The 72,089-nt window shown below is 40.7% G+C and overlaps 5 protein-coding genes across 7 annotated transcripts in view; all 5 read right to left on the bottom strand.

Annotated features, from left to right (window-relative positions):
- Positions 1 to 3,534, bottom strand: part of LOC125380963 — a 5,666-nt gene extending 2,132 nt beyond the window's left edge. Inside the window, exons 1-2 of the mRNA XM_048396751.1 lie at positions 3,468 to 3,534; positions 1 to 166 (exon numbers count right to left, since the gene is read on the bottom strand). The exon at positions 1 to 166 is cut by the window's left edge and continues 718 nt beyond it. Coding sequence (XP_048252708.1) covers positions 1 to 166; positions 3,468 to 3,534 — 233 coding nt within the window. The remainder of the gene's footprint in view (positions 167 to 3,467) is intronic.
- A 10,541-nt stretch (positions 3,535 to 14,075) lies between these two features.
- Positions 14,076 to 34,824, bottom strand: LOC124120823 (protein rolling stone-like). 2 transcript variants are annotated; one of them, XM_046483690.2, is made up of 3 exons: positions 34,583 to 34,824; positions 17,510 to 17,627; positions 14,080 to 15,538 (listed from the first exon to the last, which is right to left on the bottom strand). In XM_046483690.2, the coding sequence occupies exons 2-3, from the start codon at positions 17,594 to 17,596 to the stop codon at positions 14,747 to 14,749; spliced, it is 879 nt and encodes a 292-aa protein (XP_046339646.2). In that variant the 5' UTR covers positions 17,597 to 17,627; positions 34,583 to 34,824; the 3' UTR covers positions 14,080 to 14,746. The 2 variants fall into 2 exon arrangements, with proteins under 2 accessions (XP_046339655.2, XP_046339646.2); XM_046483699.2 differs by lacking the exon at positions 17,510 to 17,627 and having other exon boundaries at positions 14,076 to 15,538.
- LOC124120817 (protein rolling stone-like) lies at positions 20,699 to 25,089 on the bottom strand. Its single transcript, XM_046483676.2, has 2 exons — positions 24,337 to 25,089; positions 20,699 to 21,963 (listed from the first exon to the last, which is right to left on the bottom strand). The coding sequence occupies exons 1-2, from the start codon at positions 24,418 to 24,420 to the stop codon at positions 21,112 to 21,114; spliced, it is 936 nt and encodes a 311-aa protein (XP_046339632.2). The 5' UTR covers positions 24,421 to 25,089; the 3' UTR covers positions 20,699 to 21,111.
- Positions 26,296 to 30,567, bottom strand: LOC124122552 (mucin-2-like). Its single transcript, XM_048396750.1, has 4 exons — positions 30,556 to 30,567; positions 28,648 to 30,059; positions 27,421 to 28,051; positions 26,296 to 27,129 (listed from the first exon to the last, which is right to left on the bottom strand). Exons 1-4 carry the CDS (start codon positions 30,565 to 30,567, stop codon positions 26,296 to 26,298), a joined length of 2,889 nt encoding a protein of 962 aa, XP_048252707.1.
- A 4,624-nt stretch (positions 34,825 to 39,448) lies between the features above and the next one.
- LOC124120799 lies at positions 39,449 to 63,453 on the bottom strand. 2 transcript variants are annotated; one of them, XM_046483669.2, is made up of 12 exons: positions 63,071 to 63,453; positions 49,060 to 49,105; positions 48,167 to 48,289; positions 46,558 to 46,634; positions 45,354 to 45,467; positions 44,735 to 44,983; positions 44,445 to 44,507; positions 44,141 to 44,216; positions 43,687 to 43,824; positions 43,466 to 43,513; positions 42,529 to 42,984; positions 39,449 to 42,144 (listed from the first exon to the last, which is right to left on the bottom strand). In XM_046483669.2, the coding sequence occupies exons 1-12, from the start codon at positions 63,158 to 63,160 to the stop codon at positions 41,465 to 41,467; spliced, it is 2,160 nt and encodes a 719-aa protein (XP_046339625.2). In that variant the 5' UTR covers positions 63,161 to 63,453; the 3' UTR covers positions 39,449 to 41,464. The 2 variants fall into 2 exon arrangements, with proteins under 2 accessions (XP_046339625.2, XP_046339620.2); XM_046483664.2 differs by having other exon boundaries at positions 43,466 to 43,516; positions 63,071 to 63,452.
- Positions 63,454 to 72,089: the final 8,636 nt, after the last annotated feature.

Genomic DNA, 72,089 nt, shown 5'->3' with positions numbered 1-72,089 from the left:
GGTGAGTACAGACGATGATTGCGGACAGCAGGAAGTGGAGGAATACTGTACAGTAGGACCACGTGGTGAGTACAGACGATGATTGCGGACAGCAGGAAGTGGAGGAATACTGTACAGTAGGACCACGTGGTGAGGAACAAACTAAGTCTGTGGTCACAAGACAATACTAATTACAGTTAACCCTCTTAGTCCATCATGTGTTCAAACTAAAAGTGGTAGACATTCAAAACCACCAAATAGACTTGATCTTTGAAATGCATATTTCATTGTATTTGAATAGCATTTAACAGGGATGTTGTATCAGCAATTTTGAAGTTTATTATTACTCAGAGTTATAGCAATGTTCATTTTAATGTTTATATTTTAGAAAACACTTAAAAAGAGTATTGTTTAGGAGTATTGATCTAGTAACATAGAACAAGTGTTTAGGCTTTATTTTCGATATAATATTATGCATAATACATATGCTTTAAAGTGTCAAATGTTAATTTTCACTTAGGAAAGTATGATAATTTATTTGCAGTCTTTATTGCATATTTGTGTGTAAATGCATTTAAATGTGTGAGACATATATCTAACTAGAACATATAGAATGCGTTAATGTTTACTATATTTCATTTTCTTAAAGTTTTGCAATTATCTTTCCTAGAAAGAAGGCTATCAATATTATATATGAATATGGTTAGGTGCTCTACCGCCTAAAGAATACTACCTCGGCTATGCATGACTGTAGAGATGCGAGAGTTATCTCCCTTATATCATTGAACATGAGGAGGCTGTATATTCAACACTCAGTACAATAAACCTACTATCTTGTGGTATATTGAGAAGACATAACAAAACGTATAATAAGGGTTTCGACATCGTACAGGATGAGTGACGGTCCACTGTACTGTCATTAGCTTTATTTCAAAAATTAAAATGGTGGACGTAACGGGTGCCTAGTTAATATTTCTCTAATTTATTCAAGATACTGGATGTTGCTGATCAATTTAAGCACGTTGTCATCCATCCACCCAGCGTCTGTCTCTCTGTCGTCATCTCAAGGGAAAACCGACAAATAATATCGTACATTTACTTCATTGCTTGTCTTTTTTATGAGTACGTTATACGATTTTTATTTGGCAGATTCCAGCCAATAAAAATTGGACAGAACTTGATATTTGTTTTTAGGCATATTTATCATATATCAACAATAGACTAAATGCACACAAAAAGACACTCTTTTGGGAAATAATTTACATTGCGTTACCCATGCATGATCATACTACCACACATATATACATATATGCATACAATATATTCATATCATTCGTAACTCTACTGATCATGATGTGATGGCATGTTTTAATAAAATGGAGAACACTATAAAAGTTATGAAATTATCATAAAGGTTGGTCATGTGAAATATAATGCATACACAAATACAATAAGATACATAAAAACAAAATTATGAAATGTATTTTGAACAAAATAAACTTAATAAATGCACAAATATATCTAATACACATACACGATTTTGTATTTGATGTTCACTTCATTTCTACTTTTCAACAGTCAACTTTCGCTTTATGTCGGGCAATGTACTAGCTGCTTCTGCCTAGCGTTTGGTGTCTACATGTCTACAACTTTTGAGGTAAAATCGAACTGCACTTTCTTCGAAGATTTCAAATGGCGTCATGCGACTCTTGCTAAAATGTTGTTTGATCAAAGTTACGATATTCAGTTAATACACAATGCCATTTAGAAAGTGGTCAAATGTAACAAATGTTATGTTTGGGATATATCTAAGGACGGGACTTAACCCAAAAAAGTACGAGAATCTGTACTTTACTAAGAAAGTGTTATCCCAGGTATAATATTTGTTACATTTGACCAACCCGTGAAGATTCCGGGGTAGAATAGGTTTTCAGCAACCCATGCTTGCCGTAAAAGGTGACTATGCTTGTACTTTACTAAGAAAGTGTTATTCCAAATAAAACAGGTGTTATGCAATATTCAAGTTTCAAAAAGCTTTACGGTACACATGTGTAGGACATTTCCAAATATTACGCATCGATGACAAAAAATGATTCCCTATGTTGTTTATAACATGTTCACTGATTTTTCACGTGATTAATTGACGTGCCTTTGGGTGTGTTTGTGATGTGTGTACCGGCGGGTCAAAGTGCGGGTCACCTTTTCGCGAACACCTGGTGTCATTGATATTTTGAAAGTGATTTAATTTTTTGCCTTCCATTTAATATACTGCGACCCAACTAAGAACTATGCATATGGCAATATTCCTTATAAAGCTTTAGCCATATGTTATTTGTGTCACTGTAAAATATATAAAAGGCCATACGTCACAATTGCTTTGCTCAACTGTAAGATGTCCAATCTCGGAAGGAAAAGTGCCACTTCTCTGTGTTTAGCGTTCACAAAGTTGGAAAGGGTCAGATTCACACCTCCTAGATTGATATATGTGGGATATCACACATGTGTCGTTACCAGCTCAATTGATGTTTGAATGGTTTGTATGGTGTGAAATGGGAGGTTATGGTATGTGAGTATCAGCATCCTGAGCTCTTTCATTCATGCCCTCACTAACCATCCTTTAAGATTCTTTTTTAGTACAAGAGTGAATGAAAACATATATCAGTGCAAAATTACTACAACCACCAACATGCCTACAACGATCCCATTGGTTGTCCCGCAGTTATTCCAATCAAGGACGTCTGGATATATAACACTGTTGTAGATGTGCCAAAAAGCCAGCGTGAACATTGTAGAGCCGATGCCAAAAAGGAGGGACGAAACGACAAAATAACAGGGAATTATACGTATGGTAACGATGACGTCAACAACAACAAATACTGTATTTAAAGCATGTGCGTTGATGTTGTGGTAAGCAATGCAATAAACGTCGCTGGAACAAATCGAGACATAATATACTGTGGTCACGATGGGACCATATGCAAAGACGATAGTTGTGAATCCTTGGGAAAACCAGATAAGTCCAATGCGAAACAGCATAAGACTATTTGTGCTGTGGTTTCCTGTTTCAGGTGTCAGTCTTGTCCGTTCATCGTTGTTTTTTTCCACTTGGTCTGATGTGACATTTTCACCATCCGGAATGTAAGGTTGATTCGAGTGTGATGAAACAGATATCCTTGTTTGACGTTATCGTTGTTGTGTTTCTGAATATTTCCCAATGCACTAGCAGGATCACTACGAATTATCTCCCTTTGCGAGCTCTTCTTGATGTACGGCGGCCCGTAGATGCCATATTCTCCTCGTTGGTTTTTATCTTTTTCGATGCGGGAATTAACCATTTTCCCCAAGGTTGATTTTGGTAGACTTTTTAATACAAACTCAAATACATTCAATTAAAAGGAAACAGTCGTAAAATATTCTGTTGCAATTTTCTTGAGGTTAAATTACAGAATGACCAGACTATGTTTGACGTCTCGACTGTGAGTTGTTACTCCTTCGACTCTCGACCAGGTTCACGGAGCTGATGATGGATGAGATGAAGAAATGGATCAGAACCATAATGTAGGACCATGTTGTTAGGTACGCTCCTGTATTGTACGGGAGCTCAGGCCCAGTATACCACAATACGAGACCCAGCACAGTGTAGCCAAATGACGCAAAATGGAACAGGAACTGCGCATGCCATACAAGTATACTCCATCCACGACAACGCCTGCAACATTCCTGCAACAGAGTATTTGAATAATGAATTCATTATATACATAATGCACACATACCTCTAAATCTAGCGGTAAGAGTGTGTGAAGTACCCTGATTTTAGCAATATTCCACCAATATCGCGCAAGGGGACACCAGGAATGGGCTTCACTAATTGTTCCCATGTGGAGAATCGAGAGTGGTGCTTTCGTGTAACGAGTTAACGTTTTAACTAACAAGGCTACCCAAACAAATTGCCGAAAGCCTTTTCCAACACACAAAAAGGGAATTAAAACAAACTCATAACCATAAGACACTGTATCCACAACAGCTGCAGAACCAGATAACTTAAAATCAAGACTATGAGCCCGAACACCTTGCAACAGTGTAATTTTTGAGCCAGACAATAACCCTGTACCCCCTGATTCCCACTATCAAAAAGTCGGTCCCTTACAAGTTCTATAGCCATATATGCCGCTAGGTCATTTTACATTAAGGTTCTTTTGCCACGACCCTCCCATCACAATATGACTCGTTTGAAGTCTTATTTATGGACTAATCGTGTAAATGGTATCATATCATATTCTCAGGCTATGTGTGAGATACTACAGCAGCTGTCATGTAACGTCAACACATTTTTCTCAAGCAAAATGTTTCTGTACTCAATTAGTATTGTTACCTGTTGCTTTTTCTTTAATACATTTTGCATAGTGTGCTTCTGTTTCATGGTATGGTATATTTGCTCCACACCACTTCATCTGCTGACCCGTGAAGATCCTGGGAAGAATAGGTCTTCAGCAATTGCATGCTGCCGTAAACGGCGACCATGCTTTTCGTAAGAGGTAACTAACGGGATCGGATAGTCAGGCTCACTGACTTCGTTGATACATGTCATCGTGTCCCAATGCGTGGATCGATGCTTATGATCTCAATCACTGGATTGTCTGGTCCAGACTCGATTATTTACAGACCGACGTCATATAGCTGGAATATTGCTGAGTGCGGCGTTAAAAAACAAACAAACAAACACCATATAAAAGTAAGTCTTTGTTGTCTAACGTCGCATCCAGCAATATTCCTGAAAACACGAGACCGCCTCCGTGGCCTAGAGCTTTTGCCCGGAGAGCCTAAGGTCGGGAGTTCGCTCCTCGGCCGCCTCATGCCAATAGACGCTAAAATATGGTATATCTTGCGCTCGGTATTAATAACACACACACACACACACACACACACACACACACACACACACACACACACACACACACACACTAATCTTAAACACGGCGATCATTGACCTCCCTATCCATTAAAGTAAATGCCAGTGATGGCTTGTAAAGGTCATATAATAAGATAGCATTGCTCATCATATTGACAAGAAACGTGTCATATTTTATAAAATCCTCTGAAAAACCTGAAGAGACATTTGATGGTGAAAGCTTGATTGAAATGCGTAATGTAAACTGTTTTTTTATGTGAAATTTGAATAAACTATGTACATGTTCTTAGGTACCTAGGCAACTGGGAAATAAGCTGGAACTGATATTATTCTCAACATCAAGGGTAAATTCACAATAGGGAAATGAAATCATCCCTTTTGTCATACAGTGAGCCATACAGAGGTTGCCATCATTAATTAATTTTCGAAGAATTGAGCCAGATAGGACACTGATTATGGTTTCTCGGTGGTTTCACCGATTTGCAAATCTGTGAGGATACTCATTTATCTTGGCATTGTTGAAAGAAATGAGGTCATCTATAAATCTGAAACTGAGGGTGGCACTCTGTCTTCGATACGCATTGAAAGAGAAACACATCAGCTAGGGAAGGGGCATAATTAATACCCATGGGGATACCTACGACTTGTGTAAATACCCAATCCGCCGATTTGACAACTCACATATTTGGGTATCTGAATATATCTCCGTTGAGTTTATATTTTTAAAAACTGACCACATCCATTAAACGTTGTGATAAAAGTATATTTCCGAACTTCTTTCTTGGAAACAAAAGCCGTGTTGATAAGCACATGAAATTCCCCTTTTTCATTAATTTTGACAGTTGAGGAAAAACTAGGGTGGAAAAATCAAAGGTTTTTAAACTTGTCGAGTCCTGGTCTAAGATTCTAAAATTTCAAGTAAATCTTTTGATTTTTTTAAGATCCACATGATCCACATGATGTATTCTCTGACAGTATTTAGTTAGTCCCTGCTTGGTTGTCAGAATTTTTGTTTATCGTATGGTGTATGGTGAACCCTGCAATATATCTCTCTGTATAAGGATTTTCTTATGACGCTTAGGAGTCCAGAATAAAGCTAGAAAGGATTAATGCCCAGATGCTACAGAAATACGGGTACGTAGAAAACGTTTATGATTGTCCAGACGAAGGACTTACTGTTGTAAGTTATGATATACACTGATGTAAGTTTTGATATATTCACTATGTATTGTTATACACGGATGTAAGTTATGATATTCACTTTGTATTGGTATACACTGATGTAAGTTATGATATTCACGATGTATTGTTATGTGCTGATCTAATATGGATGCAAGTTATGATATTTACTATGTATTGTTATATACTGATGTAAGTTACGATATTAACTATGTATTGTTATACACTGATGTACGTTATGATATTAACGATGTATTGTTATGTGCTTATATATATGGATGTAAGCTATTTTTCATTTTGTATTCTTATACATGTATACTGATGTTCGTTATGATATTCGCTATGTATTGTTATATACTGATGTAAGTTATGATATACACTTTGTATTGTTATATACTAATGCAAGTCACGATATTTACTATGTATTGTTATACACTGATGTTAGTTATGATATTCACTATGTATTGTTATGTGATGATCTAAGTTATGTTATATACTATGTATTTTTATGCTCTGATGTAAGTTATGATAAACACTCATTTCCCCAAAAAATAAAGTGAGGGGATATCATTGCCTTTGTGTGTTTTTTGACAGGTGCCACAGGTGGGAAAAGTTACGGTAACCTTTTTGCAAACACCTGATACCATCACTATTTAACAGTGATTAAAAAAACATGCTCATGATATACCGGTACTCAGAATATAGTTCCAACGGTTTAAGTAAGTGATGTGTACATGTTTATATCTTTATCTTTACATACTTTGTATTAACTTCTTTGAGAGGCATTTAGAAGTTGGAGTACTAAATAAGGACATGATATATGTATGAACATATTGTGAAAAAGAGGTTGTTAATCCATATATATTTTCCTCACAAACTTTGTCCTGCCTTTCCCAGTTTCATTAAATATATTTGGTTAAAACCATGACCTAAGCATGTAAAACATATGTTTCCGAAACGAATGTTTGTGTTTAGCTATTATTTTATCTCCAAGTTCACATGACTGGTGTTAATATGTATCCTTGCAATGTTTGACAATAGGGGGTGAGTATGGTATCCCACGTCTAGGGGTACCAGAAATGGGTTTCACACAATGGGTTTCACCCACATGAAGAATCGAACACGGGCCTTCGGCATATTTTGCGACACAATTGCGCTGGGCAAGATAATTTGTGAATAGGCATCGTTTCGAACGAGACCATACGGCGGAAATAAACGTTATAATGTTGGACATTTGAGATGAAATGAAGTTCCATGTCACTATTGAAAATATCGGAATATGACATTGATCTTATTTAATACACGTCTAAGGTGCAATCGATAGCTGATGACAATTTGATGAAGTAACACTTCTTGTAACTGGCGTTACAACACAGTAGTGAGAAGTGATTACATCCTAAAGAGAAATAAGAATTAACTGTGCAGTTCATTTGCCATGTTTTTTCCACTTTCTGTCAAACCGTCTTATTGTATTTTTCTGGTTCCATTAATTTATCTATTCAAAATATATCAGTCAGAGAATCTTCGTCGGTCAAATGTTAAAATAATTTGATTTTCTTGATACATGAATATATAAGGAGGAGAGTTTATGGATGTCAGCTTCTTTATTATAAGGAACACAACGTTTCGGAGTATATGCTTATATGATGTGATGTAAAACAGCACCAGAGTAGCTGCCAAGTAGAGCGTTTGATAAATGTCAATTTAGGTAATTTTTGTATTCAGAAGACGTTATACGTTGGTCCCAAACTCTTTCCCAATATACAAACAACAAGGTTTCACACAGTTCATCTCATAGATAATGCGATGGATATGTTTTTATTAGACATCAAGTAATTTAACATCATTTGTACATTTTCTATAACTGATAAAAGATCTTTCCATGAAACATCTATTTCGATAATGTTATCCTATTTCCTTATACCTTTGGGAGATTTAATGTAATATGTTTTATCATAAAAATTTATGGAGCCCTTTTTCCCTCTGTTGATTACCCACAAATGAATAAGTTAGGATTAAGCTATATTTCCCAAATTCCTAATTGTGTCATTCAAATTGTGCCTATCCATATACTTTGGGTTCATCAATATCAGTTATCAGTTGTTTATGAAAAAATATAGAAAAAAGATAGCGCCATCATTAGCTTTGTCCATCATGCGTATTATGTATGAAATAGTATTAATATGGATAGGATTGGGGGTGTAAATAAATCTGTTCTCAAAGAGATGACAGGCGGAATTTTACACGTGTGAGCATGGAGAATGTAGAACGTAACAAGTCTTCACAATGATGGGTAAGATTAATGCTATTTGATTCCGGCTGCAGGCTATGACTCAAGATTCATTGATCCAGTGTGCTTTTTCGATCCTTATGGTTGGTTTTGCTTACCCCCTACGCTATCCCTAGTCCTGTCACTGGGGTAAGGTACCCCCTTCCGATGAAACATCCGTTCACGATCCTTAGGGTTCGGTTCTCATGTCAGTCAAACACCCCTAAGGCTCTGGTAACCCTTCACCCCCTTAGATTTAGTTGTGATTTCGGATGTGGGCTGGGTATCACATCTTTACACGAATGGGCGATCATTTTTTTCCGATAGGAAATAACTCTTCTTTTGAAATGATATAAGCCAATGATATGAGTCCAACCTGTCGCTTCCGGTCTCGTTCCCGGATCAATGTGCGCTACGACAGCTGGTGGACTCTTAGATCAGATTTCATGGATTTTTTAATTATGACAATATTTTTTAGAAAATTCCATGCATCCAACAAACCAATCAGTGAGTCAGTTGTAATATACACTCCTGTAATCATAGTTTGAAATAAAAGATCATTTATATTGAGTGCTGTGAGTCATCACAGGTGTTAATTCATTGATCCATCATTTGTTACATAATTTTGATACTCATGCTCTTATAATAGTAGTAAATTACAGATATTTGTCCCAACAAACAACCGACCATACTGACTGGCCCACAAGAAGTGAATGATACATGAAAAGATGTACACGATAGTTCTATCTTGTTTTGGCAACATATTTGACAAGTTATGTGCCTTACAACCCATGCACTATCCTGCTATAGCTATACATCCTGATTTACATTCAACAGTACTTTAAGACACCTGTAGTATTTAGTCTGTTTATTAGATAATGTTATTTTTGTCATGATATAAATGCAAATTTAACCCCACAATCATTCAATGTAGATATCAGCCTGGTTCCCTGGGTATGCTGCACTGAAGCTTCAGTGTAGCGCCAGCGCGTCATACCCAGGGAACCAGGCTGTTTAGATATCTCTAAATGCATATATTGATGTTATTTGTTTTTACATAAAGCAGATTGTATTTATATATTATGACTGTTAAAACGGCATGCGTGTGTAATCAAATATTAGTACACAGAAACGTTTTCAAAGATATCAAATACAATTATGACAATGTGCAATGCAGATATCTATCGATGTAAATAGAAAAAAAGTATAAACTGATTTATTTGTTTCTCTGGGAATTTGAAACATATTCAGTTTTGAAAAATAAAACATTAAAAGCAAGGTCTACTGATATTAAGAATGAGCTTCATCTATTACAATCATGTCATCATGTCAAAGCAAACTGGATGTAGACAGGGCAATATTGATACAATCGTCATTATTGAAATTGAAAATAAGTATCAATATATTGTTTTTTATCTATAAGATGAAGTATAAGTACCGATGAATATTTTAATATGTTTAAACTAATGTATAGGCTCTTCTGTGTCTGAACAAAATTTAATTTTCTAATATTTAAAATCTTATAAATGCTATAATAATATCTATTTTGTATTTGTCATAATTGAAATGAAGTCAAGGTAGAAATTGTCAACACACAGCCAGCATTCGACCATAAATTCTTTTTATGTACCATGCACCAATCTTACAAATATCAAAATGAATTTCAGTGTTTTCCATTTCTTTTATTTTGAACATTGTATTATTATATGCAGCTGATGACATAATTTTCAGTGCCTGTTTCTTTCACAATTTCTTTAAAAAAATGTTCCCCTGTCTCAGTTGAATACCTGATATATACTTGTGTTCACAACATTAACTGACGAAATTTAATGTGCCCTTTGCATGCGAACTTTTTATTTCGCGTACCACATTGCCTGGCCGCTGTACTGAGCCGCATGCATAAAGCCTGTTTGGCGATTACACAACACAGATCTGGGTACCTATACAATGAAACTATTTTAAAAGTATGTTATTCAGAAATCAAGCGCAGCACTTTAAGTACCGATTGCCACGTAACAAAGCGACCTGGAATGAACGATCAGCTGCTCTCACCGCCTCGCTTCAAACGACTACCAAGTGGTTATCTATACAATATAAACAGTCGTGTTCATCCCTGACGTATCATTGAAGCACTAATATTTCAGGACACGACAAACAGATAGACAATTGTTTAGGCGGAAAAATATAATAGTACTGTCCATAAACCAGCGTGACCGTTACCGAGGTAAAGGCTTCACTGGTCAACTGTCTATAGGTGTGATTGCATCATTACTGCGTTTCGAACATACCACATGCGATGTCACTTTAAGGTTGGACAGTCCGAATCAGCGCACCTAGCCGGTTAGTGAAGGAAAGCGAAATGGACAAAGATCGCCCATTTGTCCAGTTTTTAATTTTTTTTTATCGCGGAGAATAATCGCCACAGCACTTGCGCAACAAGGGAAAAAACCAGGTGCTGATTACAAGGTAAACTAGTACTATTTATTTGTGATGGAGCCCCTTATTCCCCAATAATAACTTCATTATGGCCTCTCCAGTAATGTCTACTTCATAAATAGTATTTATTATAAAAAAAATTATTAGACAACAAATCAAACCAGCGAGAGGGTATCAGAAACCGCTAGTCACATATCAGTAGCCCTATCAACAGTACATTCCCCTTTTATCATTATTGAACATAGATGTAGGAGACACCATCAGACTTACCGATCTAGAAAATCTTGAAGTTCCAAAGCTCTCGGGGTCCTCCAGTGCTGCATTACATGCTGCGTTACATGCTGGGGCCATTGCAGTGAGTTTCAGGAATGTCCATATGAAATGGTGACGCGTGTCTCAAGTGATTTGACAATGACATCATGTGATATCTGAGTCAGCATGCACTGTTGCAGAATTCAGCTGATAAATGTACGAGTTAACTACTGGAGAACACGAAACTCGTCAAAGTATTTTAATAGCATTTATTAATCTTTCACATCGACGGTCCATGTTTCGGCATATATTCATGTGAGACGTGTTTATACAGCAACATCATTTAATTTTATTATATTTACAACAATATTCTGCATACTGATTGATAACCTAAAACATAGGTGATAGCAACGAATCAGTGCATAAGAAGGACATTGCGTGAACAGATTTTCTCTCAATTGGATCTGTGGTGTGAATGCAATTTGACCTAGTATGGCGACAGTGAAATCATTTTGAATCAAAATTTCCTTAGTTCGACTTAAGCCAATTATGCTGACCTTAGAAACTTGAAATTTGTTACAAATGCAGGAGTTACAAGCGCGTCCGGTTTCAATTCAATTCAGCTCGGTTGAATCTACAGGTTACCGTACTGTTCATTCAAGACACAGTTTCCCCTGATTCATATCAACATACCCCAGGTCACCCAGAGAAGCAGACGCTCTCCGTTTGAGTGTCAAGCAGTTATAATAGTTGAAGAGACAACGCACGTCGACTGTGCATTTCAAGCCTTACACACTGTCTGTCATCAACTGACACTTTGGATAAAGCCACTAAAAGACGGTCATACGAGGGGCGTTCAATAAGTTTTGCAACTTCAATATTAGACCAAGTCGCAGAATATCTTTTGCACTTTTATTTTTTAATATAATCTCCATTCACCTCAATACACTTATTCCATTTGTCGTTCAAGCTTTTAATACCACTTATATAGAAATCCGCAGATTGGCCCTCTAACCCCCCTACTGTGGCAGCCTTTATGTCCTCGTCATCCTGGAAGCGTCTTCCACGTAGGGCAGATTTCATTTGCCGGAACAGGAAATAGTCACTGGGGGATAAGTCTTGGCTGAAGCGTAGGTGATTTAACTGTACAGCCCAGACTTATACTTTCATCAATGACACTTAATCATTATATTACGCTTAATGTTGTTTAAGTATATGGTGTTGGACATTCTCGAACTGATAATTAAGCGTTTTGTCAGTAAGAATTTGTTTTTCTTTTCTTACCCATGTAACATATTTCATTCCGACAAATGTATGTTTGTATAAGATTTGTTTGTATTTATTTCTGTTTTAATGCCATATACAAAGTGGCATTTAAGAATATGTGTACAAGTGTTACCTTTTCGTTCTTACATGTGCTGCAAACGTTGCTTTCGTCGCTTTGGAAATATTGTGTGAACGATACCAGATAGATTGTTTTTAACTAAAATGGGGGCAAAATGGTATAATGTTACAATAGATTACTTTCTTTCGTGTACTTTCACATTTTGCTTCGTATTTTTAACTTAAACTATACAGTGTTTGGAACTGAAAATTATGTATTTTGTCCCCTTTGTACTATTTTATTGTTTGATTTGGGCAATTATCCATCCGTTTTAATTGCTTATGTTCCCGTGTTTTCACGCTGTGAAGCATTATGGTACAGAACACTTTTTTCCCGAGTAAACCTAAACTCCACACGACCAGATGCAGCATTTTATACGACCAGGCCACCCGTGACCCCAACAGACTGATTAAGTATTTTACGGTATTTTATTTAGGTTGCCCATAGTCTGGTGTAAGTAAGGGTGTAAAAGCCACTGCGCTGTAAACTATTAAGGAAGTTGCAGATTAACAAAATATTATTTTAACAAAGAAAACGTGAACATGAAAATTCTTCTTTGTTTTGCTGCATTGATTCCATTATTTGTGAATCCATGGCAAAAGTAAGGTAAACAAACCCGACGTCCAGTTTTTAACCTTGATGTTTATGTTGTGTACTAGTACGAGGCAACCTTCTTCAAACTTAAATACATTTAGAACTTGCGTGAAAGAACTGCTTCTTGTATATTAACACCCCCAAACCTAATGCCATATATAGTATATCCTTTATAATTGCTGTATCAATACCAACATTCACACCTCAAACCTTCATGTCTGCAGTTCCAAATAGTGATTTTATGAATGCTGTTAAACGCCGCATTCCGCTATAATCCATCTGTATAACGGCGACCTGTACGTGATTGTGTCTAGACCAGGTAAACCAGTGCTTGAAAACATTTAAATTTATCAACGATCAACATTGTCGATGTCACAGAGCCTGACCACCCGACACAATCAAATATTTTCTTTCTGTCGGAAATGGAGTGCTGGGTGACCCGTCTTAACCAAAGGATCTTCACGGAGGCAGGTTTATAGGAACTCTTTTAAGATGATAACGTACCGATGTTGCAGAATATTATTTCAAGCTGTTTCATATAGCTAAAAATGTGACATATATATTACCGAAATGTTTCGGGTGCTTACAGGATGTTGTACCAAACAAAATTATGCATTAAATTTTAAGCTGTCTCAATTTCTATCCCCAGTGTGGTCAATAATGAATGTTTTTATTTCGATTTTGCAAATTTGAGCGCACACCCAACATCGTACAACTATAAAGGGTGACACTGTTTGTAATATATCCCCTGCTTAATATCCAACAAGCAAATACGATAACGAAATAACAGATTACTTCCTTGCTGGGCGTAAATGCATTTGCTTAATTCATACAGGATCTGCACTTCGCTACCCCGCAGGATTTCCATTTTTAAGCTCTTATTTGTTTATGAAACTTTAAATAGTAAGGCACTTTATCGAAAACAATAAATTGTCCCGATATTTTTTGAAAAACAAATAAACTTCAGGCTGATGAATAAAAAGTGAAATTGGATTGTCTGGTCTCGATTTATTTACAGACCGTCGTTATATAACTGGAATATTGCTTGGTGCGGCGTAAAACAACAAACAATCAAATATGAATCACTGTCAAAGGACTTCCTATACACAGCAATTCGAGTTGCGTAGTGGACACAGACATCTCCTAGCAGACATCCTCAATATGGCAGGAAAGCCCAAAGAGACGGGCCGTTTTTTTTGTGAAATCCAGGAGCGCAGGTATGGGCCACGGTTCGCTATAATTGTAGGTGCAAATCTGGGATGGACTCGGACCTAGGATCAGTGGATACGATTGAAGACACAGCTCTTCATTGACATGTCTTAGACCCCTGGGCCAGCCACGCCATTCTCTGATACTGATGTTTAATGCTAACAAACAAAGACGTCTATTATAAGATTTATAACCGAAACAAAATATACATGAAGAATGTATTTTTGTACAACTATCTGTTTTCATACAATAATTATTGCTGTTATATTTACAGCTTGAGCAAGCCATTTCGGCACAATGTGAACCTTCTCAATATTGTCATTGTTTCATTTAACATTAAAACATAGGTCCTTGGTGTCTTCTGTTGGACAGTGGGTCGATTGGGTATCTTGCTCGTTAACGCGCCCACTCGTCACGCCGAAGACCAGGGTTCGAATCCTCACATTGGCACAGCGTGTGAAGCCCATTTCGGGTGTCCCCCGTCGTGATATTGCTAGAATATTGCTAAACGCGGCTTAAAACCATACTCACTCACTCACTTACTCACTCTTTTGTGCACATAAAGTTTAAGTTTGTAGATTCCCAAGTGGAGAGCATGGAGCAATACAATGCCAATACTGGCCCCGATCAGAACACCAGCAGTCATCCCTGGTTTGTTCCAATTCAACACTACGCGGTAAATAACATGGGTGTGATCGGACGCCCAGAAGAAAACACTGAACATGACATAGATGAATCCAAAGATGAAAGGATAAACGACGTGGCACATACGCACAGGGCGTCCACTGATAACGACATCCACGATGATGAAGACGGTGTTGAGAGCGTGGACGTTGATATTGAAGTACCTCCCGCAGGTAACATCCTTCGGACACATGGCTGTGTAGTAAACAGCAGTCACAACAATCACAAACACAAAAACAATATTTGTAGATATCCACGATATTGAAATCGTCACGCGTTTCACAATGCGCCACCTCGTGTCAGTGCTGGTGTTGCTCTCAGAAGAGTTGCTGGTGTCTTCGTGGAGAATGTCGTTGGTGTCCGGTGAACCGTCCTGCTTCGAGAACACGTCACTCCCTCGCCTGTTCTTTATAGCAGTACTTGGACGAGATCTCTGATAGTATGCAGATACGTGGTGAGTACAGACAATGATTGCGGACAGCAGAAAGTGGAGGAATACTGTACAGTAGGACCACGTGGTGAGGAACACGCCAACATCGTACTTGAGATCAGCTGACTTGCACCACAGTATGAATCCATTCAGGGTATAGATCGTCATTATTCCATAGAGCATTGCAAGGGCTATCGGTGAGCACCATCTCCACTGAAACAAAGTCAGAAGTGAATGGTCACTATTGCAAATGCCGAAACATCCTTTTGGAAATGGAGCGGTGCACTTAACATACATCATAGCAGGTTAATTCGCGAACACATTGTGTTTGGTGGTCATGTAATTCCAAACGTACTTTATGGATAACAACTTCTGGCTTATTGTAAATGTACACTCTGACAGTGTTGTCAAGCTTGCTAACGGTGTTGCATGTTTCCTTATTGACTCACCAACTACTAGAATGCCATCAAACAGGCGTGTAATTCGTGGTCAAAACATATATATACGTTCACATGGTTAGTATGCTTCAAAACGTTTGGTTGTGTGTATGTTTATATGTTGAAATTGAAAGATGACGGAACGGATATACCTTTGAGAACAGTATTTTCTTTAAGTTGATATACTGTTCGTACCTCGACGGTTCGGGGTTGTTTGGGTGTGAGGTGGTACGTGACACCAACATACTGTACCCATAGGGGCACGGATATGGGAGTAATAATTTTCAGTAATTATCACTGATCATTATCAACTTTATTAACTGGAACGATTTCTGTTGTGCGGGGTCGGGCAACAAACAAACACTTACGTGATATTGCTGGAATATTGCTAAAAGCGGCGTTAAACAATACTCACTCACTCACCCCCTTTTTTTAATTGAAATTGTGTGGCGGTGGCTAACGGTAGGGCAGGGCGTGATTACCCTTTTTGCGAACACCTGGTGTCATCAGGGATCCATTCATATATTTTTCACCGTTATTTTGTCCATTTCGTTGGATAATCGGGACTGGTTGATCTAAGGTAGTGACGTTTTACATTTAGGCCATACTGATTGGGTTAATTCATGTCAATTTTACCTTAGCAATGTAACGTCATATCAATGTCGTATCAATACTTGAAGATGACGTCCGTGGTTCATTACGTTACGTATTGTTAAAAAAATAGATATTATTGAGCTGATGGCCCCACGTGGGATAAGGTATCCCACAGTGTTCTACACTTTCTCTGAAAAAAGGCTGTATGTTCATGTAAACTATAGAACAACCTACTCGCAACACGATAATATGTCGCTTGTGGAATATTATTGAAAGTACGTGAACAAGATTTAGACCTAAATCCGTAACTTCTCGTAGCTCGTATGTATTCGCTGACTCACTCAATGTCTTATTTGTTTAAAAGGTGTCTCCATGTTGAAAGCAAGTAAACATTTATCTCCAATTAGTCTGCGAGGCCCCGTCCTTACTCAACCACAAACGTGTCTGTGAACAGGTTCATGTTTGTCTTAACGCCAACGTTTAGAATCACATAATGTAGTTTACAGTTTTGAATGTTCTTGTGTTTAATTGGGATGATGTTCTGGTGTTTAATTGGGATAATATTTACATCTTTTTACGTCTGGTACTGTAACACTAGGTGTAAACGAATTACACCATTAACAATCTTATGATGAAATTGTTTAACAGAAATAACACGACTACCAAACGTAAATGATTTCGCAGATCATTTGCATGCATCTAGCATGTTGTATGTTAAATTATCTCCCCCTTGTCCACCAACCTGGAATAGGCATATGTGGGTTTTTAATCTATCAAACCTGGTGACTGATTATAGTTGATACAGAATAAAAAAAAGAAGTTTAATGATGATGTTCAGCAATTGGGGGTATGGTGGTAAGTGGTATGGTGTCGCCAGAATGTTTATTGTAATAGTTATTTTATTCATTTTAAGCAGAAATAAACAAGGTCCCTGGATTTGACCCGAACTGAATCCAGTGTGACCTGTGACCTGTACAAGTGAAAAGTCATATTCATGATGAAAGTACTATTTCAAATAAATAGGGTCTACATTTGATATTCACAATTCCTCTAAATTTGATGGTAGTGTTTAGTAGAGCTGTTTTACCATTTGTTTGGAAACGTACATGTATATGCAATATACACGTGGGTAGGTTAAGCAAACACGCCTTACCTGCGATTTAGTGAAGGGTTCGATGTTCTCAGGTAGAGGAGATAGTTGCCTCAAAAACACACGCAGTTTACTCCGTACATCAGGCATTTTGTCAGGACGGTAGTCACAGCAGGGACACCTGTTAGATGACATGACACGGAACTTAGAACGCTAAGGTATTTGAACAGGAAGGGGTCTCCCCCGCATACAAGCGCACAGAAAGCCTCCACTGTCTGAGTGTGAATACACAGGTGACGCGCAACTCAAGTTTCAATGACGCCAGATTTTACTGTTGACTGTTGTGAAAGAAAGGATTTGGGTTATAGGATACCTCTCTCCATCAAGGTTTAGCATAAATTAATTAAATACTTGGATTAATGTGTGAGAATTATGTCTATTACGAATAGCAGTCACAACAGAGACAGGAGAGGGATTCGGATTCTCAATGTTGAGAGAAAGTATTCACGAATCCCTTAGCGTGATCCGGACCCCTGTTTCATAGAAGGCTGTCAGACGCTTCGAACAGTTTCGTCAGTTTGTACAAGTCTGTGATAGATTAACAGCAGGCAGATTCTTCATACATGGTTTGTTTGTACAAGACAGTGACAAGCTAGCAGCAGGCAGTTCAGTGCAAACACGACTGACTCGACACATGAATGGTGATGGCACGTACATGTTCAATGTTCAATGTACAATGCAATACGTATATCTCGAATTTAGGGATATTGTGATGTAACCAGAATGTCGAGATCAAGAGTCGGTGATTCGGGTTTTAGGCCACTTTCAACAGTATATGTGTGACATCAATGTTGTCAGTGGGGGAAGAAATCCCCAAACGAGAGACATAGCTGTTTACCTGTTGGAAATCACGAGCGCAGGTATGGTTTACAAACCGAGGATCATAATGTGGGATTCGGACGGATCAGGGCACTTAATATATGTAAGTGTATAAAGACTTTGTTTGTTGTGTAACGCCGAACCCTGAGCTATATGTACGACCGCCTCTGTGGTTCAGTGGATGCTCGGTGGTTCGATCCCCGGCTGCGTCATACCCAAAGACGTTAAACTGATACTTGCTTCCCTATCTGGCGCTCGGCATTAGGGGATAAACAAGTATTGATCAACTCGGAGTCAGAATACTGTGTCTGAGTGGGGTATTCATATTGTTTATCACGTATGTGAACAGTGAGTGAATGGCGTGTCTGCTTAAAGTGATATAAAAGTCCAGTTTTCGATGTTTACTACAATTAGTGAAAGCCACGAGCACAGGTATGGTGCTGACAAACCCAGAAACGTAATAGGGAAATTGACAAACAGAATCATCCTCAAACCAAGACTTAATTCCTCCCCATACGCATACAAAACTTATCAAGAGCACGTGAAAATATATACTCAAAATTGGGAAATGCTCGTGTACAAATTGGTCATCATCAAGTTTTCGTTGGTATATCCAGACAGAATAGCTAGTCCGCCATGCTTGTCACAAGGGTCGACGGGTGTGGATCGGTTACAGGGTGTCGCCAAGGTGTGTCCCTACGGTGTTATCGTTTCCCATGCTTACAACCACCTGGGTGCCTGGCCAAGACTCTCATTCAAGCTATGTCACGACGGACTGTAAATAACTGAACCCTGACCAAACAAGGGTTTGACTATTACAGACAAATGTTAGTTAACTGGTCAAATTAAAACATTCCAATTAATTGTTAGCAACAAGAACATTAATCAGTGATTAATGAGTTAGAATACAGACGCATGTTGGTTTACGACGCAGTCGGCCCCCTGTGCGTGATTGCGTTTATGGTCTGGCAAATCAGTGTTGAACTAGCAACGATCCACATCCGGGGATAGCCAGGTCATGCATCGTAGCTACCCACCCCTCAATATGCGACAAATATAGGGTGCTCGCTACAGAAATTCTCAAGGGATTTCACGTTTTAGGAAACCCATGCCAGTAAACAGTGAAAATATCACATCTATATTACTCAAAAGAAGTTAAGAACACCCGATCATTATAAGAAATATCGTGTGTTCTTTAACTTCTTTCTGGTAGTATATGTACCCAAAATGTGCATACGCATTCACGTTGACTCAGGAAGCTAATCAGTTGGGGAGCAACTTTTAATCATACGAACTGAGCTACATTGTTTGTCAGCTTCTCACTTCAACTGTTCATAAATCAACCTGGAAATAAAGCTCAAGAGATTGGCCCCTTTCCTGGTGTTCCCATCTCTGACAGTTACGAGCTTAGCGTTGATCGTGATATCTCCAAAATAGAACAGTGTTGAGAGTTGAGAAGATGCATGGGACAAATCCTTTACTTTCAGCTGACATTATGCCCTCGACGTCATGGGAGGATTGAATAAGTAACCTGCGAAGATAGGGGAGCAGTTGGGAGGCTGATACTTTATCATCATTCACACACTTCTACATGTGTTGTCACGCTTGAATCACTTTGTTTCCAAGCCTGTCATCATATCACAGTTCCCATTGCCAGTTGGAGCACACATATCCATATCTCTGAATACGTAAGTCCGGAAGGTGACATTTTACATTTTACATTTTACGCTGCACCTCATACTCATACTGCTGCAACACATACTGCGATGATGCAACATGGGATACAACTTGTTATACTATATAACACTGTCAACGGACGTGACTGTTATCGTAGACGTCCGATACCTAAATGGCACCCTTTTTGTCCAACTCCAATGATCTAGTTCTTTGATGCACTTCAATACTTTCCTTGGAGTTATTATCCTTTGAGCATGTGAGGATAAATGATGATGGGTTCGAATCCCCTTGTAGATCCTTGGTGTGTCAGCGCCATAACTTTGCTTCATCACATCGGGCCTTTCACCCACATCAAGCTGACGCGCCGTGATATAACAGATTTACTGTTCATAAGTTTCGTTAAACCAAACCAAAAGTTCCATAAACTTGCATGTTTTTACGCCGCTTTTAGCAATATTCCAGCTATATCATGGCGGGGGACACCAGAAATGGGCTTCACACATTTTACCAAAGTAAGGAATCGAACTCGGAGTCTTCGGCGTCAAAAAGCTGGAATATTGCTGAGTGTAGCGTTAACAAACAAAATAATAAAAACACCCTGAGTTGAAAAAGACAAACAATATTCCACTTGTAGTAGACAAACTTCCACATTGTGTCACGGATACTTTCAGTCAAAGCTTAATTCACAAACACACATAGTATATATATGTTTATGTGGGTTTTTTCCCTCATGCATATCATTTGTAACTTTTTCGTAGAATGGAAGCACTACCTGATATTTTCACAAGTATAAAACATTATATATATTAAATATATTTCACATTTTAGGAATATACGAGCAACGTTTTATACTGGTTATACTGGTAAACATTTACAGTCGTACCTGCAAAATCAGATACGTATAAATAATAGCGTCAAGAACCACTTTCATATCCATAAGTCATCTCTGCTAAAACGAAAGTCCATTGAACGATTCCGACCATAAAAGAATGTGTTTATGAATCACTATCAAATAGTGACAATGCCAAGTGTTCCCGAAAAAGTCAATTCGGACATCATTAAAGACGGCCCTCTTCATCCCCTAGATGTCATTTATGGGATTTAGCCGGTCAGTTGTCTTTATCGTATATTTTGCTATAAATAAAAAGCGTAAGTTGATAAAGACCGAAGTATCCAACTTGCAGTATGAATGCAAGCACGACCACGCCTAACATTATGCCAACAGTAGACCCTGGAGTAGACCAGTCCAGTACATATTTGTAGATGACAGCCCTGTCAGTTGCCCAGTAGATGAGGCTGAAGATGATATACACCGCAGCGTATATCCACGTGTGAAAAACATGTAAGATACGCACAGGTCGCGCGCTGACAACGTTGTCAATGATGATGAAGACGGAGTTGAGGCCGTGGACGTTCAGGTTTGACAGTGTGATGCCAGACGAAGGCTTGTATAACGCACCAAAGTAGATTGACGTCACAATGATGGCAGTATCTGATGTAATGTTTGCCAGGATCCAGGATATTTTGGAATACCAGGGCGTCAATTTCGAATCTTGAGTCTCACTTGCGTCTGGAGGTTTGGATTCGGATTTTGTCAAGCCTCTATTTGTCTCAATGTCAGCTTCGACGGTACTTTTTACATGACTTTCCATGCCGTTGTTGCGTTTGTCTACTGCGGTTACACTGGCCTGTTTAGACGGGGCGCTTTTGGCCACTGGGTATGTTTTTGTAGACTTCTCATGTATGTAACATACAACAGCGACGACGAAAGCAATGAAGAAATGGAATGTGAGAACCAGATATGACCAGTTGGTCAAGTACGCCATTACATTAAACACTGGTTCTGTTGATGGTTCGCTGCTGCCGGCCTCCACTCTCGCCAGCGCATAGATGAGGGCAAACAGAGTATATCCCGCCATCACAAGACGGTAGATCAGATATACTGGACGGGGCCATCTCCACTGCAAGGAAACGGTTTTACACATGAAGACTTTCACCAGTGTGTTTCACAACAGTATCAATTGTTACATGCAAGGATACACATACTGGGATTATTTGAGTTATAAAAAATGATAATACAGAAAACAAATTTATTTTTTCCTGTGATAATATATCCTTCATTGCTCTTTCAAATTGTTTAATCCAATACATCATATGAGAAGATTGGAAATGTTTGGGGGTTTTTATATTCTAATCGGGTATACTATCAATTATTATTAAATGAAAGTTTCAGAAAAGTATATGTTTTCAATCCCAGTCAGCAATACCCATCTTAATCACACCCGGCCGAGAAGCAGATCAGTGGCCCATGCACATGTATGCCAGGAAGTACCACAAAGTCTGCAAGGTTACGAGAAGTTCTTCCAAGTCGTTCACTAATAAAAAAAACCCCGCCAAAGTGACCCCCTTTCTTGAAGGCAACTGTGGATACCTACTCTGTGTCATGCTCCCCACGGGGGGCAAGGTGCGTGATGGAATAAACACGAATGTTCAAAATGTTTACAATGTGAATATATAGTGATTAGGCCAGCAGTATGAGACACGGAATTAGTTTACGAAAGATTTACTAGATAAACAGATTATTGATTAAATTTTCAAGGATTTTTCATTTCATAAGTTTCCTTTTTAGTTTTACTGACGCCAATAATCCCAGTGATCGCTTGATACAATACCTGTTGCATGGTTGGAATAGTGCTCAGGTCGGATTTAAACCCAATGATATTCACATGATACAATTGCTAACCCCCTTCATCAGGAACTACTCAAACACTATTCTAACTCTAATGATAAAATAGATGAAAAATTATGGATAGCAACTTCGAATTATATTTTAATAGCGACGTTTCGGTTTAGTGAGTGAGTTATGTTTAACGCCGCTTTTAACAGTATTCCAGTTATATCACGGCGTGTCAGCTTAATGTGGGAGGAAAGCCAAAAGTGATGCAGTGATGAGTCTTTCATCATCTTGGAGTAGGTGGTGGGGTCTTCGAGGCTGTTGTTGTCTAGATCGTACAAGTCTACGGTGTTCATGATGACTGTGGCCTCGCCCTTGTCAGTAGGAGATGATGTTAAACCCTCTCATGTATGATAATTGTTGTTACTTTTATTACCTACAATGTATAACTCTTGCTTGCTTGACAACTAATTTTCGCACTAATTATAATAACCACAATTTACCAGTCGAGACTGGCCGCTGGAATAATGTACCAAGAGAACAACGTGTATGTTCACTCTGTAACGCCCCAGCAATAACAGTTGAATTCCATTATATATTTTGATGTCAAGCTTTAGATAACAAAAGACTTTCACTTATTCCTAGAAAATATTTAAATTGGTCAAATGTGTTTTCATTAAAAAAGCCTATTTTCAACAACCAAACGAGTTAAAACGTCTATCAAGATATGTATTATTTGTATTTACCACTTTGAATGCTAAATCTGAACGCACACAGCCTCCTTGATGTACATATTATATTCATCTCTGTACTTTATGTATGCTCTTGTACCATGGTGGTCTTTGGAGAAATAAAGAATCTGAATCTGACAATGGTATAAGCATCGATACCTAAACGTCGCTATTACAGTATAATGAAGAAGTTGTTATCCATAAACGTTTGTCTACCTTGAAGGAGACATTGATTTATTGTTGAATAGGTACTTTTGTCGTGATGTCTGTCACTACAACAAACATTAGCCCCGCTTATTTATGCAGCGACAACCTCAAGAGTTACGTATCTTATGTATACTTTGTCTGGAGTGATACAAATAGTCCACACATTTCTCGGTTCATTTAGCAAGATCAAAATGCAAAATACTTTATTTGGCTGCATTTACATGTACCAGCCTAACACAACACCCAGACGGGTGAGGTTGCTGGTTATTTATGGTATCTCTGGGTTTAGCCTTCGAAGCTGACGAATATTCATGATGTACTGTTTGAGGTATTGCCCATAAGACTGTGATGAAAGAAATCATTAATCAACTCTACACCTACAGTATGGTTACTGACGAAAACATTGATTAAAACCACAGCATCTCTGTACTTTGAACATGATTTATTCATCTGTTGATTGTTTGGGGCGATTGGTTTAATTTTAGTTTCTTAATCGTTTTTTCTCCTTATATACCCATAATGGAATATTTGAAAATATGTTATTTTAACAATTACGTATTTAAGATTTAAAATATGCGCTATTGATCAGGGTGTTTTCTTAACAATACTTCTCATACCACAAATATTTACCAGATTCTTATGCATCCGTATCATACTTTATTTGATCAAAATTCAAATTTATAAACACATCTCATTTGAAATAGATATGTAGCGTATCTTACCTGTGATGTCCCAAAGTATTCAGGGTGATGGAAATTCAACCCGAAATTACACAGGCGAAACTCATTCCGGATGACAGTGCACATCTTGGATCATCGAGCAATCAGTGCTAATGTTTTCTTAAACCCAAACTCTTTGTATTGATCACACAGTGGAATAATCGATAATGAACTCTGACACGACACGAACAAGTCTCCCCACAGGTCACGTGCACAAAAGCGACCAATACATGGAACATCTTGAGGACGACGACAAGCATTATACCTCAGGGGTTAATGGTATGTAAAGTGTTCTGTTTTTAGCACCCGGTTTACTCGATAAGGGTGCTTCTGTTTACTGTGTTCCACACCCGTGCCACATTGCACCGATCTCGCCCATACTTGAAATAGTAAATAGATGTGATTGCCGACGTCAGACGTTTAAAGGAAATTATTCCATTGAATAGAACGGGAATAGGTAATTTCTAATACTCTGTATGTACATACATATTCTGTAAATACGTGAAAATATACAGTATTATGTTTAGTCTGACAATACGAACCTATGATGGTGGGTGTCATTAAACTGATACACGAGTACATCCTGCTTTCCTTCGGGCTTTCCTTCGGGCTTTCCTTCGGGCTTTCCTGCACAACGATACCCTGACAGTGGAAACGAGGTGAGGGTTTAACGTCGCGTCCAAGATTATTGCATTTATATAGTGTGTGGCTGCTTGTACCAGTCCGGACTGATGCCGATTTATAGTGCTAGCTCACTGAGATACCATGCTGCAGTTTTAACATGAATACCCCACTCAGACACAGTATACTGACTCCGAGCCGACCAGTCCTTGTTTTAGCCCCTTAATGCCGAGCGTCAGACAGGGTGACAACAAGTACCATCTTTTAACTTTTGGTATGACGCGGCCGGGTATCGAACCCGGACCTTCCGCTCTCCGGGCGGACGCTCTGCCTCTAGACCACGGAGGCGGTTGGCAGTGGAAATGATGTTTAATTTAAAGGGTCATTCAACCCAACTCACTCCACGCGTATTGAGAGTATATTTTGATGTACTGTTTAGTTGTGATCACATGGCAGCAGCATTTGACATGGTTGTTTTTGTCCAGTTCTTACATTACGACTGTTTGCTACCGTTGTTTTATGAAATAGCCTTTGCATGTTATTGTACTATTATATATATTAGAAGGAATGTTGGTAAGAAAACCAAGAATGTTTTGAAATATCAGTCTACAAAGAGAAGAACGTCTAAATATTGTACATGTTCTATCAACATGTATTTTCATAATACATGATAAACGTGTCCGTCCGAAACCTCATGATCCGACGATAATACCTTGTTACTGTGAATGAGTAATATTGCTGCACTTGAAACTGCAATATTCCAGCAATATCACAACGGTTCACTATTATCAAGTAACGCCTAACTTACGCACGACACCATGAACTGTGGGGAAAGAGGTGGACCAGTGGGGATGGGTTGATTGTAGTAGTGTAGAGACTGTGGGGAAAGGGCTGGACCAGGGAGGGTGGGTTGATTGTAGTAGTGTAAAGACTGTGGGGGAAGGGGTGGACCAGTGAGTGTGGGTTGATTGTAGTAGTGTAAAGACTGTGGGGGAAGGGGCGGACCAGTGAGGGTGGGTTGATTGTAGCAGTGCAGAGACTGTGGAGGAAGGGGTGGACCAGTGAGGGTGGGTTGATTGTAGTGGTGTAAAGACTGTAAGGGAGGGGTGGACCAGTGAGGGAGGGTTGATTGTAGTGGTGTAGTGACTGTGGAGGAAGGGGTGGACCAGTGAGGGAGGGTTGATTGTAGTGGTGTATTGACTGTGGGGGAAGGGGTGGACCAGTGAGGATGGGTTGATTGTAGTGGTGTAGAGACTGTGGGGGAAGGGGTGGACCAGTGAGGGTGGGTTGATTGTAGTAGTGTAGTGACTGTGGATGAAGGGGTGGACCATTGAGGGAGGGTTAATTGTAGTGGTGTAAAGACTGTGGGGGAAGGGGTGGACCAGTAGAGGGAGGGTTGATTGTAGTAGTGTAGTGACTGTAGAGGAAGGGGTGGACCAGTGAGGGAGGGTTAATTGTAGTGGTGTAGAGACTTTGGGGGAAGGGGTGGACCAGTGAGGAAGGGTTGATTGTAGTAGTGTAGTGACTGTAGAGGAAGGGGTGGACCAGTGAGGGAGGGTTGATTGTAGTGGTGTAGTGACTGTGGAGGAAGGGGTGGACCAGTAAGGGGGGGTTGATTGTAGTGGTGTAGTGACTGTGGAGGAAGGGGTGAACCAGTGAGGGAGGGTTAATTGTAGTGGTGTAAAGACTGGGGGAAGGGGTGGACCAGTAGAGGGAAGGGTTGATTGTAGTTGTGTAGTGACTGTAGAGGAAGGGGTGGACCATTGAGGGAGGGTTGATTGTAGTGGTGTAGTGACTGTGGAGGAAGGGGTGGACCAGTGAGGGAGGGTTGATTGTAGTGGTGTAGTGACTGTGGAGGAAGGGGTGGACCAGTGAGGGAGGGTTGATTGTAGTGGTGTAGTGACTGTGGAGGAAGGGGTGAACCAGTGAGGGAGGGTTAATTGTAGTGGTGTAAAGACTGTGGGGGAAGGGGTGGACCAGTAGAGGGAAGGGTTGATTGTAGTTGTGTAGTGACTGTAGAGGAAGGGGTGGACCATTGAGGGAGGGTTGATTGTAGTGGTGTAGTGACCGTGGAGGAAGGGGTGGACCAGTGAGGGAGGGTTGATTGTAGTGGTGTAGTGACTGTGGAGGAAGGGGTGGACCAGTAAGGGAGGGTTGATTGTAGTGGTGTAGTGACTGTGGATGAAGGGGTGGACCAGTGAGGGAGGGTTAATTGTAGTGGTGTAAAGACTGTGGGGGAAGGGGTGGACCAGTAGAGGGAGGGTTGATTGTAGTAGTGTAGTGACTGTGGAGGAAGGGGTGGACCAGTGAGGGAGGGTTGATTGTAGTGGTGTAGAGACTGTGGAGGAAGGGGTGGACCAGTGAGGGAGGGTTGATTGTAGTGGTGTAGAGACTGTGGAGGAAGGGGTGGACCAGTTAGCGTGGGTTGATTGTAGTGGTGTAGAGACTGTGTGGGAAGGGGTGGACCAGTGAGGGTGGGTTGATTGTAGTGGTGTAAAGACTGTGGAGGAAGGGGTGGACCAGTGAGGGAGGGTTAATTGTAGTGGTGTAGTGACTGTGGAGGAAGGGGTGGACCAGTGAGGGAGGGTTGATTGTAGTGGTGTAGTGACTGTGGAGGAAGGGGTGAACCAGTGAGGGTTGGTTGATTGTAGTTGTGTAGAGACTGTGGAGGAAGGGGTGGACCAGTGACGGAGGGTTGATTGTAGTGGTGTAGTGACTGTGGAGGAAGGGGTGGACCAGTGAGGGAGGGTTGATTGTAATTGTGTAGTGACTGTGGAGGAAGGGTTGAACCAGTGAGGAAGGGTTGATTATAGTGGTGTAAAGGACTGTGGGGGAAGGGGTGGACCAGTAGAGGGAAGGGTTGATTGTAGTTGTGTAGTGACTGTAGGGGAAGGGGTGGACCATTGAGGGAGGGTTGATTGTAGTGGTGTAGTGACCGTGGAGGAAGGGGTGGATCAGTGAGGGAGGGTTGATTGTAGTGGTGTAGTGACTGTGGAGGAAGTGGTGGACCAGTAAGGGAGGGTTGATTGTAGTGGTGTAGTGACTGTGGATGAAGGGGTGGACCAGTGAGGGAGGGTTAATTGTAGTGGTGTAAAGACTGTGGGGGAAGGGGTGGACCAGTAGAGGGAGGGTTGATTGTAATAGTGTAGTAACTGTGGAGGAAGGGGTGGACCAGTGAGGGAGGGTTGATTGTAGTGGTGTAGAGACTGTGGAGGAAGGGGTGGACCAGTGAGGGAGGGTTGATTGTAGTGGTGTAGAGACTGTGGAGGAAGGGGTGGACCAGTTAGCGTGGGTTGATTGTAGTGGTGTAGAGACTGTGTGGGAAGGGGTGGACCAGTGAGGGTGGGTTGATTGTAGTGGTGTAAAGACTGTGGAGGAAGGGGTGGACCAGTGAGGGAGGGTTAATTGTAGTGGTGTAGTGACTGTGGAGGAAGGGGTGGACCAGTGAGGGAGGGTTGATTGTAGTGGTGTAGAGACTGTGGAGGAAGGGGTGGACCAGTGAGGGAGGGTTGATTGTAGTGGTGTAGAGACTGTGGAGGAAGGGGTGGACCAGTTAGCGTGGGTTGATTGTAGTGGTGTAGAGACTGTGTGGGAAGGGGTGGACCAGTGAGGGTGGGTTGATTGTAGTGGTGTAAAGACTGTGGAGGAAGGGGTGGACCAGTGAGGGAGGGTTAATTGTAGTGGTGTAGTGACTGTGGAGGAAGGGGTGGACCAGTGAGGGAGGGTTGATTGTAGTGGTGTAGTGACTGTGGAGGAAGGGGTGAACCAGTGAGGGTTGGTTGATTGTAGTTGTGTAGAGACTGTGGAGGAAGGGGTGGACCAGTGACGGAGGGTTGATTGTAGTGGTGTAGTGACTGTGGAGGAAGGGGTGGACCAGTGAGGGAGGGTTGATTGTAATTGTGTAGTGACTGTGGAGGAAGGGTTGAACCAGTGAGGAAGGGTTGATTATAGTGGTGTAAAGGACTGTGGGGGAAGGGGTGGACCAGTGAGGGAGGGTTGATTGTAGTGATGTAGTGACTGTGGAGGAAGGGATGGACCAGTGAGGGATGGTTAATTGTAGTGGTGTAGTGACTGTTGAGGAAGGGGTTGACCAGTGAGGGTGGGTTGATTGTAGTTGTGTAGATACTGTGGAGGAAGGGATGGACCAGTGACGGAGGGTTGATTGTAGTAGTGTAGTGACTGTGGAGGAAGGGGTGGACCAGTGAGGGTGGACCAGTGAGGGAGGGTTGATTGTAGTGGTGTAGGGACTGTGGAGGAAGGGCTGGACCAGTGAGGGAGGGTTGATTGTAGTGGTGTAGAGACTGTGGGGGAAGGGGTGGACCAGTGAGGGTGGGTTGATTGTAGTGCTGTAGTGACTGTGGAGGAAGGGGTGGACCAGTGAGGGAGGGTTGATTGTAGTGGTGTAGAGACTGTGGAGGAGGGGGTGGACCAGTAAGGGAGGGTTGATTGTAGTGGTGTAGTGACTGTGGGGGTAAGGGTGGACCCGTGAGGGTGGGTTGATTGTAGTGGTGTAGAGACTGTCGGGGAAGGGGTGGACCAGTGAGGTAGGGTTGATTGTAGTGGTGTAGTGACTGTGGAGGAAGGGGTGGACCAGTGAGGGAGGGTTGATTGTAGTGGTGTAGAGACTGTGGAGGAAGGGGTGGACCAGTGAGAGAGGGTTGATTGTAGTGGTGTAGAGACTGTTGGGGAAGGGGTTTGACCAGTGAGGAAGGGTTGATTGTAGTGGTGTAGAGACTGTGGGGGAAGGGACGGACCAGTGAGGGTCGGTTGATTGTAGTAGTGTAGAGACTGTGGAGGAAGGGGTGGACCAGTGAGGGAGGGTTGATCGTAGTAGTGTAAAGACTGTGGGGGAAGGGGTGGACCAGTGAGGGAGGGTTGATTGTAGTAGTGCCGGGACTGTGACTGAGTTCATGTGTTAGGGGAAGGGGTGGATCAGTGAGTGTAGGTAGATTGTAGTAGGTGTTGACTAGAGAGCGTGGGTTGATTGTAGTGGTGTAGAGACCGTGGGGGTTGGGGTGGGTGAGTGAGGGCGGGTTGATTATGGTATTGTCGAGACTATGGCAGAGGTTCAGGGCGATATGTGTACCAATACATTCTATTTCAGGCTGAATCGTCAATGACCAAGGATCAGTACTAAATACCTAAATACCTAAACCGCGATATAACATTTTCGTTCATCCGATGTGAGTAACATAATAAAAACAGAGAACAGAGATAATGAAGTTATCAAACTTCGAAGGCAGCTTAACCGACCTTTAACAATGTTAAGATGTTACTTTCTCACACTGACTCGATCTGATAGTCTGAAAACAGTTACTACAACAGTCACTTGTTGCCTGTTTGTACATTCGTTCACAGCTACAGTGTACGGAATTTGGTTTAGTGTTATACCCGAGAATTTAACTTTAACAGAATACCAAATATTACAGTAATATTGTTAATGTTGTCGAGTGTAGTATACATTATTAATTTTGAGTATCTTGTGCGCACATTGTACTTCATCTCCGCATATGTACATGTCGAAAAAGAATAAGAAATACAATACGAAATTATACTCAAAGGCAAAAGTTATTATGACGTGGAGTTTGTCTGCTTACAAACCTTTATACGCATTTTGGATTTAAACTAGGGATAGTGTCTGTGACAGTGTCGAAGAAAGTTAAGGTAACCAACCAAATGTCGCTGGTATTTAATGTTGTTTTGCAAGACATAACGAGCATTCGGGAGAAATTGCTTCAAATATTCTCAATAAACGGCCCGATATCTCATTCCATATCTTTTAAACTCTATGCAATCTTCGAAAGCGTAGAGTTCAGAAAAAACAAAGCAATTTTGTTCCCCCACGACACGACATAGGAATGCTTGAATCCAGTTCCTGGCGGCAATTCAACGTCCACATCAACATCATGAGGCCTCGTTATCAACAGAACCAAAACATCAGTGGCCGTCCCCTAGAGTGCCTCCCATCAGTGACAACCCCTCTCCAAGACATATGGATTCGAACCCCGAATCTTCGACACAGACTCCGAACAGCATCTCCCACAGCCTGTGCCATCCCTGACAACAGAGGCGTATCTGACAGTTTACACCTCAGCGGCATCCGTGGGAGGAATGGCAATAAGTTCGTTCATCTTATTTTCGAGCAAATAATTGATATACATTTAGATACAGATTTCATTCCTTTCAAATTGAATGTACAGAATAAGCGTTGGAAAGAGAGTGTACTTTGCCAACATAAGTACTTATGTACTACTACATAAATACACACTGAGATATGTACAAATTTTTTCTGTCTTCTTTGAATACCTCACAGCGAAAATGATAATGGAATTGGTCGGCAATAACTGGTGATTTACATAATGTACAAGTACTACATGGACTCTAGGGATCCCGCGCCAACGGCCTGGTTCAACGGGTAGATTATGAGTAGTTATGTATTTTAAAATGGTGCACAATAATATTTGCTTTGAGAAGGAAGTTGTTTAACAAATATAGCGATTGCCAATCCATGACTGCAAAACATCAATGTCGATCAACGCCTCTACTGGTGCAAACTGCAGACAGTGGAGAAGGGTCCTCTTTACTGATGAGTCACGTTTCCGTCTTTACAGACCCGATGTATACAGGTGACGAGGTGAACGTTACGTCACGCCGTCTGTTCTTAAAGGCGGTCGTTTTTTTAGGTTGTGGCGTTATGGTCTGAGGTGGAATATCGGCTTCAAGAAGGACGCAAATAATTTTGATTCTTTGGAATTAGAAATACCAGGGTGATATTTTGCACACTGCCGTGTTACCCTTTTTGCAAATGAACCAGAGTGAAGTTGTGCTTCAGTCTCTGAACTAGAGCAATGTTAATGTGTTACCCTGGCCTGCAAGATCACCTGATGTCACCAATTGAACATGTCTGGGATGAAATCGAACGACGCTTGTACGTGTGCCAAAACTTTGCCTTTGAGTACATATTGTTTAATTGCAACTTCGTTTGAACTATTTAATGTGTTTGCGTCATTGTATCTACCTGTACCTTGCACATATTATAGATCCAGATAATATAATCTAACGTTAGCCATATCACAAACGCATTGCCTGACTAATGGCCTACACACTTGATTATACACATATACAAAAATTAAAGACCAATTCATTCATGTTAGTAATACTTTGTCATGACATAGCAGACAGGTTAACAAGAGTACTATGACACAAACGTCTTTTGAGTAGTATATAATGAAAAATGTAACCTGCGTATGTATGCCTGTGTGGACATGAAAATACTGAACGTGTTCGTGTAAGATTAAATGTTTGTCTTGTTTTACGCGATACATGACCTAACAGCAACAATGGCAATGCCACGTGCTTTGACAAATTGTGTAAATGTGGTGCTACGGTCATAGTAGAGTGTATTTTTGTTGTTGGACGCTGTACTCGGAAATGTGCAAGCTTTGTGATGGCAGTCTGTAAATAATCTAGTCTGGGCCAGACAATCAAGTGCTTGACGTCATGAGCATCGATCTACAATGACATCCGTCAACCATGTCAGCGAGCTTGAATTGACTACCCTATCCTGTAAAACACGTCTTACCACAAGCATGGGTTGTTGGAAGACCAATTCTAACCCGCATCGTCACAGTATAGAACAGTACTGTACGGAACAGTACAGTAAGTACATGTAAGTAAGTACAGTATAGTACAGTACTAAGAAATCCATAGTGTATTATTGTGTCCGTTGATTCAGCTTTAATAATCGAAGTTGACTGACAACATAACTGATGTGCTGGAGGGTGTCACGAAGGTGGCGAATGTCTCAGACATGCATGACTTTATTCTTCTTCTGACATTCAGCTGACACGTCGTGGTATAACTGAAGTAGTGTTCAAGACAAAACCATTCAAGTTGTTCCCAATATCAAACATAAAGCCGTGTATAGTTCTTTATGTGTTTGTATCCAATCATTTATGACAGGTCATTTTTTTACGTTTTCGCAAATTACGAATACTTACATATTACTTACATATATTATATTTAGTTCAATGGAACAGTATTTTTGCAAAATATGAAATAACAAGTACGGGTGCTATCACCTTTTTGTTTGAGTGTCTTCTGTCAAAAGGTGAATTGCGTTTTTAAGAACAGAAATCTTCGAGTTGATCAAGTATAACATTTTCGCTTCATCAACAGTATATTATACAACGAACTCGGCAGAAAGACGACCAGCAATAATTTCTGTCAAGGTGAAGAAATAAACTAAGATAAATTTGTTTTCTTTACGTTAGACAGGTGAACACATAATCGATTGTTTTGGGGCAGAAATTGGAAAATTACGTCCACACAATCTGGTTAATACCAATAGCAGGTGTATATATACTTTGTTCCGACGTGAAATCAAGTAAAACGAATTTGACTAGACTGTATTTCAAGTGATCACATGTTCCTGCATTTCCCGTTGCACCTCTAGCAAGTTAAGTATGACTGTGTACGTTTGATAACTTGCAGCCTCCATTGTCATACACAATCCGTTGCACAGTGAATTGTTTAATATTTCTCCAGCAAGTCTAGTTGAACGTTTTTCTGTGTTTGATAACTTGCAGCCTCCATGTTCATATACAATCCGTTGCACAGTGAATTGTTTAACATTACTCCAGAAAGTCTAGTTGAACGTTTTTCTGTGTTTGATAACTTGCAGCCTCCATGTTCATATACAATCCGTTGCACAGTGAATTGTTTAACATTCCCCCAGCAAGTCTAGTGGAACGTTTTTCTGTGTTTGATAACTTGCAGCCTCCATGTTCATGCACTATCCGTTGCACAGCGTATTGTTTAACATTATTCTATTATGTATGTTTGATAACTTGCCGTTAACATGATCATGTGTTGCCGTCTGAATATTGTATTGCGCGTTGTGATATCACACAATTCAGTTATTATCAAGAAAGCTCCCAATTCCCCAATTCCCCAACTCACAACTGTATAAGCATGTGATTTGTACAGTCATATTATAAAGATAAATACTTTAAACATATTAACAAAACATATTCATGAAAACAGTCACTACAAATCTAAGCAACCAGAGCAGAGTCCATGCAAAACACTTTCGATTTCCTTGACCACGAGGACGTTCAGTGCGTCATGTTAACACAAACTGTAACAACACTGAAATGTTGTGTACTGAAAAAACCCAGAAACTGTACAGATTTTACTAATAAATATGACTGTATATATCAACCATGTCTGTTGAAGTACAAGGAACATATCCGGACTCACATGACTATATTTACGGTACAGGCGCGGCAGATAACCAGGCTAACCCATATTCGAAACAGGCGGTTGTAATTCAAGGAATTCAATGCACTGGCTGATCAGTGTTGCGCTCGGTTATCTAATCTCAAGCTTGCGTCACGACACAGGTGAAGCAATACGATTCAAAATGAAACGTATAACACGAACACTTACGTAATACGGACACTAATGCATGCCTGCACGTAGGCCACCCAGTACAAATAAGTCACTAATAGACCTAGCGTACACCATGTAACTTCAGGTTTGACAGTGCATAGTATCACTGCACTACCCGTATCGAGGTCAGTTGACAAGACATTCAGCCTATGAAGTATATCTAGGTTATGCTTACCCTTTATACTGCCGTGGGCGTATTCTGTCTCAGGGCTGGCAAGGTTTCGAACCTTTACACGACGACGATGGCGATGGCGAGATATGAGGCTTGAAATATCTTACCCGGATACAAACTGTGACCTGGTTCTCCTCAGTTTACTGTTGTATACAAAGAGGTGTCTGCCATACGTAAGCAGTGGGTAGATTAACGTGGAGAGCTCGTGTCAACGGTTGTTCCTTTTGTGAGATCACATTCACGATACGTCTATACCTTGTCTTTGTTCATGATAGTTAGACCATGGTCTGTGTTCTTTCTTGTTCATTTAAAGACAGAATCCAGTTTATTTGTTAGTTGCATGTCAGTGTATTGTGCTTACAACAGACTAAACTAAACTAAAGAGTGAGTGAGTATGGTTTTACGCCGCTTTTATATATTCCAGCAATATCACGGCGGGGGACACCAGAAATGGGCTTCACACATTGTACCCATGTCGGGAATCGAACCCGGGTCTTCAGCGTGACGAGCGAACGCTTTAACCACTAGGCTACCCGACCGCCCCTGCCGGGCAAAAGAACGTATACACACATGTCTGATGTCGACTAAAAATGAAACAAACAAAAAACTGGTTATTTGATGGGGATGTATTTGATACAGGTATTATTAGTTGTGTTTAGAACCTAAAGTATCAGTGTTTCGGCGACATTCATCGTTTTACTTTGCTTTAGAATACATAGAAGAAATGTTATATTCCAAAGTAGAACACTTAATGGATGTAAGTACAGCTAAACATATTCGAGAAACATGGAGAAGATATCTGGACGACTGTTTTATTATTTGGTTCTCAACAGTGAAAGTGTGACACAATTTCCGGAAGATTCTGGATTCGATCCATCCTCTGATTTCATTCATTATGGAATGTGACCACAATGAGACGTGAAAACATTTAAGCAAGGAGACAAATTGAAAATGGATATTTACTACAAGCCGACGGACACGCATCAGTACCTACAATTCAATTTATGTCATCCGCGGCACACTAAAATTAATATTCCATATTCGATGGCAAGAAGAGTGTGTACTATTGTTTCGGATGTGGACACAAGAAACCGAAGATTAGAAGAATTAAAGACATATCTCCAACTACAAGGATATCCATGTAGAGTGATTATAGACGCTGTAAATAAAGCAATGAAAATGCCACGAGAAACATTAATGAAAACAAAAGAAACAGATACAGACAGGGACATTCTTCCATCTGTGTGTACCTACAATCATAGTTACTGTAACATTATGCCCCTTATAAAAAGCCAATCTTTCTCTTTTACAGCAAAAAGTAAAACTATGAAAACATGTTTATCTAAGTGTAAACTATACGCAGCACTAGACAGCCTAAAAATCTCAAACAAATTCTTTGTCCATCCAAACACAAGACCGTCTTGAACTGTCGCAGATGTTAATACTTATACACATGATGAAATCACTTGTTTATACATATATAGATATAAACAGATATATGAAGAACGATTCAACATTAACATGTTCAATTTTTTAAAACATCATTGATAGTGCATTGTTCTAGTATGAACGTCATTACATCGGGTACATCGGCGTCCTTCGGCATACAAAAGACGTCACCCGCTATCATTTTATTGTAATTTCGAAATCTTTAATAACAATAGGCCAAGTATTCCGTTAACATTGAATCAATTACTCTCACTGTGACACAATAAAGTATACCACACATACATATCATTTGTGGTTGTTCGTCCTTACATGTCATCATTCTTGTTACCATTTGTAATGATTTGGGACAAAGGAGCATGTAAAAACATGAATGTGAGATAATAAATTTAAATTAGATTATGTTTATATTCTGAGTAAAAGGTCTGATGTCACTGAGATTGAAATATATTAAATTCAGCGACCAATAACATCGTGATAACTGAGTAAAAATGCAAAGATCATTCAATGCGCACCGGCCTCAAAATTATATACTGATCGTCTTGTCTAAACCTTTGAGTGAGTGAGTTGGGTTTAACGCCGCTTTTGACAGTATTCTAGTTACATCACGGCGTGTCAGCTTAATGTGATAGGAAAGCCCCAATTGATGCAGGTCTCAAATGTTTACCACTTCGGTGAAACCCACAAGCACGGGTATGGTGCTGACAAACCTAGAAACAAAATCGGGGCGAACCGGGATTCGAACCCACAATCATACTAGGTTTCTGGCGTGCCCAAGGGACGGAACTCTGCACAACGAATCGCGGCGCCTTAGACGACTTGGCCACCCGTGCCCCCCTAAATCTTTGAGGAATCTATACTGGGACTAGTGTTTCGTGAACGTGATTATCACATGATGCAACGCATAGTAGTAGTCACGTGTAAATATTTAAAATGTGCATTATCAAACTTCGTACATGTACGTTCACGTATATGGATGGGATATCACCGTTACTACGTTCGATTTTAACTCACTAATATCAAAGCTTATAACTAGGTGAATAACTTGGATTTAACGTCGCTTCGCGCAGTAGTTTAGTTATTTCATCACGTCAGTGCCTGCACAACATACAGATACCGCTCTTTAAGTGGGCCGTGGGGCGGGATCTGACAGTGTCCGGGTTACTTATTGTAGTGCAGTAGTGGAAGTAGTAGTAGTAGTAGTAGTAGTAGTAGTAGTAGTAGTAGTAGTAGGAACAGTAATTGCAATAGTTGTAGTATTAGTGGCACCGTCAGTAGCAGTAGTAGTAGAAGCGGTGGCAGTAGTAGTAGTAGTAGTAGCGGTGACAGTAGCAGCAGTAGTAGTAGAAGTAGTAGTAGCGGTGACAGTAGCAGCAGCAGTAGTAGAAGTAGTAGTAGCGGTGGCAGTAGCAGCAGCAGTAGTAGTAGTAGTAGTAGCGGTGGCAGTAGCAGCAGCAGTAGTAGTAGTAGTAGTAGCGGTGGCAGTAGCAGCAGCAGTAGTAGTAGTAGTAGTAGCGGTGGCAGTAGCAGCAGCAGTAGTAGTAGTAGTAGTAGCGGTGACAGTAGCAGCAGCAGTAGTAGAAGTAGTAGTAGCGGTGGCAGTAGCAGCAGCAGTAGTAGTAGTAGTAGTAGCGGTGGCAGGAGCAGTAGTTGTAGTAGTAGCGGTGGCAGTAGCAGAAGTAGTAGTAGTAGTAGTGGTAGCAGTAGTAGTAGTGGCAGCAGTGGTAGTAGCAGCAGCAGCACCACCACCACCACCAGCAGTATTAGTAGCGGAAGCACCGGCAGTAGCAGTAGTAGTAGTGGTAGAGGTAGCAGTAGTAGTAGTAGTAGTAGTAGTAGTAGTAGTAGTAGCGCTGGCAGTAGCAGCAGTAGTAGTAGTAGTAGTAGCGGTGGCAGGAGCAGTAGTAGTAGTAGTAGCGGTGGCAGTAGCAGTAGTAGTAGTAGTAGTAGCGGTAGCAGTAGTAGTAGTAGCAGCAGTGGTAGAAGCAGCAGCAGCACCACCACCACCAGCAGTATTAGTAGCGGAAGCACCGGCAGTAGCAGTAGTAGTAGTGGTAGAGGTAGCAGTAGCGGTAGTAGTAGCAGTAGCGGTGGCAGTAGTAGTAGTGGCAGCAGTAGTAACAGTAGCAGTAGCACCGGCAGTAGTAGCACCAGCAGCATTAGAGTAGAAGTAGTCGTTTTAAACATAAGCAACATGTCATTAAATAGTTAAACCATGTAATTGAAGTGAATGCTTCATGATATGAAGAATAAGAATATTCGTTCAATGAAAACACAGAAGGGACCAGTGAAACGGTTTAAAATTCACAATTAAACATGTTCTGGCCCTCTGAAATATCACTGCAACCAAACCAGATTCTGACAGCGTGGAGAGTTATGTCCCTTACACAGACATCTCAACACTGCTCGCCTTTGACAACGAGGTTGTCCGACTCTGTGTGTTTGTATGGTGTGTGTTTGGTTGGTATGTGTGGAATGGTTTTGTGTACCAGGGGTAATTGTGGAATATTTATGTTGCGGGTATCTGCAGTGGTGCTGCCGGGAAATATAGAATAGAATTCGAATCAAAGTATCGGGGGAATATAGCCAACAAATCCCCTTGAATCTATTTAATTAGGTCACAAAGGTGGCTGGAATATATAGCCGCTCAACGTGTTTAATACAATGACGTCACCTCATTGTAACCTCGCCGTCATAACACACACACCACACACACACATATATATATATAGAGAGAGAGGTTATCACGCGTGTGTGTTTGGGGATGGTAAATATCCTGTATTTGGAATAAACATTGTATTTAGCGAGCCTTGGTGAGCTAAATACATATTGTTTAATCCTAATTATATTAGACTGTTCTTTGGATAATGATATCAATTATCCCAGTAGTTTCTCCAGATTCCCGATGGTTAATTCTGACTCGATCGTTTTTATCCGTTGGCTTTATGTATGTATGTATGTATGTATGTATGTATGTATGTATGTATGTATGTATGTATGTATGTATGTTGTATGTATGTATGTATGTATGTATGTATGTATGTATGTATGTATGTATGTATGTATGTATGTATGTATGTATATAATTTTATAGATGAACTTTCTTTGATTAAGTCATTTACTTATTAATTATATTTTCATTTCAAAATTGTGAAAAGAATGAAATGCAAGACGCTCTGACGAAACTGTTTCTCATCCATGCCTGTATGCACTGTGGCTTGGCTAATGCGTGTTGATGTGTGTGTTCACCACAACAGACATGATTTGATTTTCCAGTTTCAAGACTGGGACCATTCAACGAACGGGGAATAACCTCGGCAACTCCCCAAAACTCAGGGGATTACTTGTAGACTACTGGCTAAAGTGCTGACACGCAATAACACGACGCACCCAAGACTTGAAATAAGACTCCAAAGGACCAACAAGGTTTCTTTTTTTATTGGACACATATACAACTACATATGAAACAACACGTGTATCCAACACGTGTACATCAACCAGTGACCGCAGAGAAATGTGTGTACTGCTAATTGGGAAAGGGTTCACGAATATATATGGAATGAGCATGTTTACAAAAGAAATATGAAACGGGCAACATGGCTTTATACAAACACAAAAATAGAACTTAAAGAACAAATAAAAAATATACAGCATACAGTAGGATATTGACATTGTACTGTTTCGTGTTGGAAGCCTGTCTCAGCGACTATAGTGAGGGTCTTAAACAGGCTGGGGTTTGCAGGTTCTTTTAATTGTTGTTTAACGCCACACTTACCAATGTTCTAGATATATGACGGCGGTCTGTAAAGACTCAAGTCTGGACCAGACAATCCAGTGATTGACGTCATGAGCATCGAGATACGATGACATGCATCAACCAAGTCAGCGAGTCTGACCACCCGTTCCCGTTAGTCGCCTCTTACGACAAACAGAGTCGCCTTTTACGGAAAACATGGGTTGTTGAAGACCTGTTCTACCAAGGATCTTTACGGGCCAGGGTACGCTGGTAGCAGAGGTACTATAACGTACTATAACGTACTATAAAATACTGCAGATGTGATTTTAACTCTGATATTATGGATGGAGTGGGGTCGGGTGGGATGGTGTCGGGTTGATGGTGTTGGATGGGTGGCAGTGCTTCATACAACATCAGCAGCAACAAGAATAAACCATAGAATGAAATTTATAAATGTATCATCTGATGCACTTTGTTCTAAGAACAGTCCACTGTGTACAAAAACAGTAACAACGATACACCATAGAATGGAATTTATATATGCATCATGAGACGCACCAGAACTTTGTTCTAAGAACAGTCCACTGTGTCCATTAACAGTTACAACGATACACCGCAGACTGAATTTATATATGCATCATCAGATACACCAGACACTTTGTTCCAGGAACAGTCCACTGTGTCCATTAACAGTCACAACGATACACCGCAGACTGAATTTATATATGCATCATCAGATACACCAGACACTTTGTTCCAAGAACAGTCCACTGTGTCCATTAACAGTCACAACGATACACCGCAGACTGAATTTATATATGCATCATCAGATACACCAGACACTTTGTTCCAAGAACAGTCCACTGTGTCCATTAACAGTCACAACGATACACCGCAGACTGAATTTATATATGCATCATCAGATACACCAGACACTTTGTTCCAGGAACAGTCCACTGTGTCCATAAACAGTTACAACGATACACCGCAGACTGAATTTATATATGCATCATCAGATACACCAGACACTTTGTTCCAAGAACAGTCCACTGTGTCCATTAACAGTCACAACGATACACCGCAGACTGAATTTATATATGCATCATCAGATACACCAGACACTTTGTTCCAAGAACAGTCCACTGTGTCCATTAACAGTCACAACGATACACCGCAGACTGAATTTATATATGCATCATCAGATACACCAGACACTTTGTTCCAGGAACAGTCCACTGTGTCCATAAACAGTTACAACGATACACCGCAGACTGAATTTATATATGCATCATCAGATACACCAGACACTTTGTTCTAAGAACAGTCCACTGTGTCCATAAACAGTTACAACGATACACCGCAGACTGAATTTATATATGCATCATCAGATACACCAGACACTTTGTTCCAGGAACAGTCCACTGTGTCCATAAACAGTTACAACGATACATCGCAGACTGAATTTATATATGCACCATCAGACACACCAGACACTTTGTTCTAAGAACAGTCCACTGTGTCCATAAACAGTTACAACGATACACCGCAGACTGAATTTATATATGCACCATCAGATACACCAGACACTTTGTTCCAAGAACAGTCCACTGTCCACTGCCAGCAGTGTAGTAGTGAATATATTCTCCGTTAGGATGTATCCTTGTTATTCCAATCAGGTTGTTCCAATACCTCTTCAAATATTATCAATACACTTGCTGAGAAATTGTCATCAAACTTTGAAACGATTCCATAGAACCGTATCTGTTTTCCAGCCAGTTCGGGCCCTCAGCCATGACGGCTGCCATCTGTTGAATATTCCTGAAAAAGAGTCCGCAATGTTCACTAGCGCAAGCATCATCAACGAGTTTTCGGTTTGATGACATTCTACACAAGAACAAGCGCAATGCATATGATTCGTCCTGCTCCTCCTGAAAAGCACCAGGCTTGGATTCCACCAGGCTGTATCTCATGTCGATACGAAGATGAGGATGCATGTCAATGATTTTGTTCAGATAACCAGATCCATAGCCTAAGGTCACAAGGGCCGTCTTTCCATTGAAATACCCCTTTGCCAGTTGTTTGAGACACAACGGAGCACAGATGCCCACGCTCTCCACGCTTTCACTCGCTTCTTCTCTTTCGTAACAGTCAACGACTTTGTACAATACCTCTGAACCAACAATGAGAACGAGGTCAGCCTGTTTGATTTGTTTCATTGTCCATTCCAGAGGTCCATGTTCCATCATGATCTTTCTGTTGACATCGTCGTATGGGTCTATGACAGTCTTGCCCACCATTCGGAAAAGGTTTGCAAGTTCCAGACATGCATTTCTATGGAGCTGATCATCAAACCCAGAAATGAGCAAGATCTTTTTTATTTCATCTGTTGAAGAAAATAAAGAATTTATGTATGTTTTAATTAAATTAAAGTTTTTCTTCAATAAATGAATCTGCTGGATTTTGTTTCAAAATAGTATTTTATTTTTGACCCATGTAATACATTTACATAATTATCAGCTATTTAGGTTTCGTGTTAATAAGATACACCAAATCATAGTGTTGCATAAAGTACCAGGTAGGTCATTCGAAATATGATGACAAAACATTTATATCAATTTTATGCATTTTACAAGAAATAGAATTGATAACGAACGAGATAAAATGCAAATGTCTGGACACTTTATGAACAGCTACAAATATGAAACACATGAGAAGCCATTGCATCAAGAAAGGCAGAAATATGCATTAAACTTTGTTTTATACATACCTCTCCTGTGTCTAGAGAGCTGTCGCATCTCCTCCTCGAGCCTAGTCATTTCAGGACTGGAAGGACTGCATTGTATCTCCATCCGCTGCAAGAAGTCGGACAAGCTCAACTCAGCTGCCTTATTCCGTTGGTTATTTCTTGCGCTGTAACGCGGATGATCCATAACCTCCGGCACTTGAACCACCAACGGGGATTCCACCTCCGACCGTGTGAAGTCCAGCTGCAACAGGACTGTTCTGTTCCTGTGTAGTCCCAGATTCCTGTCCTCTTCCTGGGCATGGGTGTCCTGCAGGAGGACAAGCATCTGGATTTCATTCATGGAAGGTTGGCGGTATGCGATTTCCCCAATTGGGATAACCTTGCTGTTGGAGCCAGGTAATGCGCGTCTCAAGATATCAGCTGTTGTCTTCACTTCCTTTTCCTCGGAACCTTCCACAATTTGAAATTTAGGTTTTCCTGTAAACGACAAAGTATTAGATAAAATCCACGTACGTTACAGAGTATACTATTCATATTCAAGTATATAATACGCAAACACCACACACACACACGCACACACACACACACACACACACACACACACACACACACACACACACACACATGTACGATTTATACGTTGCTGATAATTATGTTATGTGTGGCTCGTAGAGATGAAAGCGCTCGCCTAGGAATGATTAATTTACATTATATGTTTGTATGCTGTCAGTGACATGTAGTGATACGTTGAGTTGACGTCGTATCCAGTACTCTTCTTACTTAGTGTCTCATTTGAATTTGAACTCTAGTCACAAAATATCAAACTTTGTTGATGACAAAATCGTTGTCAGGATAACCTCGTATATCAGTAAAAACATGCTCTGATGCCGAAACGAATAGGTACTTTTCCAAACGAAATCAAGGACAAAGATAGCTGCAACGGAGAACTATGTCCGACCTGTTAGTGGTTCTGTTTCAGGATCTGTCAATGGCGCCTGGTGCCGACCTGCTAAGTGATTAGATGAGAGATGATTAGTTTCATAGCTACAATGTGCTACTCGTTGGTGTTGTTGCATTGGTTATGTCTATCGAGAGCAACTGAATTCGATTTACAAGATTACAAAAAAATGTAAGTATAGTAAAACATGACAAGAATGTTGTAACCATGGTAACACCTACGTTTAAGAAAACATGCCAGGCCAAAGGAAATACTTCCAATGAAGGCAAATGCTCCAACCAACACCACAATCAGCTTGGTTGGAGGACGGCTCGACATGTCAGGCGTCGTGGTAGCCTGAAAAACTACACTCTCAGGAACTGAAATAATAACGTATTATTGCAGAAATAAAGCACCTTTCCACCCTCTTAGCGTAAAGCATTTAGATTTATTTGGGTAAATGAGAGTGAGCTACAGAATGTGAAGCTCACCCACATAACATCTTAATGATGATAGCATAGCAGATACAGTGTCAACAATTTATTGAAGTTAACCCTGAATAAATTAACAAGTTGCATTCATGAGAAATCTATTTTACAATATATACAAGTGGGTCCGTAAGTTCTTATCTATAAATCGTGTCTACATTGTTATCCGTTAACTTCTAAGAAATGCCTATCAAACAAAAATGCTTACTGGTCATGGGTTTATATGGCATCTGAAGAGCTGCGCTCTTGGCATATTTAGGGGAATCGCATCCCAAAGCACCAACCTGTTATCATCCGGAACAAGAAAGAGAAGTAGTCATTGATATTGATCAATTACCGATCGTTCAACAACCGTATTTTGTATTTCGTTCATTGAATAGTTATATCGATATAGGAAATAAAGTTTTTGCAGTTAGCTTATGTATTTATGACATGGCTTTCGCTAATAGTCCAAGTGTTTGTAAACATTATTTTATAAACCACATATCAAAAAGTACAATGTTTATAATTACCGAAGCTTCGTACTCTCCAGGCTCCTTGATAGTAAACTTCTGACTGTGAAGACAATTGCGCAACTGTGGAATAACATAATAACATATATTCAGTATATTTTATCAAATAAATACTCATATCACAAGGCCCACAATATTATTCGCGTTAATAAATAACCACGTACTTAAACAAATACCTAAAAACGTCATGTTTACGTAGGCATTGATAATATATCTTCCTCCAGTCGACAGTTTCTGAATAAGTGACAGGTGGAATAACCTTACATTCACTATCACTTAAAAGTCACTACCATGTAAGTAGGGATCATGGCCTCCTCGGTGTTCGGTTGCGATCCCTTTCGTTCGATTATGACAACGATTTCTCTGGATATGTTACATGGGTTCCAGACCACGTCAACTTCCATAGATTTATTCTTTACTGGGTTCAGTTGCACCCAGACCGGAGTCCAACAATAGAGCGGCCCCTGGTGCTGTTCCTCCACAGACCAACAATCACACTTCTTATCAGGTTCATGTGCTGACTCAGCTTCGGGCATAGGCTAGAAAATAAATGCCAGAAATTATATCCACAAACAATACCAATGTGGGATATCGAACCCTGGCCTTCAGCGTCACGAGCGAGGTTAAATCAATGTCCATTGGGCTTGCGTTAAGCACAAAGTTACTCCACCGCCCAATGCACGATGGTCAATATACATAAGTTTATTCAAAAGATATGTCACCAGATGGAAAAAAATGAAATAAATAAAATGCGTTTAAATCAATCTCAGGGATACCTCGATTCCTATATTGGCCTACTGTTTAAGTTTGCTTATTACAGAAATTAGTTACCAGTCTGAATTGACGAATTTGGGCAATTTTGGATTGGCCATTTCAAGATGCCTGGATCAGGATGTATTATTTACCTACCTCGTTCACTGCAATTGGTTTAGCATCCTCATCACTGAGTAGTAGCCTCCTGTTCAAGTCCAGTGTGTCTGCATCAGTGCAGCGAAGTCTCAGATACTCATGCTTATATTTTTTCTGAATAACAAAGGCAACAAAGAGTTTATCTGACGGTGTATTAAAATATGCACACGAGTGTTGATTGATACGTTCTCAGCCTCACATAATTTCACCCCTTCCACGATGATATACTTTTGCCAACATGTTGGAAGGGTGTTATCCCAGTTCCTTTAAGTCCTTCTCTTGTGTGTCCATGGAGTCGACATGGGTTACGGCTCACTCATTCGCCTGCTGGTCCTTTTCGTGGTTTCTCTGGATCATGTCTGGTGTTGCTGAATTCACTGGCCTTCCAGGACGGGGGTCGTCTTCAGAGCTCTCCATGTCACGCTTATACTCTACTGCCCTCCTCTTTACGGAGGCATAGAAAGGGACATACTTCACAGTTTTCTGCTCCTGTGTTCATGGATGGCTTTTAGTAGTACCTTTTTTCTGCAAGTACTTGATCACTGCACGTTCCTCAAATGTCTTCATTTTCCAAAGATCACAGACCCCTGCTTTTTAACTGACTTGTCACAACGAAATTCTCAATTCTCAATTCTCTCACGTTTTTTGAGAATATACCAATCTGACACCACAACAAAAAATCGCTGTGCAGAGTTGCGTCCCTTGGGCACGCCAGAAACCTATGATTGTGGGTTCGAATCCCGGTTCGCCACGATTATGTTTCTAGGTTTGTCAGCACCATACCGAAGTGGTAAACGTCTGAGATCTGCATCACTTTGGGCTTTCCTCCCACATTAAATTGACACGCCGTGATATAACTGGAATACTGTTAAAAGCGGCGGTAAACAAAACTCACTCACTCACTCACAAAAAAATTAATTCAATGTTACGTAATTACTTCAATCAACCCTTGTGCATGCACATATGTGTATATTTAAAAAAATTGCTATTGCTATTTCAGTCTCATTTAGTATCAATGTCGTTTACATAAGCCATGGTGTGAATACGCTACCATGGTTAAGATGCCATGGAAAATATCTTCTTTTCGGATATCATAGAAGGCCCCTCTTCACACATGTATTGATCTATTGATATCAACATATAACATTTATGAAACTAGATTAATTTATGTCATTACATTGTATGACGAATATAACATGCTTACCAAATTGATTGTGATGTTTAAGCAGAGTCCAGAATCATTCGCAGCCAAAGGTATATATAACATCGCATTCCCGGACTCTACAAGGAAGGAAACACGCAAATACAGTCACCATATATACATCGTTGCTTTCTCTTACTCTGTCGGGCGGTAGGGTAGATTGATGGTTACGGCGTCCGTTCGTAACGCCAACCACACAGGTTCGATTCCCAGTATGGACAAATTGTGTGAAGCCTAATCATAGTGCTCCCCTCAGTGATATTGTTATACTAATGCTGAACACTCTCTCACTCCTACTGAACTCTCGACTATTCCTGCTGAATGCTCACACACTCTTGCTGAAAACACACATACACACTTCTGGTGAACACTCACTCCTGCTGAACTCTTGCCTATTCCTGCTGAACACTCACTCCTGCTGAACTTTCGCCTATTCCTGCTGAACACTCACTCCTGCTAAACTCTCGCCTATTCCTGCTGAACTTTCGCCTATTCCTGCTGAACACTCACTCGCTCCTGCTGAACTCTCGCCTATTCCTGCTGAACACTCACTCCTGCTGAACTCTCGCCTTTTCCTGCTGAACACTCACTCGCTTCTGCTGAACTCTCGCCTATTCCTGCTGAACACTCACTCACTCCTGCTGAAAACACACATACACACACTCCTGGTGAACACTCACTCGCTCCTGCTGAACTCTCGCCTATTCCTGCTGAACACTCACTCCTGCTGAAAACACTCACTCACTCCTGCTGAACTCTCGCCTATTCCTGCTGAACACTCACTCGCTCCTGCTGAACTCTCGCCTATTCCTGCTGAACACTCACTCACTCCTGCTGAAAACACACATACACACACTACTGGTGAACACTCACTCACCCCTGCTAAACTCTCGCTTATTCCTGCTGAACACTCAATCACTCCTGCTGAACTCTCGCCTATTCCTGCTGAACACTCACTCACTCCTGCTGAACTCTCTCCTATTCCTGCTGAACACTCACTCACTCCTGCTGAAAACACACATACACACACTACTGGTGAACACACACTCGCTCCTGCTGAACTCTCGCCTATTCCTGCTGAACTCTCGCCTATTCCTGCTGAACTCTCGCCTATTCCTGCTGAACACTCACTCACTCCTGCTTAACTCTCGCCTATTCCTGCTGAACACCCCCTCACTCCTCCTGAAAACACACATACACACACTACTGGTGAACACTCACTCACTCCTGCTAAACTCTCGCCTATTCCTGCTGAACACTCACTCACTCCTGCTGAACTCTCGCCTATTCCTGCTGAACTCTCGCCTATTCCTGTTGAACACTCACTAACTCCTGCTGAACTCTCGCCTATTCCTGCTGAACACTCACTCACTCCCGTAAAAAAAACAACACACATACACACACTTCTGGTGAACGCACACTCGCTCCTGCTGAACTCTCGCCTATTCCTGCTGAACACTCACTCACTCCTGCTGAAAACACACATACACACACTCCTGGTGAACACTCACTCACCCACTCCTGCTGAACGCTCACAACACCTGCTGCCCATCCACTCATCACTCAAGGTAACCTGGCGATCACTTTACTTGTTTTCTATAAGTCTACTCACGCGGTAGGATGTTTTTCCTCCACTTTATTATCAACATATTCCTCTGCGTATCTTCAGTCAGCCCAAGATCAAATGGTTTTATGGTACCTTTCAGACTCGACGGCAATGCCAAAGATCTGCAAACTAACGAAACACAAACACGACGTCATCATAATTCAAAATCCTCATTATAATAATTGTAATTAGATTAAAACATATATTAAAGAGATAACTCTAAGGTGTGCTACATTCCTATGTATTCATATAAACAAGAACATATATTACATTGTTAGTTTAATATTCTAGTTTCTGACCGCCTCCGTGGTCTTGTGGATAGAGAGCAGAAGGTCGGTGGTTCGATCCCCTGACAGCGTCATATGAAAATACTTTGAAAGATGGTTTCTGTTGTTACCCTTCCCGGTTATTGGTATTAAGGGGATGAAAAACGACTGGTCAGTATAAGGTATTTATGTTAAAACTGCGGCATGGTATCTCAGTGGGCTGTAATACCGGCATAAGTCCGGTATCAATGTAAGCAGCTGCAAACGTGTACATTGTACGTCGCTATACAAGTGTGATACAGTATTACAGTTATATCGCGGCGTGTCAGCTTAATGTGGTAGGAAAGCCCAAAGTGATGCAGGTCTCAGACGTTTACCACTTCGGTGAAACCCAGGAGCACGGGTATAGTGCTGATAAACCTTGAAACATAATCGCGGCTAACCGGGATTCAAACCCACAATCATAGGTTTCGGGCGTGCCCAAGGGACGCAACTCTGCACAGCGAATCGCGGCGTCTTAGGCGTCTTGTCCCCAGGAAGGAGATCAGAGAAGTCAATTCATAATAGATGGAATTCCCAACCAAAAACATTAAGTTTATGGCTTTAAATTAAAATATATTTATATGTACATACCGTTATCATGAACCGGAGATACCGTCCCTTTGCGGCAGGTTTTATGCTGAAAGGTAAAGCAGACTTATAAGTGTTAGCCCTCTACGTGTCCTTCAGCCAGGTATGAGCAATAATGTGGTCGTTACCTTGACATCACATCATATTATCTTCTAAGGACATATTTCATCACATCACATCACATCACCTTCTCAGGACCCACGGTTCTCGTGTTGACAAGCCAAGACGTTGATGCTAGAATTTGCAAATATCATATTGACCACCTCAATCTAGATGAATGAAAACAAAAAGGACTCTGTTGGAAAGCTAAATTGACGGCTGAAAGAAACTGTTTGACCTTACAGAGGACAGTTACAGAGCAGAGATTGAGATGGGCCCGGACTGTACGTCGTTGGCAAGACGTGACTGGCAGAGGGCCGTCTTCACTGATGAAAGCCGGTTCTGTCTGTTGAAACACAGAGTGTTTACCGGAGAACGAACGGCGGCATGTTGCGTTGTACCTTATGGTTGAGGGGGCGTTATGGTGTGGGCAGGAGAGAACACCAATGGTCATTGTTAACGGAAATTACATGGATGAGGATGTCAATCATCGTCCGATTGTCCTACCAATTCTACACCAGCTATAATATACTCTGTGTACTCTGTAGACTATTGAGGCGGCCAGGTAGCCCAGTGGTTAAAGCGTTCGCTCGTCACGCCGAAGACCCGGGCTCGATTCCCGACATGGGTACAATGTGTGAAGCCAATTTCTGGTGTCCCCCGCCTTGAAATTGCTGGAATATTGCTAAAAGCGGCGTAAAACCATACTCACTCACTCACTCACTCACAACATATGTGTCATTGGTGAAAGGAAATGGTTAATTGCTAAACCGTTATGGCGAACACCTGGTGTCATCACAGATTTTTAGAGATCCACTCATATAATAAACAACGCTATTTTGCTCTTACGCCCAATGAAATCTGTTTCGCTGGATAATCGAGACAGGTTATTCTCTGGCGTTGATGTTTAATATTTACGTCTACATTAACCTCATCGAACATCGTTTTTATCTTCCCTGGGAAACAGATAAATAAAAGACTCATTAACGTGATTTTAATTCGCATTGAACCTGGTGATTTGCATCACTACCATTTTCAAATACAAACTGGTTTATATTATGTCCTGTCACCTATTCATATCTAAATGTGCAAGGTGGGACGTGGGACGTCAACTGATTGCTTAGACGGTAGCGAGGATGTATGTATATCGGCTACATCCACACGGCGTCCATTGGAACAAAACGCGGTTAAGTGGAACGTAACACAATACTTCTTCGGCAGTCAGGGTGTATGTTTATTGCTGCTCCGGCTCAATGTGTGCTCACACACTTGCATTATATTTGTTTGGTGATACCGTGAATGGCTTCAGGACGACTGATACTCATCCATAACAGTTTCATTTCATAAGTAGCCGAGCACCCAGTCTGTTATACCAAATTTCTTAGTGCTTAAAACGTGGACATTTTGCTGAACAAACGCAGCATACATTCAAAAATACAATTTAATGTGCATGATGATATGACGAGCCCACACTCTAAAGCATGGTAAAAGTGCTACATTATTACCCCGCTAAATGGATCGATTTCATCCTCAGCTCCCTGGGGAGTATACAGCCTGAGCTGCCTATGATGCGCTATAAGGGTAACAGTACCCATAATCACTGCTGGGTGAACAGAGGCATATAGCCACGAGACACGATATGTGCTACTAGTGCTGCAGCGTGGAGCAAGACCGAGTCCCAGAAACTCTAAAGCTCCCGAATGCAGCACCCATCCAACTACTCTCCGCAAACAACATTGCCCGACTGATTTGTGACCTGTGCACTGTACACAGGAACACGTGGCAAATTATTATACTTCTTACCTATAATACAGTGACTACGGTATACAGGTTTAATGTCTATCCAAGGCCGGGTGGTTGTTATATAGTTTATAGAATTTATAGCTTATCACACATTTACGTTGACGTCACGATAGTAAACATATACGCGTACCCGAGTGGCCTGTAAGAGCATCTTATTTAACAAGAAGACCTTTCTTGTAACCTAGTCAAGTGAAAGGCAATTGTGCGGGTACGTTATCACATGTTGAAATCTGGGGATGGTCCTTTATGTAAGGGACAATTCACGTCTATTCATTCCATACACCCATTTATCACACAGACGTACATACAGTTTTGACGAGCCCCGTGATCATGAAGATCCGGGTTAGAGTTGGTCTTCAGCACCCTATTCCTGCCGTGGGAGTTCAGGCTCGCTGACTTGGTTGATGCATTGGTAGGTCGACGCTCATGATATCAGTCACAGGATTGTCTGGTCAAGACTCGATTTCTTACAGACCGCCTTCATATAGCTGGAATATTGCTAAGTGCGGCGTTAAACAACAAAGAGCTTTGGGGGAGGATAACATGCCGATATTCCCCTGCAGTTATAATGCATGTGGCGTTTGGCAGACATGTGTTATGCATAAAAAACAAACTATTTTTTCAATGCTCTCCGTCTCATTGCGTTTGAAACCTCAGTTTTAATGAACACAATATCCAGATAACCTACGTATGTTGTTTACATGTTATCTCTTTTTGTGCTGGGGTGTCCTTTGTTATGTTTGCAGAGTATCACATATTTGCGCTCACCATTATATAACAAACCCGAAGTCTGTCGCTAGTGTCACAACGCTCCAACAAGCGTGTATTGAAAAGAAGGAACACTCCCGTGAAATTGACACCGGTGGCAGGGAAATACGAGCTGGGGAGAGAAGGTTACAGCGTGATACAACAAACTGGAAATATTTGCCCACCAGCTGTTTACCTTTATCTAGTAGTTGACATGATTTATGAAATATTTATGCAGATTACGATTTCCTAATAGAGATGCTGAGACCGCCTGGTTCCAGAGAACAGAGACAACTAAAGCGGCATTATGGTAATGTTTGTTTGTTTGTTTGTTGTTGTTTAACGCCGCACTCAGCGCTATTCCATCTACATGACGGTGGTCTGTAAATACCAATGGCTCGCAGACGCTCATTTTCGGACAGGCGTGGCTTATCGTAATGTTGAATAATTGCGTAATTTTGTTGTTTTTCTGAGTGGTTGTTGTCAGCACGATGCTAAACAATGCATATGGAATCCCGTTAACGCACATGTTTTTATACCCATTCTTGGGTAGTGAAATGCATGGGGCTTGCATAGACGTCAACTTTTGCATGGAATGCATGCTTTTCTGTAGCAGTTGCGTTTTTGTGACTTGATTCCATACATGTACTAAAATATTGAAAACCAAACTTTACTTGTTTGAAAAATACACTAAAATATTTGTGTACACGAACTTTTGTTGTTGAGTATATGTGTATAACACACAGAACGTGAATTAGAAATTGTAAATTTGTATTCGTTTTAATTTATTATTATTAATGAATAATTTAAAGAACACTTGAGTCGCAGTGCATGTCAAATCTTCAACGAAACAAAGCAATAAGAGTACATTAAATAACAAAACCATGATCTCTGTTAATATTGCCTGTCATTATGGAATCGATAATGAATACGATTTTAATGTTGTTCATGATGTCGAAGGCCGTTTTTTTTAATTTGGGACTGGGAAAAAAGTATGATTATAGAAAAAAAATACGATTTTTCATGCAAATCCAGGCTGGTGGGCGACTTCCTCCAAATTTGGATCCAAAGAGGAGGAAGTACCGCGATGTGGATAGCGGTATTGAGAGGGAAAAGCAGGAGTTGTTGGCAGGGCTCAAGTCACCAACAGAATATGCTGATTCTGTGGCAAGATTTATTGGTTTGTGAGTTAAAACGTATGTGAAGTGTAAATAATTAATTTAATTTCTGACTTTAAGTTTATATATTTTGTATGTATGAACACATGTATGATTTATAATGTATGCTGTATGTACATGAGAAATAAAATAACGAAAGTCATGTTGCCCTCTTTTAAATCCCTTTTTAATCCTCACAATCCCTCTATTGTACATTTGTCAGTAATGGTTGGGTAATTTTTAACCCAGAACAATAGGTGCCGGCAAACTGAGCCCCTCCCTGGCAAAGCACAGAAGAGTCACTGTATTTTCAAGCATCACTTCACAATTATATTGCGTGATGCCTAAGTAATGAACTATTAAAAGCTGCGCAGTAAGCATGCTCACACATGTTAGGAGTTCCTAGAATTCAAATGAAGTGACCTGACTTGGCTTACCTCAGTCAGTTATGTTTATACTCATGAAATAATGCATGTTATCCGAAAGATAACGTAGCAAGCTAGCGTTAAGATTACATCGGATACAGAACCACACGGTTATAGACCCTTCATGTGTATCTACAACAACCTTTGTAATGCAAACATTATTCGCAGGCTATACGTTTGACTCGCTGTGTCTTTACCAAAAGACAGGTATACGGCCAACCATAAAGAGGTGATTTAGGAACCTCTGAACCTGCCCCTGGATCCTGGCCTGGACCCGTCCCTGGACCCCGGAAAGAACCTTCTGCTTGACCAACCCCTGGACTGGACCCTTCCCTTGGCCCGCCCCTGGAAACTGGACTGGACCCGCCCATAGACCCTGGACTGGACCCGCCCCTGGGCCCACTTGCACAAAGCGATCTTAGCGCTAAGACTATTGTAAGCCTATGTTAAAGTAAGGGAGTTACAATCATCTTAGCGCTAAGATCGCTTTGTGCAAGTGGGCCCAGGGCACTGGACGGGACCCGCTCCTTGACCAGACCCTGGACCTACCCTGAACCCATCCCTAGATTCGCCAACTAGCAGTAATACTATGTACACCGTTAAGATGGGTTTGCAGGACAGAAAAACCAACAGAATCGGTGCGAAACAAGGATTCGAACTCATGATTCAAAATATAAGTGGCGCAACTCAGAGAAGCAACGCGGACTACTTGGCCATCCGTGGCCCTGTTACACGTACGGGCGCCACCCAACTGGCGTCAAAATGAGATTAATCGGGCAAACTGACAATACGAGTACGGAACTGTCGTACTTCATGTTGTAAACTCGAGCTTTGCTGGTTGCTCACTAGATGAGATAAACCTATCAGGTAACTTGACAGCCTGTGTGAGCATAGCAGCCCTGCATAAGGTATCCTAGATAGTTATCATCCTTGACAAAGCAACGAGTTTCAGGCACACCTAGAGACGGTTACACGTCCTTCATATTTCTACATCCTTCCTTTCTTTCCGGGGATGATGTTACTGGGAGTGATGACGAGAATACATCTGTGGTACAACACAACATGGTATATGTTTTAGCGTTCATGTACTATTTCTAAATTATAACGAAGCCCCGTTGATACAGACGGCAGCGTTCTAATAAAAATGAATTATTTATTTGTATAGCGCACTTTCTAATTTTTAAGTGCTCGAATGGGCTTATGGCATCACATATGGAAACTACCGGGCAAAAGTAAGTAAACTACTTTTGATGTTGTCTTAAAATGAAACAAACAAGAAATAGTTATTCCATAGTGATCTATTTGATACTAGTATCATAAGCGGTATTACATGAATTGTATTAATACGTATCCACAACAGATGACGTGCACATGGCGTCTCCTGTAGCAATATTCCAGAAGTATAACGGCGGGAACACCAGAAATGGGCTTCACACATTGTAGCCATGTGGGGAATCGAACCTTTGTTTTCGCTTTAACTACTAGGCCACTGACGTCTCGAGAAACATGTCTCAGCATCGTACTCTAACCACACTGTCTTGCGAAGCAGAGATCCAATAACTTCATCCAACTCAAAATATCGTGAGTCCTTTCCGGTTGTTTCGACTATAAAAACCCTGGCAATTCTTCCTTGTAAAATAATTTCTACCTGGAAAGACGTATGTGACTTCAGTTTTAACGCTTGCTTGTTTTTTGTTTTTTAACGCAACACTCAGGAATATTCCAGCCATATGACGGCGGTCTGTAAATGATTGAATCTGGACCAGATAATCCAGTGATCGACATCATGAGCATCGATCCACGCAATTAGGATACGATGGAATGTATCAACCAAGTCAGCGAGCCTGACCACCGGATCCCGTAAGTCGCCTCTTACGACAAGCATGGGTTGCTGAAGACCAATTCTAATCCTGATCTTCACGGGTTTCATGCTTCACGAAAACACTAAAAGCGAGGATAATGAGTTCGTTGTACATTAAACGTATACACAACGAAACGTAACGTAACATTCCTCGATTGCCAACGGTATTATATCTCCATTTAACATGGTAATACCACGGACCTACTCGCTAACATAGTGACCACCCCATCGGCTTATCTCCTGTCAGTGTGTTTCACAAGATTTCTCTCGCCATGAGTGTATTCTTTAGCATCGTATCATCCGAATCGGACTAAAGTTAAAGTATAGTAGCGAATGGGACCAGGGTACACATCACAATGGAATAGAGATGTAATGGTCTTTATACATTGTATCCATGTAGGGATTCGAACCCGGGTCTTCGGCGTGAGCTAACGATTTAACCACTAGGCTACCCCACCGCCCCTATGGGCTATACTCAGTGAGTTGGGTTTAACGCCGCTTTTAACATTATTCAAGTTATATCACGGCTTGTCAGCTTAATGTGGGAGCGGGTATGCTGCTGACAAACCTAGAAACTTCATTGGGGCGAACGGGGATTCGAGCCCACAATCATAGGATTCTGGCGTGCCCAAGGGACGCAACTCATGGTGCGAATCGCGGCACCCGTGCTTGCATTATGTGTTTTCTAATGTATAATCTATATTTGAACTCAGTGTTATTTTGATAAATTTAGTGTCTCACGAGGACCGGATATTGCATTATTTTATGGCGTCAAACTATGTTTTGCTGTGTGTCACACTTAAATAAACTTATCATCATCTTATTCTTGTAATGCACTGTGTGACATGACTTCCCCGACACAACAGGCCCACCAGCCGACATCAGCGTATATTTAGAGCTGTCATCGACGTGTTCATCCGTTTCAAATATGTGACCGTTTTATGACAGGACATGCGCGCCTCGCGTTATCTTCCGTATACTCTCATTTCGACGTCACTCCGCGAACTATCGGACCTGTACGGGGAAACTTCGTTCTCTCCTTCAACACGATATATCGTTTGATGTATCTTCAGCAAGAGCCCGCTTGTATCGAACTACGAATAACTCGATATATTTTCGATTGACATATTACTTCAAATTATGAAACTTTTAATATAATATCATCATGACTACATAACAACATTACGTGTATGAAGTTCCTGTTTGGGATCTCGAGAAAATGGATGACGTTCAACGCTACACATTAAAGTAAAATATTCGCACTGACCTACTTTAAGGTGTGATTCTAAAATGAACCAAGGAGGCTATTCATATGTGACACGCTAACGGGGTGATCCTATACGAATGTTGACTGTGGTGAATCATGTTAAGACTGTTTGGTTGGGCAATATATCACACATAGAAGACAGGGCGTGGGCAGGACATGGACAGTGAATACCTGAGTTGATCTGAAGTAAGACTCACAGCTGCAGTAGTGGGTATGTTGATGGGAGTTTCGGCTTTTGGGGGTTGACTGGATGGGTAGGCCAGGGTGGGAAAGGGGTGAAAGGGCGCAGTTGGGCTTGGTTGAAGTAAGATGTGCAGCGGTAGTGGGTACGTTAATGTGAGATTGCGGGGGGACTGGACGGGGGGACTGGACGGGTAGGCCATGGTAGGAAAGGATTGGGTAGGGCCGGTGTTATATGGATGGGCGTGCTTAGAGAGGTGACAAAAGACGTTCGTGAAAGAATATGGATCAATATCAATGTGCAAACATAGATTTGCATGCTCTTAAAGATCCTTTCCAATCTGTTTTTGTAAATATATCCAAAAATAGCTTTAACTACTACGCTACCCGACCGCCTCACATGTACACGTGAGACTGATCTGTATGCAAAAGGGCAGACTACACGTAGGAGACGGCTGGCTTTGCCCTTCGCGTAGTGAACAAAAGCACAAGTATTGATTAAAAAAGGAAACTGGATGAACCTGTTGTTTGCGTAATATATTTACATTGAAATTGTAACAATGAAGGCGTATTGTAGCTAGGCATGTAAGTCGGGTCCGGGGTGAGTCCGAGCAATTGACAAATGGTGCGAGTCAACTGTGGGTCAAGTGGATAGAGTGTCAGTTTTGTAAAACATCGCATGGATTGCAGTAGAGGCGCGGCAGGGTGGTCTTCTGCGTTATCTACATCAACGTAAAGCCATATTGAAACTAGACTGATGATTGTATTCTTGTCGTAACACATCTGCCTGGCAAACCAGCCCCTTCTCCATAATGATATGTCATTCTCGGGAAATAAGGGAAACCGACGTCATACTATATGTGCATTGAGAACATGACGGTCGACAAAATTGTTATAGAATGAATAGGAGGAGCCTAGATTGACAAGACACGCATGACCATTATGAGACGTGAAATATCGTCCCAGTGAACTAAATGATATGAAGATTGGCTAGTTTTTTTAACATTCAATGTTTCAAGAGACGTCATGTGTGACATACAACTATCCCAACGTGTGTTGCAGATTGTTTGTACGAGGGCTGGTCAAAAAGTTCTAATCCTGACTAACGTTCAACTATGGGCCATAACAAAGTGAACTAGTCACTGTAGTCAGTGTAGAGTGGTTCCTACATTGTAGGATGCAACAGATCGATTCAACATCACTCTTTATGCATATTTCTTCTTCTACAGCATCAACTTCTTCTGGAATACATTATAGTTCTTGTATCATGGCATAGAAATCACGATTGTGTGACTAAGTGTTTGTTATGAAACGGTTGATATATCCGAGTAGAATTCCAAGTCTGACATACAGACCCTGAAAGAACTATATCCAATGCAACCCTTGCAAGTCTATAACAGTGTGCAGATCTAGAATACTGCAGTACCTGAAAATATCCAATACTGTGTGCAAGTCTAGAGTGCTGTAGTACCGGAAAATATCCAATACAGTGTGCAAGTCTAGATTACTGCAGTACCTGAAAATATCCAATACAGTGTGCAAGTCTAGAATACTGCAGTACCTGAAAATATCCAATACAGTGTGCAAGTCTAGATTACTGCAGTACCTGAAAATATCCAATACTGTGTGCAAGTCTAGAATACTGCAGTACCTGAAAATATCCAATACAGTGTGCAAGTCTAGATTACTGCAGTACCTGAAAATATCCAATACAGTGTGCAAGTCTAGATTACTGCAGTACCTGAAAATATTCAATACAATGTGCATGTCTAGAATACTGCAGTACCTGAAAATATCCAATACAGTCCTTGTAAGTCTATAATAGTGGGCAAGTTTAGATTACTGCAGTATCTAAACATGAAGGGAGTCTGGGTTTTATATTGTTATATTTCATAAGATAAAACTGGTTTTTTTCCTGTAAATGTGTTCATATTTAGAAGCTAGATGTCAGTCTACTAGTATCCCTTCTATTGCAATTTAACGTGTCTCGTAATTGAGATATGATGACATGCATCATCCAAGTCAGCGAGCCTGACCACCCGATCCCTCACACACATACAGATTCGTTGATTTACTGACGGTAGGGCAAACAGACCGTCCCCGACAATGACATGCATGTTTCAGATCTAGAGCAAAACCAGGCTCAAACAATGAATCATATAACAGTTAACCCAGTTCAAAGAAAGTCGGTGATGCTAGCCAAGGCAGGGTGAGGAAATACTACCCGGTCATAAAGCTTTACGTTACACATCTGTCCGCTGTACCCGGGCCCTTTCATGCTGATAATGTTGACATTGCACACGTCAGTGTAAGAGGCTACTGAGACCATATTATAACTGTACACTGGACTACAAATGATGTGTCAGAACAGAACATGTGTACATAGCTGTTATTTCAGATTAATTTAATTTTACACACAAGTGTATATGTTACAGTCAATGTGTTACATGCGTTTCACTTGGCGATAACCGACATGCCTAAATATTTCAGTCGTTTCACATATTTACTGAAATATTTGTCCGTTTGAATGACAGATTGACGGAAAATTAAACACGTCCCATTTTAATTCTGGAAACCCAAAAGTCCAGACACTCTACGGTCTTTTCCCAGTCTCGGCCAAAGCTATTTACAAAAATAAGCATGCTGTTTTCATGGGAACATACTAAGGAAGAAAAAATGAAAAAAAAAAGTTTAAAAACTTTTTTCTCGCCCATGGGCGAAATATTTCAAAATCGCTATAAGATCGTTGAATTAAGTTAAAATGAGTTAAATTTTGTGTCATGATACGTGAAGGAATGCATTAAAATATATTTGCGAAACAAACACATAAGTTTTGTGTAATGGAACATATTCTCGCCCATGGGCCAAACCTTTTTCTCGGCCATGGGCGAACTATTTCAATATCGCTATAAAATCGTTGAATTAAGTTAAAATGAGTTAAATTTTGTGGATGATACTTGATGGAATTCAAGTCAAGTATTTGCGAAACAAAAACATGAGTTTTGAGTAAAGGAAAATATTCCCATGGGCGAGATGGTGTAAATATTGAGTTTTTAAACTTTTTTTTTCATTTTTTCTTCCTTAGTATGTTCCGATGAAAACAGCATGCTTATTTTTGTAAATACATTTGACCGAGACTGGGAAAAGACCGTAGAGTTTCTGGACTTTTGGGTTTCCAGAATTAAAATGGGACGTGTTTTAATATTGTTTGTTGTTTGTTGTTGTTTGACGTCACACTCAGCCATATTCCAGCTATATGACAGCGGTCTGTAAATAATCGAGTCTGGACAAGTCAATCCAGTGATTGACATCATGAGCATCGATCCACGTATAATTGGGATACGATGACATGCATCAAGCAAGTCAGCGAGTGACCACCCGATCCCAGTCGCCTTATACGGCAAACATGGGTTGATGAAGACCATATTCTACCCCGGATCTTCACAGGTCCTAAATATTAATAAATTCAAAAGGGCTTTAAACATCACAATAGACAACATATGCCAGGATAAGAAGCCCCAAAAGAAATAGAAACATCTGCTTTCGTAACATGAACCACAACCTTGCTTGCCTCTTTCGTTGTAATGATGAAATCTGTTTTACAAGAGCTGAGCATGACACCCCCTCAAAAACAAGCTTTCGTTCTACACCGCACGTCACCATTATGACGTCATATCGTTCAATGTGACACAAAAGACGTCACAGTCGTAAAAAGAGTAGCGCCAAATTCAAATAGAGGATATAACACATCAACGCCAGAGCATAAGCAATGTCGATAATCCATCGATACAGATTCGCGAAAAAGGGTAAGCGCGTCCTGCCACAATCTTCATGAGACACCGCACAGCAGTACTCATGCCATGCTACGGTCACTATTTGAATCTAGACAATCAAGTTATAGAAACCACACCACGGTGACTTCATGATAACCTGACATTTCTTTATCGTGTAGTGTGTAACTGAAGGTATGACCTTTATGAAACTGATACCGTTGCACTGATACAAGGTCAAGTTCTTGTGTGTAATGGTCCAAGAAAATTCAAATAGACTGAGACTAAAAGCGACAAATCCCTTGAATATAACCGTTAAGAAAATGCATGAATCATTAATAAATAGGGATGATACCAAGTGAGCACATCCCACTCCCCCGGTTCCACCCGTCACAACAAAACTTGCAATAGTAAGTCAGTTACTCGAATGTTACGAACGTCTTTTATGTACAGTATATAACGTTTTAATAATCACGAAATATGCAAATCGAGCATATTTCTTTGGAAACGGTGCGTCCCTGTGATGAACTACTAACGACATTCTGAACGAAGGAAAAATAATTCCTCACCCATAGTTTCTTATGCGACAATATTTACCGAGAATCGAATTCTTACGGCCAATTTCAATTAATATACTCCACATGCCCGAGAAGATCCGAGGTAGAATTGGCCTTCAGCAACCCATGCTTGCCGTAAAAGGCGACCATGCTTGGTTGAAGCATGTCATCGTATCCCAATTGCGTGGATCGGTGCTCATGATGTCTGGTCCAGAGTCGATTATCTACAGACCGCCGTCATATAGCTGAAATATTGCTGAGTGCAGCGTTAAATAAAACACAAACAAACATAATACATGTACACTGCATGAGAACAAAGAATGGGACTTTTGCTCGATTTTCAAAATTTGATAAATATAGAAGTCAAATGATTTAGATTACTTTTGTAAACGTTGCAAACCTTTAATACAGCATATGCACTGTGGGCATAATATAATGACATTCAGGTCTTACCATGTCGCGTGTTTGTTATTTTCGTTAGTGAAATATTCCATCTATCGGGACTACATCATTAAAACGGTCGCAACGGAATTCGGAGACAGTATTGAAGCAGTGAAAGCGCGACAGTCAGGACCCCGTTAATTCGTAATACCCGCTCTCTGGGCGGATAGTGATGGGAACGTGTGTGTAGCTGAAGCGAAATGCCATGGTTCGTTTATCCCAAAACAGGTTATTCCACACGATTTACCCAGAAACGATAATGTCACGCGAAACGTCATTTTGTAATTTTAAACCGAAAACAGTATGAAAAGAAAAGCCAACAAAAGCTTACACGCTCTAATTCCAGCCCGTCAATACCAGGCTGTCTCTCATCGGAGAGCTGCATCATTAGTTTACAAGTGCGGATATTTACGGGCTGTATAACGAAAACAAATGAAATAAATACCACCGACTGATTCATTACCGTGGTATTTGTTTAGAATGAGAAAAAAGTTTCTTAACAACATGACGACCAGGGCTGTGAAAAGAATTCATCGTTTTAGGGCGCGGCATGAAGCGGATACACGGGGGTGTGATTTGTATGCTGCTTACAAATCTCAGATATTAGCGTAAGGGAGAAGGCCCGGAAGACCGAGAACAAGTCAGGGGTCTCCTTCCATGTATATCTGGCTTGAATATAAAACCCTGTTTTTATCTCTGTGAGTAATCGGCTATTACAAACTAAACTAACGTGTCTGAGTTGTGGTTGACCGCCGCGTTGATCAGTTCATTACTTATTTCTGAGCAAGTCGGCAACTCGGGAGAAAGCCCCAAAATGATACAGATCTTAGACCCTCTGGTATATACATGTATATAAGCGACACAACTTTTCGGTAATTATACGGGCGAGCGAATATGGTTTTACGCCGCTTTTAGCAATATTCCAGCAATATCACGGCGGGGGACACCAGAAATGGGCTTCACACATTGTACCCATGTCGGGAATCGAACCCGGGTCTTCGACGCTTTAACCACAAGGCTACCCGACCGCCCCCATAATTATACGAAATCCCAACCAAAAGTAGAGTCCATTATACATTCCGATTATATCATAAGCATGTGTTTATGACTCGCTATCAGATAGTGATGACACCAGGTGTTCACGAAACGGTGCGCCCGTCATACAGACATACAAAAGTAAGTCAGTTGTTTTTTAAAAAAAAATGAAAACCGACAACACGGAAATATTTTGTACAAGTCTAAATAGGGAATTGCATCGGACATCATTTTGTCACGGATGTGTCACTGTTGGAAGATGTCCACCTTGACAAAATATTTTTGTTAAAAGCAAGATTTACTAAGTCATAATCACACAGCTTTGGAGGAAGAGTCATATGACGCTCTTTGAAATTTAAGGCTCATAAACGACTTCGAGCCCGACTGTTATTGACATATACATCGATGTGAACCGTTATCATGACATCCATTAACTGTTAACTGTGAACATCTGTTTGGGTTGCATATCACTGTCATTCATATTAAATAACAATGATTGACACACGTGCATAGTTGAATCAACGTAACATATATATGACAAATTACACACTTGTATTCTCCTTTACCGTTATCATAGGATACAACACCTATATTCAACCACTTGAATGACATGTCAATTTGATCGTCACATTCTTGACATTCCGATCTCAAAAGTGTTCAAATTAAACTTACCCTACATCTGAGTGTACAATTCGGCAGAGAGGTACTCCCAAGCACGAAGACCACCGAGAGGACGGCGAGCGATGGGGTAAGAGCTGCCATCGCCTGACTCCCACCGCCGTGACAGATCAACACGAGTGAGGTTATCCCTTGGCGCGCTGTCAAATCACCTTGACATGCGCAGTAAGCTGGTATATCGAGATGAGCCGATCCGAATGTCACATGTGAGAGGCACCTCTTGCAGCACCCCCTAAACCCGCTGCCACCATGCTGGACATGCCAAGTGATAACGCAGGTGTGAGCGTACTAAGGTTGTATGACATATCGTTTTCCTGGAAAACCCGCTTTAGCTATAACTGTCATCATATCCGTGTTATCAAATGGGATAGTCCACGTGATAGTCTACACCGCGTGAGCGTATCCAGTGCTAAAATATCCAGTCAGTGTATAGAATGTTAGATTTAAATTGTGTAACAGATTTGTAAAGCGGACAGCTGTTTCACGAACACAAATGCCATGGACGCTGGGCAAATTTAATTTTCGTCACACCCGGATTTAGGGGATTCCTTTTAGAGTTTGTTTGTTTGTTTGTTTGTTTGTTTGTTTAACGCCGCACTCAGCAATATTCCAGCTATATGACGGCGGTCTGTAAATAATCGAGTCTAGACAGACAATCCAGTGATTGACATCATGAGCATCGATCCACGCAATTGGGATACGATGACATGCATCAACCAAGTCAGCGAGTCTGACCATCCGATTCCGTTAGTTGCCTTTTACGACAAGCATGGTCACCTTTTACGGCAAGCGTGGGTTGCTGAAGACATATTCTACCCCGGATCTTCGCGGGTGGGGATTCCTTTTTGCGTATAGAAACATTATCATGCCATACGTTATCAATTGGCCCGATACTGATATACCGCAGGATATAGATGCAGCTGTGTCATGTGTGCTATGTTGAAATATGGTCAAACACCCTGTTTGTATTGGGTGTGTTTATGCCACCACACGTTTAACGCTGCTGCGGTAACCCAAGTATGTGACAAACACGTAGCATATTGTCGACATGAACATGACATTAATACCGAGTTCTATAAATGAGAAATGACACGTTTGTGGTACCACAGGTCACAAACAGGTATATGTTTGTATGAGTGAAAGGGTGTGGTAGGTGTATGTCTCTGTACCTCCCCTGCATGCATTGTGTACTTCTGTCCTAAGAAACGCTAGGACAGTAATGTTAGTGAGTTCAAATTTAAAGTCACATAGGCAATATTTCAGCCATTTAGCGAGAAACAGTAAATGCTTTTTCTATATTGATTAACGCTACACCATGCCACTGGGGGATGCGAAAGTTCATTTTCTGAACTGTTAACTGTATGCATGATTATTGAAATTGAGAAAGAAAATATGTAATTATTGTACCACTGAAATAGTTTTTAAATAATAAAACAATTTCTCACTTTTTATATTATTTGGGTTTTGTTGGTTTGTTTGTTATTTCATGTCGGACTTAGCAATATTCAATCTATATGACGGCGGTCTGTAAGTTATTGTCAAGTTTTGACCAGACAATCTATATCATATATTTTGGTAAACATTCTTTGGATTAACTTTTATAAGGGTTGACTAGGGCACGAGTTGTCCAGTTGCCTGGGGCGTCGCAATTTATCCTTTAGGTGTGTAAGAAATCTATGATCACGGGTTCGATTCCCAGTTTCGCTATGGTGATGTTTCTAGGTTTGTCAGCACCATACATGTGCACGTGGTTTCACAAAAGCTGTAAATATCCACGAACTGTGTCATCTCGGGTATTCCTCCTGTCATGCTGGCTCACCTGGATATAAATTAAGTACTGTTCAAGAGGTCTCACACCCAACTCACTAACAGGGGCACGGGTGGCACAGTGGTCTGAGGCGCCGCGATTCCCTGTAAAGAGTTCCGTCCCTTGGGTACACCAGAAACCTATGATCGTGGGTTCGAATCCCGGTTCGCCCCAATTATGTTTCTGGGTTTGTCAGCACAAACCCGTGCTCGTGGGTTTCACCGAAGTGGTAAACGTCCTTCCTCCCACATTAAAAATTAATTAGAAATTAATTGTTTGTTCAATTAAGAAACTGATCATCTCTTCTCCTGTGTTTAAACATCCAACTGTATTATTTTTTACGAAACGACTCTCTAGTAAATCTCCTCTCCTCTCCTCTGTTTGTATAGCACGGGCGCTTATCTAAACTACGGTAATCCGGTGTTTTTATAGCAATTACTCATTTCTCGCTTTCGTAGGACAAATACCCCAACTTGGGTTTTCGCTTTACTGATACTAAGGAAAATTGGATTTTCGCTAACCAGGCACGACACCATTAACTCACTCACTGTCACTCACGCAGTATGTCAACCACCACAAGCGTGAGGTCACAGAAAATGGGTGTGATAAACGCCAAACATGTTTTTTTCTAATGACCTTATTAGTTGAAGTAAGACGAGTTTTATGGATGAACAACTTCTTTATTACAATTAGTGCGACGTTTCGGTGTAGATCCTAACACTTTTATCAAGCAAGTGATGGATAGTGCTAAACAACATAGCTATATATACTTATTAACATCAAAGTTTATACAGTAAATTGATTGATGGACACAGAGAGCTGATTAAGATAATTGGAAGCCAGTGGATACCTATGTTGTTTAGCATAAAGTTATGCATTGTCTAATATAGGCACGTAGGTGTGTAGGCGGGTGTGTTTATGTACGTTAGTATACAGTGCCTCTCATTTATATTATCTGTTGTATTTAATGTATGTTCATATTGTATTCAGTACGACTCCTGTATGGTTGTATGTGTGTATGTATATATGGACTGAGGTGTGAATGGATGGATATAGGTATGGTTGTATGTGTGTATGTATATATGGACTGAGGTGTGAATGGATGGATTTAGGTATGGTTGTATGTGTGTATGTATATATGGACTGAGGTGTGAATGGATGGATATAGGTATGGTTGTATGTGTGTATGTATATATTGACTGAGGTGTGAATGGATGGATTTAGGTATGGTTGTATGTGTGTATGTATATATGGACTGAGGTGTGAATGGATGGATTTAGGTATGGTTGTATGTGTGTATGTATATATGGACTGAGGTGTGAATGGATGGATATAGGTATGGTTGTATGTGTGTATGTATATATGGACTGAGGTGTGAATGGATGGATATAGGTATGGTTGTATGTGTGTATGTATATATGGACTGAGGTGTGAATGGATGGATATAGGTATGGTTGTATGTGTGTATGTATATATGGACTGAGGTGTGAATGGATGGATATAGGTATGGTTGTATGTGTGTATGTATATATGGACTATGGTGTGAATGGATGGATATAGGTATGGTTGTATGGGTGTATGTATATATGGACTGAGGTGTGAATGGATGGATATAGGTATGGTTGTATGTGTGTATGTATATATGGACTGAGGTGTGAATGGATGGATATAGGTATGGTTGTATGTGTGTATGTATATATGGACTGAGGTGTGAATGGATGGATATAGGTATGGTTGTATGTGTGTATGTATATATGGACTGAGGTGTGAATGGATGGATTTAGGTATGGTTGTATGTGTGTATGTATATATGGACTGAGGTGTGAATGGATGGATATAGGTATGGTTGTATGTGTGTATGTATATATTGACTGAGGTGTGAATGGATGGATTTAGGTATGGTTGTATGTGTGTATGTATATATGGACTGAGGTGTGAATGGATGGATTTAGGTATGGTTGTATGTGTGTATGTATATATGGACTGAGGTGTGAATGGATGGATATAGGTATGGTTGTATGTGTGTATGTATATATGGACTGAGGTGTGAATGGATGGATATAGGTATGGTTGTATGTGTGTATGTATATATGGACTGAGGTGTGAATGGATGGATATAGGTATGGTTGTATGTGTGTATGTATATATGGACTGAGGTGTGAATGGATGGATATAGGTATGGTTGTATGTGTGTATGTATATATGGATCGATATGTGTATGGATGGATATAGGTATGGTTGTATGGTTGTATGTGTATTAGTATATTTGGATTGAGGTGTGTTTGAATGGATATAGATATGTATGGATGTATGGTTGCATGTGTATTAGTATATTTGGATTGAGGTGTGTTTGAACGGACATAGGTATGGATGGACCTGTGTATGTATAATATATATATATATATATATATATATATATATTTATATATATATATATATATATATATATATATATATATATATATATATATATATATATATTTATATATATAAATAATATATAGGTATGTATGTAGGTAGGTATGTTAGTATGTATGCTGGTTATACATGTAGGCTATTATACACGATTGATGAATTAAGTTGTGTGTATATGGACGCATATGTGTATAGATGTATGACATGTATGAGATTGCCGTGAGTGTTTTGTATGAGATTGCTGCGAGGGTTCTGTATGAGATTGTTGTGAGTGTTCTGTATGAGATTGTTGTGAGTGTTCTGAATGAGATTGCTGTGAGTGTTCTGTATGAGATTGCTGTGAATGTTCTGCATGAGATTGCTGTGAGCGTCCTGTATGCTTACCTGTCTGTATGCTTACCCGTCTGTATGCTTACCTGTTTGTATGCTTTGAGCGGGATTTTAATGCGGATGTGTATGTGGGTGTATGGGTGCGGGTGTGGGTGTGGGTGTGGGTGTGGGTGTGGGTGTGGGTGTGGGCGTGGGTGTGGGTGTGGGTGTAGTAATATACAAAGTTACAACTAATTTTTCTTTTCTTTTTTTTTATATTTTAAATGTACCATTATGTAATTAGTGTCTCGTAGGCCAACTGGCCGGGTGCTGTTTTTTAATGAAATGTTTATATGTCGATATATTTTGTACTGCAGCATGTGACATTCTAATAAAACAATTTTCTTCTTCTTCTTCTTCTTCTACTTCACTATCCAATACTTGCTTGACAAAGGTGTTAGGATCTACACCGAAACGTCGCACTAATTGTAATAAAGAAGTTGTTCATCCATAGAACACGTCTTACTTCATCACACCAACTTCTAAATGCCACTGAAAGAAACCTTATTAGTTTCTTTCATATTCACGAGAATCGGAAACAATCATTTTGTAACTTGTAGGCATAGGTCTTGTCTCTCGCGTGATTGATGTCAATGCATGTGCATGTAACCCGGGGATCTCTCTGTGCAGTGATCACAAGACAGCCTCCATAGACAGTGTTAATACATGAACTCTTTTTGCACTACCTTGTACATGCAGGCAGCTGTGTTTGCCGTGACACTCTGACTTAGCATATGGGACGCGACATTATACGATTAACGTATGCACACCAGCGATTGCATGTTAATGCATGACCCCTATCCACACGCATCTTGTACATGCATGCAGCTGTGTTTGTCATAAAATGCATAAAATCCCAGACAACGACTCAGACAACGTTATACGATAAACGTATGCACGCCACCGATGTATTTGAAACTTTTCCGTTTTTTTATTTTGTTGATTATTTATAACCAAAATGCATTGACCTTTAAACTAAGATTCTCAGGTGGTCGTTATTATGCATTACGGGTATTGGAAGTATCTAGTAATACAAATCAACTCAGAGACAGCTGATTTATGTTATCGCCACATTCGTGACCAACTCGTGTTATTCCGGGACAAGCCGAATAGCGACTCTTGCTCCTCTCGTGGCCATATTTGCAACTAGGTTCCGTCTTAGCGCAAACGGGCATACCTAAATCAATTGTCAACTCGTTGCGTAATGGTTCACATATATTTCCCCATATAATATATATATTTCAGATGCAATTTAAAACACATCGGGACATGCGGAAATTATACTCTATGATTGAACAAAGTTAACTGTGTCTTGGGTATATTTTTAGATGCAAGACATATGTAAAATCAAAACATATTTCTGAGGGATTCTTTGACGAATTCTGGCGCATTCTGATTGGTTTGTCGTATTTTCGCACATGACATTCATCCATAGGGGGACGAGTCTTCTTGCAGGTTACGGAAAGGGGCGAGTGGTGACGAATGGTTATCGCCAGTGTATCCTCCTTCGTCCTTGTTCATTATCCCGGGTACCGTGCATCTCGAACCAGCCCACTCAGGGATTCTGTGGTTAAAGGTGTCAAGTGCAGTCACACAACATACGGTTGTCTCGAAGGAAAAGCTTGGTCCCTGCTTTTACAGGCGAATTCGTTCTTTATTCAGTTTTATTTAACATCTGATGTGTCGAAGGGACGGTTGTCTCGAAGGCATTTTCCAGTCCCAAACATGCATTTTCATCACACGTTTACTCTGACATATCGATCTGGCCTCGACTCATATGTCTTCACGGTTCACGGTTTAGTTGAGTGTGTGTCACCGTAGCCGACGGTGTGGATCGGTGCTGGTATCTCTGTGGGATGGTAGATGGCCCCGAAACAGACAAAAGAAGACTTTATTCTATAAAGGCGTACGCAAGTCTCTTAATTTCAGGATCTGGATGCGGGATGAGCTGTTGGAAGTGAAAGGGAGCTGAGAAGGGAATTGGGGTGATTCTTATATTAAATCAGTCTGAGGTCTGTAGGAGAATATCTCTCTCTCTCTCTCTCTCTCTCTCTCTCTCTCTCTGGTCTTTTCAGGTGAACAATTGACTTGCCTTTGCACGTGTTTTGCCACTTGTGCCCCCCACCAATGACAAAACACGTGTAAAGGCAAGTCAATTGTTCACCTGAAAAAGACGGGAAACATATGGTACAAGTCAAAATAGGGAATTGCATCGGACACAAGATCAACAAGAAAGGGAGCGCAATTTGTGCCTATGGGGATGCCTACGTCCTGCCTGTCTTACCCCAAACTTGTACATATCACATAGTATTTCAAATAATTGTTTTCTCAGTAAATACTGTGATTCAATAGACGCAATTTCAGGAGCTGAAAACTGGATGCGCTGCTAAAAGTGAGAGGGAGCCGAGAAGAGAATGGGGGTGATTGTTTCATCAAATATATTGTCTGGGGTCTGTGTGAGAGGACGGTGTGTCTGTTATAGACCCTATTCATTTCCATGTCACCGTGAAATGCTCTGTAAAAAACATATTCACATATTTATAGACTTCCTTCGTAACTTAGCAGAGCACCTCTCTCACACTTTCTTGTTGGACCATAATACATGTGGTGACGTAAATTGGGGTTTAAATACATGTACGTGTTCAAGATTAAAGAACTCATAATACGAAGCGCATGCACGTGTGTGTGTGTGTGTGTGTGTGTGTGTGTGTGTGTGTGTGTGTGTGTGTGTGTGTGTGATCTTGTAATAGTCTATACAAATGCCAGTTTAATAGTACTAGCCCACTGAGATATCATGCCACAGTTTAACATGTCAGTCACGACACGATATACTGCTCTGCGCCGTACCATACGTAGCGTCTTTTGGTATGATGCGCCCGAAAATCGAAAAGATTTTTGCAGTATGTAGAATTTGACCCTAAAATAAACATTAATCCATCTCTTTCTCTCTATCTCTCCCCCCTCTCTCTCTCTCTCGCTCCCTCTCTCTCTTCTCTCTCCCCCCCCCCCCCCCCCCCCTCTCTCTCTCTCTCATTTTACGGATGTAAATCATATTTCGTTTTAAGAAATGTGGGTTGCGGTTGCGTTGATTGATGAGGAAGAATGTACAAGTCAACACAGGGATGTGAGTGGTTTCAGCCAATCCTACACTCACAGCAGAGGAAATCAAAACATAGTGTTTGTTTTCCTCACTGAAGTATTCAATATCCAATTCAAACTGATGTTTTTCTTCCTCATGGGTATGATTTATCGCACATCCAAAAAAATTTCCTTTCATTTAAGTGAATATCATGCACCACATATCAACATAGCCACGGAATAAACACTTAGATGTTATGAAACTAGGTATATACCGTCCATATATGGCTATAATCAAGATCATAAACAAACTCACTTGGTAGAAAGAAAGGAAAAAGCATGCATGGTGCACCAGGAATTGTGAGTTTTGAAGGTTGTCATCTCATGTGAAGTGAACGAGTATCAGGAAAAAAACATTTATTCAATATCAATGATACCTCTTGAGTGCGAATCGCGCTACTGGGACTCCAGATGACATACATTGGCCGACATGAAACAGGGCAAAGGGGTATCATACCACAAAATACTTGGATTGTTGGCCCAGTAAACAGCAGTTCGTCAGCTGGAAGAGCCAGGTTCGATTTCCCGCATTGGTGCTGAAATTGAACCAATTCTTGGTGTCTTCTGCTATTTGTATAGCTTGAATAAGTTTAAAAGCAACGTAAAACCAAATTCATTCATTTATCGGTTTGCAATAATAACGTCACCGAAACCATACACTGCGTAAAAGGCGACTAACGGGATAGGGTGGTCAGGCTCGCTGACTCGCTTGATGCATGTCATTGATTCCAATTGCGTGGATTGATGTTCATGATTCAATCACTGGATTGTCTGTTACAGACTGTATGGAGGCCGTCATATAGCTGGAATAATGCTGAGTGCGGCGTAAAACAACAAACCAAACCAAAACCAAACATATCATTGAGGAATTGTTTGTGCATATTTGCGTCCTCGAGGCTTTTCAGAAACATATGCTCTTGGTTCCGAATAAAACATAATCCTCGGGTTTTTTCTGCTCCATTGCCAAGTTGGTTGGTTTCAGCAAAGTGGTAAGCTTCTATGATCTGCATCACTTCGGTCTTGTCTCTCTGATAAGCAGGCCCGTCATGTGACTGAAATATTGACAATGTTCAAAGCGGCTTTAGATCATAGTCTAACATACTCCTGTAACGAGCATAACTCGATCAGCTTCGTACCATAAATGGCGCGTTGTCACAGTTTCAGATTACAGTAAACTACGGTTATAACGAACTCAAAGGGACTACTATTTTTAGTTCGTTATAACCGTAGTTCGATACAAGTATATATACAGCATAACTACAGCAAATAGTCGGGACTAAAAAG

This window comes from Haliotis rufescens, unplaced genomic scaffold (genome assembly GCF_023055435.1).
Source record: "Haliotis rufescens isolate VD_foot unplaced genomic scaffold, xgHalRufe1.0.p SCAF_16, whole genome shotgun sequence".
Classification (NCBI taxonomy): Eukaryota; Metazoa; Mollusca; class Gastropoda; order Lepetellida; family Haliotidae; genus Haliotis; species Haliotis rufescens.
Note: the sequence above shows the minus strand (reverse complement) of the source record. Positions and strands in the feature narration are given on the sequence as shown.

What these genes read in the sequence shown, in the direction of transcription:
- LOC124122552 (XM_048396750.1), bottom strand. An exon ending in GGTCCACCCCTTCCTCCACA is followed by an intron (nt 28,052 to 28,647) that starts GTCACTACACCA and finishes CTTCCCCCACAG; the next exon opens with TCTTTACACCACTACAATTA. An exon ending in CAATCAACCCACCCTCACTG is followed by an intron (nt 27,130 to 27,420) that starts GTCCACCCCTTC and finishes CTTCATCCACAG; the next exon opens with TCACTACACCACTACAATCA.
- LOC124120823 (XM_046483690.2), bottom strand. Translation starts at nt 17,596, where the DNA reads ATGCCTGATGTACGGAGTAAACTGCGTGTGTTTTTGAGGCAACTATCT. An exon ending in AACCCTTCACTAAATCGCAG is followed by an intron (nt 15,539 to 17,509) that starts GTAAGGCGTGTT and finishes ACTTTGTTTCAG; the next exon opens with TGGAGATGGTGCTCACCGAT.
- LOC124120817 (XM_046483676.2), bottom strand. Translation starts at nt 24,420, where the DNA reads ATGTGCACTGTCATCCGGAATGAGTTTCGCCTGTGTAATTTCGGGTTG. An exon ending in AATACTTTGGGACATCACAG is followed by an intron (nt 21,964 to 24,336) that starts GTAAGATACGCT and finishes GTTTCCTTGCAG; the next exon opens with TGGAGATGGCCCCGTCCAGT.
- LOC124120799 (XM_046483664.2), bottom strand. Translation starts at nt 63,160, where the DNA reads ATGGCAGCTCTTACCCCATCGCTCGCCGTCCTCTCGGTGGTCTTCGTG. An exon ending in ATCTCCGGTTCATGATAACG is followed by an intron (nt 48,290 to 49,059) that starts GTATGTACATAT and finishes GTGTTTCGTTAG; the next exon opens with TTTGCAGATCTTTGGCATTG. An exon ending in GCTCTCTAGACACAGGAGAG is followed by an intron (nt 42,145 to 42,528) that starts GTATGTATAAAA and finishes TTTCTTCAACAG; the next exon opens with ATGAAATAAAAAAGATCTTG.